This window comes from Tupaia chinensis, unplaced genomic scaffold, assembly GCF_000334495.1.
Source record: "Tupaia chinensis unplaced genomic scaffold, TupChi_1.0 Scaffold000313_1, whole genome shotgun sequence".
NCBI lineage: Eukaryota > Metazoa > Chordata > Mammalia > Scandentia > Tupaiidae > Tupaia > Tupaia belangeri.
In genome coordinates, this window is record NW_006159806.1 from 2,815,701 (window position 1) to 2,887,789 (window position 72,089).

The 72,089-nt window shown below is 34.6% G+C and overlaps 1 long non-coding RNA gene across 1 annotated transcript; it reads right to left on the reverse strand.

Moving 5' to 3' along the window:
* Positions 1–3,888: 3,888 nt before the first annotated feature.
* LOC114008237 (uncharacterized) lies at positions 3,889–37,824 on the reverse strand. Its single transcript, XR_003549787.1, has 5 exons — positions 37,732–37,824; positions 25,193–25,369; positions 23,197–23,243; positions 4,091–4,180; positions 3,889–3,997 (listed from the first exon to the last, which is right to left on the reverse strand). It is a non-coding gene; the product is annotated as an uncharacterized LOC114008237 (long non-coding RNA).
* Between the last annotated feature and the right edge of the window lie 34,265 nt (positions 37,825–72,089).

Here is a 72,089-nt window from a genome sequence, read left to right on the forward strand (position 1 = left end):
ATAGTTAAAACAAGGTTAATACTTTGCTGTCTTTAGAATAAACACTGGAGGAAACACTTTACATGTTTCTATTCCCATTCTACCTTTTCCTCAGCATAAAGAAAAACATTTGCATTACAGTTAAGATCAATTTTCAGATGATAGATTTGCATCTAATTGATGATTTGGTTATGTTTTATTATGGAATACAGTAATAAAAGTTTCTATTAAGAATTACAGTGGTTCAAAACATTTTCCCTCTCAAATAGAAGCTACCTTCATAGTTAATATTGGGTTGGCAAAAAAGTCATGATGCATTTTTGCTTAGAAAAACACAGAAAAATATATTATGACTTTTCCAACAATCCAATAAAGATAACTTTTACCCGACATACAACTTTGAAAAAAAAAGTATTTATTTCTAATTAAAATAGATTAGGAATTAATGTAAAACCAAAATATTTGTAAAACCAAAACCAATCGGGCTACTCAGTAGCTTACTATAAACACATGAGTCTTTATAAGAGTAAAGGACATTATGATATTTACCATGCGTTAACAATTCCTTTATTATATTTTAATCTGACAGAGAAAAATCTTCGTAATTATGCAATATATTGTAAACATCTTATAAATGAATAAGATTATTTTGATGTGTATTGAAGAAGCTTTTCCTTTCTAAATCTCTTCATCACTTCATTATCTTTTTTTTTTTTTTTTTTTAAGATTTTTGTCACAGGACATGTGCATTTGCCAGGGAGAGAGAGAGTAAGGAAAAGTGAGAAATCATCCATCAGGAAGATGGTCACACCACAATCCCTTCTCCTCCATTCTTCTCCCAGGATCTTGGACATCTGCACACACACACACACACACACGCCTGATGTGATTTTTCAAGCCACTGGTTCCAGGACTCAAACCAGAGTCAGCCATGTGGTAGTCCAGTGATGGAATCACTATGCTATCTGCTGGCCCCAATGCCTGGTGTGATTTTTAAGCCACTGAGTTCAGGACTCAAACCATGTTTAACCATGTAGGAGTTCAGGACCTTAACCACTACCTATCACTTAGGTATATTTAAATATCATAAAAAGAGTAGAATGAAATATCAATAGTTCTAACTCTATTTTGTTAATGTTTACCAGTTCATCTCTTTTTTGTGATGGAAATAATATCCCATACATTTACATAGACTTTAGAAGGAGCAGAAGTTTCAATGTATGGAGTAATTATTGTCTATGTGCATTATCTCACATATAGCAAAACTATACCCCAGTTAGAAAGAATCTTACCGTTTTCAAAGGAAGAGACCAGTTTCAAATTCATACCATTCTTAGGAGAAATCAAATGCCCCTAGTTATAAATAGTTTACAAATGATTGGCAAGCTCTCAAAATATTAAGGAACATATTCTATGTTGAAGGCCCACTGATCACCAGAGTTGATAATGTAGTTTGTCTTAGAAAGCTGTTGACTTATATCCTTTCTGGAAGATGACACAAGGTATCACGAGGAAATGCTTCCCATATCTAAAACGTTTTTGTTCTAACAAGATGGACCCAAGAAGGTAAGAAATAATAGATGGCAGTTATTTACTGTAGGGAGAAGCCTTCTTTAATTAGCCTTACTACAAAGTGGTCCCCGGTGAGTTATTGAATGGATATAAGAATGAAGAAGCCATGCATCCCACTTTTAGAAAGAGTTAAAAGTAACACCTCTCCCTGATTAGCCAATAATTAGCATGTAAAGGTAGTGTTGACAATGCTTTAAAACTTCCAGAAATCCTTTGGAAAGATTAAGACCAGAGTTAGACAACATTAAGTAGCAAATTGATAGCAAATATGTTGTTAAGTGTATGTCTATGTTGCATGTGGAAATATTTTTTAAATGTTTTCACATTAAAATAATATATTCTAGTAGAAAATTTAAAATAATCACATAAAAATAAGAATATAAGAACTTTCTACGACTTTGCCAACCACACACTATTATCACAGTAACCCTTACTATAATCCTGTACATACAATAGTGCATATCCTTGCTGGAATTATTAGAGCTCCAATCATTCCATTCAGTTCTCACTCTTGAACTTACGTACATACAACTCATGCACTCCTTCATAGAGGATGACACTTCCATCAGTTACATTTTGGTCTGGTTTCATTCTTTTCAGGTATCTTTAGTTATTAGACTGCTATAACTGGTAAATCATTATACAAGCCCAACATTGATCCAAAGATTTGTCTTTCAACATTGGCAGATCAATGGCACCAGTTTCTCAGAGTACAAGAGAAAGGTCACAGTTTCGTACTGAAATGTTTCTTAATTTTCCGCTCCTATTTATTCCTCAGACTTTGTCATAGCTGAGTGATGAAGGTGTCAGGTCACAGCTGTTGTCAGTTCATTTTTGCCTATGTGAATTTAGAATGTGTGTACTTAGCAATGCTGGATCTTAGCTTTGTGCCTTAGGCACAATTTTGGGTACTGGGACAAATTTGGCATAGCTATACACACACACACACACACACACACCTACATTTTTATGAAAATGGGACTTACTATGCGTAATTAGGATTGTAGTATATCAATCATTAATAAAAGCTTTAATTTTTTCAAGATTTCAATGAGAATGTATATCTTTTTAACCAATGCTACAGTTTATTACCAAGTGTAAATGGGACATGAAAACATGTACATTTTTTGAAAAGCAACCATAATTTTTGAAAACAATGTTAAGGTATTATTATCATATAATAACACTGTAGGCATTATATAGATATTGAAAGTGACTATGGAAAAATTTTATTAAAATGACATTTATGAAAAAAAACTTCCTTTTTTGTTTGTAAGTCTGTAAATTAATTTTTTTTAAATTATGGTTGGAACCAGCAAATGTTGTAATGGTTATGTCACTTGGCTCCCACCTAATAGACAGATTTGAGTCCCAGACCTGAAGGCTTAAAATACTTTGGGCATATTTACATGAGCATCCAAAATCCTGAGAGGAGAATGGAGAAGGGATTGTAGTGTGGCCATCACCTGGGGTGGGGGGAGGATGTGAGTTCTCGCTTTCTGTTTCTCTGTCTCTCTGGTAAGTGCACATGCCCTGTAGTAAACATCTCTCTCTATATAAAAAAAATTAAAAAATAAAAAAAGTTAATTTAAAAATATATTTTTATATTCCAAACGTTTTTTCCTGATTAAATAAAATGTTAGTGTTGGCTGTTATGGAAAAAAATGGAGATAACAAAAGACTCCCAAATATTTGATAAATTATGTGCTGTCATCAAAACTGAGAGAGGCCCAACTGTGGTGTTCCAGAGGCTGGGACCACATGTGAAACCTGGTTTGAACTCTTCAAAAAGAAATATACAAGGAACATAAAATAATGCAGGGTCGTTTCCATTTCCCCACTGCATGCTTCTTTAACTCATATTAGCTCTGTAACTTTATGTCTTTGAGTGGAGGCAAGAGAGAATGAGTAAAAATGTATTACATGATGAGTGATGGCAATGAGCTGCTCTTACAGGCTAGGGAGTATATTTCCTAATCTGTGATGAGAAAATTGTGCTTTTTTTTTTTTTTAATTGCTAGAGGGCATATGTGCTCACCAGAGAGAAAGAAAGAATCTCTAATAGGCCATAGTCAACACTGTGATTTTTATTTTTCCTCCATTCCTCCTTCCTGACAGAATTTTGGGTATACTCTGAGTGATGGCAATGAGCTGCTCTTACAGGCTAGGGAGTATATTTCCTAATCTGTGATGAGAAAATTGTGTTTTTTTTTTTTTTTTAATTGCTAGAGGGCATATGTGCTCACCAGAGAGAAAGAAAGAATCTCTAATAGGCCATAGTCAACACTGTGATTTTTATTTTTCCTCCATTCCTCCTTCCTGACAGAATTTTGGGTATACTCACCACACAAGCCCAGTGTATTTTTCAAACTATCGGAGCCAGGAATTGAAACACAGTTGGACATATGGGATCCAGTCTTCTTAACAACTGAGCTATGGAATTGGCCTGTTAAAATTGTTTTAGAAACTAAATACAATATTAAATGCTCATTTCCTCCATTAGTGAACATACACAACTTCCCCATTTCAAGATTCTTACCATGATCATGTATGCGAAGTCTCTTTACCACATCAGGAAATTTGGGTGTAGAAATCTTTGGAAGTACCATTATTCTGACTGCCATTAATCCTAATAACAAAGAACAAGTAAAATGAAAAAATAAAATCGCACTTAACTCTGAGAATGCTTTTAAATGTAACTCATCAGCCCTCCAAGCATTTCTACCATTCATCTTCATTAAGATATTGGAAGACAAAGTATGTAAATTTATTTGGTGATGAAATAGAAAAAGAAGAGAAAGCATATACTATAAACTTATGGTAACATTCTGTTTATTAGTTAGATTCAACTCTCTTAACATTGAAGTAGGGACTTAAGCAAAACAGATGAGCGAATATGGCAAAATCATAAACTTTAGGAACAGAATTTATTAAGAGTTGCAGGATCTCAATATTGCTTTTTTCAGTTTTCTATTGTAGTCATTCTGCGACATCCTAATAAACTTAGACACTTCAGTGAGTCATTTCTTGGAGATAACTCTGTTTTCTTGGAATGAATAAATTAAGTCAAGTAAGAGTACCCTGCAAAAGTGACAATGTAGACACATAACATATAGTGGTCAAACAAGTAATGAAGTAAAATGGAACCCTTCTAAACATGTAAGAGTTTAAATTGGTGCCAGCAGATTGTGTAATGGTCATGTCAGTGGACTCCCATGTAGTTGACTATGGTTTGAGTCCCGGATACAGTGGCTTAAAACACGTGGGGTGCGTGTATGTGTACCCAAAATCCCAAGAGGAGAACTTAGGAGAAAGGGACTGCAGCATGGCTCTCCCCCCTCCCGCCGGAGGGTAATTTCTTAATTTCTGTCTCTCTGTCTTGTTCTTTCTCCAATGAGCACACGTGCCCTATAGCAAAAATCTCTCTTAAAAAATACAGAGACATTTTAAATCAATAGCCAATTTTTGGGGAGAAACATTTTTGCTATTGGGTGTGTGCACTCGCTGGAGAGACAGAGACAGAGAGAAAAAGTGAGAAATCATCCTCTAGGGGGAATGGTCATACCTCATGCACACGTGCCCAGTGTGAGTTTCAAGCCACTGGGTCCAGGATTTGAACCATAGTTTGCCATGTGGGAGTCCAACAACTTAACCACTGTGCCAATTTCTAACAAACCTCCAAAGACATTTTCAAAATGTGAAAATCAAAATTTTTGCATACATTGTACATAAAAATAATGCAGTATTCTTCAGGTTATTATAGAGGCTGACCCATTCATGAGTGAAGGCTGCTTTAATCTGTTGTGGACTAAAAATAGAAATATTTTGGTACTCCAAATGAGGGGTGAGGTCTGTGAGTCCTATCTTTACTTAGGCTAGAATTTGACTACTTTAAATAATATATCATGGTGAAAATGACTCTAGAACAGTGTGGGTCCTAGATTTTAAGAGAACAAGCAGCTTCCTTCCTTTTGGTCCATTGACAAACCATATGTAGATCTGACTGACCAGAGTCTCCCTTGCTGTGAGGAAGTTCAAGTTAGTGTAGAGACAATGAGAAACAAAAGAGAAAGACAGACTTTCATGACTAGGTCCCAGCTCTACCTGTTAATTTCAGCCATTCAAGTCATCCCAGCAGGAGACAGAGTTTTCATGGAACGGAAATAATCCATGCATAATATAGGGAGCCCTGGTCATATTCCTGACCTAGTACATGGCAAAAATAAGAAAATGGTTGCTGTATTATACCATTAAATTTTTGTTAACCAATATATATTCAAAGTATTTTCTCTCATCCTTAAGCAAAATGGGGGAAATTCCTTTATTATTTCTTCCTACTCTTCAAAATTTTTTTGCTCAACTTTGGAATTTTTCCAAGTTTTCTCATTGAGATTTTCACTGCTTGACTGATTTCTTTCAATTTATATTTTGTTTGGAACACCTGCTTATTCTTGATTCTGGGTTTAACCCAACCTCACAAACTTGTGTTTTCTTTTACAAGCTTCTCTGTATCCCTAAGGTTTTTGTTCTACCTATGTAGTGACCTCTAGATCCCAGAAGTCGAACAAGAGTTAAGTAAGAACAATCACTGATACATTTGGGATATAAATTTTAATTTTTGTTTTGATAATCTGGCCTAAGAAATGATTTTTTTTAATTAAAAAGTTTAACATGTCCTGACTCTTGCTTTAAAGATTATACTACACAGCATAATTAAACTTTCAAAGAAATTTCCAAATTTCTATTATTTTCAAAGTAGTACAATATGATATTGAGAGAGATAAAAAACATTTTTACATTATGTTCATGACAATATATTTTTATAATCATTCGATTTTACCATGAATTATTGTTATTTATATCTCATTGTGATAAATTAGATACCTCAGTGAGTCATTCCTCTGAGAGAACTTGATCTATATTCTTAGAATGACTAAATTAAACAGAGTAAGAATTGCATATAAAAGTGAGTGTAGAGGGGAACCAGCAGTTAGCGTAATGGCTATGTCGTCGATTTTATCATGAATTATTGTTATTTATATCTCATTGTGATGAATTAGATACCTCAGTGAGTCATTCCTTGGAGAGAACTTGATCTATATTCATAGAATGACTAAATTAAACAGAGTAAGAATTGCATACAAAAGTGAGTGTAGATACATGTTAAGTAGTGATTGAACAGGTAGTGACGTAAAATGGAACTCTTCTAAATGCCATTACTTTTTAAAGAGTAGCACGTATAGTGAAGTGAGTGTAGATACATGTTAAGTAGTGATTGAACAGGTAGTGACGTAAAATGGAACTCTTCTAAATGCCTAAGACTTTTTAAAGAGTAGCATGTATAGTGAAAGAGTAGCATGTATAGGGTTCAGTTCTATTCATGGTTTCAGGCATCCACTGGGGATCTTGAGCCGTATCTCCAAAAGATAAAGAGAGACTATTATGCCTGATATGTCAGGCTATGCTGTCTTTTATGGTAGATACTAGGAACATGTGGCTGTTTAAATTAAATATAATTTTTAAAAAAATTAGCTCCTCAGGCATACTGTCCATTCTCCAAGTGCTCAGTAGCCTAAGTGGAAGTGTCTGCTACATTGCATACTACACACTACAGAACTTTTCAATCGTCACAGAAATTTCTACTGGTTAGAGTGGAACATTAAAGCAAGGTGAGGATCTGTGCTCACAATTATCCAAAAACTGAGAATGCAAAAATTTCTCAGTGTCATTTTTAGAGCATCATATAAATCTCTTCATTAAATACTTCACAAAAACCAGAATGCCTCAGAGATGATGAATTTATCTTAACTAGTTGAAAAATGAGGTGAAGGCCAGCGTGGTGGCACAGTGATAATACGCTGTACATGTGACACGGGATCTATGTGGAAGATTTCGTGTTTGGTCCCCAAGTAGGTTGTCCAGGTTGGGAGCACATGCTCATAATCCTGTCTGCTGGGAAGGCTGAGGGCAGATTATAGTATAAAACCCTAGTGGGGGTGCTTCTCCTCTCTGTCTCTCTCTGACTCCCAATCTCATGAAATAAATAAGTAAACCCTGGTAAAAAATTCTGAAAGAAGACCAGCAGTTGGCGTAATGGCTATGTCGCTGGACTCCCATGTTGTCGATAATGGTTCGAGTCCCAGACCCGGTGGCTTAAGCTCATGCTGGGCATGTGTGTGTGCATGCCCAAGATCCTGAGAAGAAAATGGAGGAGAAGGGATTGTGGCATGGCCATCCCCCCTGAGGGAGTGATTTCTCACTTTCTGTCTCTCTGTCTTTCTCTGTCTTTCTGGTGAGCACACATGTTCCATAGCAAAAACTTCTCAAAAAAACAAATTCTGAAAGAAAGAAGTCAATTTAGTTTTCAGCAATCATTAGAGGAACAGTTTATAATTATGGTTTTTGTTGTTGTTGTTGCCCTTAACAATTCCTTTACAGTACAGAAGCAGTATATTAATAATAATAATTCTTTAATTCTCCTACTTCTGCTGTGGTATGAATTAAATATTGTGTTTATAGATGTTAAGAAAAATATGTTTTTGCATTTTTCTGACTGACTACAAAAAAAGTGAGAGAATATGTATAGTAACTAATAAAATAATATCAAAAACTAAACCTTTGCCACATTTTGATACTAATCTTAACTTCAAAGGGAAAACATAATTCATAAAATAGTTATTCCAATAAGAATTTTAATTTAGTCAAATATGGTTGTATAAAATACAATTAGGTCTCTGGCTCATTGGATTTTGGTTATATTGTAGTTATTTTCATCTGTCTTTAATTTATCAAAAAATATATATACCTGTACTCAATGACATCATAGCATACTTACGAGTAAAGGTGAAAAAAATGCACATTTTATAAAACGAAGTAGTAAGATATATTGAGCAATATTAAGGAAGATATACAAAAGAGAAAACTACTTATGAAAGACTCCTTTCATAAAGATTTATAGGCCTCCTAAACTAATCTACAGATTCAAGAAAATCCAATTAAAATACCAGCAAGTTATATAATCAAACAAATTGTAAAATACAGAAGAATCAAAATAGTTAAAACATACAGAAGAAGAGTAAGATTTGCTTGGGGGGGCACTTTTTATATGAAAGAGATACTATAAAATCATAATAAATAAAAGAGTCTGCTTTGGCTCAGATGTAAACAAATGTAACAGTAGAAAAAGATGGAGAAAGGAGAATCAGACCCATCCATTCAGAAATCTTTCAAATAATGGATATAACAGTGTTTTTGTTAGCTGAAATCTCTCAAGCATTTCAATAAATAATGCTGTGAATATTGGTTATCCACATGGAAAAAAAATGGAGAATGTTTTATACATGCCTAAAATCAAACCCAGAGGAACACTAGAACAAAAGAAAAGAAAATATTTTTTTGTGATGATATAATTTTTTGAACAAGACAGAAAAAGCAAAGAAACTTAATAAGTGTGTCAACTACAATAGAAGTAAGACATATTCATCACGAGTACTATAGAGTAAAAAAGTCAGATGCTAGATGTTTGCAACACATAGCACAGAAAGAGGATTATTATCCAAATTACATAAGTAATTCCTGCAAACGAACAAGAAGAAGACCCAACCATGTAATAATGAATACATACATAAACTGGAAGAAGAAACATTTATCTCATTTAGTCACAGTAAATTCAAATTAAGCCATAAGAAGATGTCATATTAAAGATCTAGACTGGCAAAAATTAAAATAAATTGATAATGCAAAATGTTTTTATGGAAATAAAATTGAAAGAACTCCAATGAATGGTTGGGGGATTTAAGTTATTATAAATGTTCTATAAAACCATTTGCAGCCATATATAATAAAATTGAACACAATTTTATTCTCAGGTGTATACCTTAGATAAAACATTTCATATACAGTACAGAATAATATGTGTGTATACGTGTGTGTATGTATATATGTATATATTCATAGAGTATTTATTTTGTAGTAGTTAAAAAATCAAGATGGTCAAATATCTATATCTATATATACACAAAATGTTGATATAGTCATATGAAGAACTACTATAAATGATTATTACTGAATTATGTTTACACATAATGACAAAACAATGGATAAAAAACTAGATCTAGAATAGTATGCATAGTATGATTATATCCATGTAATTAAGAAAATTGAATAATATGTTATTTAGGAATAAGGAGGTTGTAGGTGTGCTTTTTATTAAAAACAACTAGTGTTGAGGTAAATTTCATATTTACTTGTTCAATAACTGCTATACATTTTCTTGATAATTATAAAGCTATATAAATATGTAAATATATATGTTTTAAAATAATTGCCTCAAAAATGTCTAATAGTTACCAAGATAATGAAGTTCCTTTGGTATTAAATATAAGACAGAAGGAGCTAGCAACTGATGTGGTGCTTAAAGTGCTAGAATTTCAGATGGTCACCTTAGGTCAAGACCTGGACCAGAGGCTTGAATGTTTGAATATCACACCAGGCATATGTGCATGTGTGTGTATTTGTGTGTATGTGCCAAAAAAACCGATAGGAGAATGGAAGAATGGAGAAGGGACTCTGTTTAACATGCATGCCCTAAAGCAAAAACCATATATATATATATATATAGAAAGAGAGAGAGAGAGAAAGCAAACTCCTTTAATATATATATAAAACTTTGAGATATATTTAAATTTATATATATGTATGTGTATGTGTATATATAATGTAACAAAAAACTTTTATATATATAAACCTTTTACATATACATATTTACATATATGTAAATATTTATCTCCCTACATATATGTATTTGGTCATTTTAGACTGATGCATGCTTTCAAGAGCTTCTTGGGGCTGGAGATTCTGAAAACTCTGGTAATAACCATCTGCTTTGGGTTAAAAATTTTAAATGACTTGGGGCCAGCAGGTGGTAGGGTATCTAAGGCACTGGGTCCCTCATGGCTGACTGCACTGTTCAGGTCCTGGACCTAGTGGTTGGAAGAACATGCCGGGTCCATGTGCATGCATGGCCAAAATCCCTAAAGTAGAATGGAGAAGTGACTGTGATGTGATTTCTTACTTTTCCTCTCCCTCAGTCTCTGTTTCTCTCTGGCAAACATGCACCCTATAGCAGAAAACTTTTCTAAAAAGAAAAAAAAAATCCTAAAGGACTGCCCTTGAGTAATGTAAAGAAGAATAAAATGTCCTCGCAAGCACCTCAGTTTGACTTTGCATTGTCTGGGTACCCCAGTACCTCTACCATTCAATTGTCCCAAACCATCAGGAACTATGCAAATGAAACCAAAATTCTCTCTGATAGAAGAAAACATTATTCTATATCTGTCATTATTGTAATAAATAACTTAATAAGTAAACTGCTCAGTACATAAAGCTAATAAATGAAAACCAGTTTTAAAGTGAAACAACGGAAAAAATATAGGGATACCTAAAAACAAATATGTTTACTATTGTTGAGCATATCTAAGCCACACATAAATTTGTTATAATGAAGAGTGATACAACACATTTAGAAAATTAAGACAGTCTAGAATTGAGAAATGAAATACAGTCATGTACTTAATGAACATATTTAACATCAGATGAAATGAAATTGAATAAGCAATTGGTTCCATGAAATATAGGACAGAGAAAATTATTCCAAGTGAAGCATTAAAAGGAAGAAAGATAAGAATACAAAAGTACAAAGTATCTTTAAGCTACATTGAGGAAAAACTGACATAACAATTTAACCAAATCACAGAAAGAGCTGAGAGTGAGAAGACATCAAAGACAATATTTTAAGAAACAGTAGCTGAGAATGTTCTAAAATTAATAAAACATCAGATTAAAGAAAGCCACCAAATCCAAAAGGGGCAAAAAGTATACAGTGTAACATTACATAGTAAAAATACTGAGAAAATCTTAGAGTATCTGTAGTGAAGGGAAAACATACCTTGAAAAGGATTAGACTAACAGTTAACTTCTCAACCACAACAATAGAAGTCAGATAGGAAGGTAGTATTTTTTGTGTAAACATTGTACTCATCTTCTTTGAGTAAATACCAAGAAGCATGATTATAGTCTTTCCTTTTTAGTTTAAAAAAAAAAAAAAAAAAACAGCCAAACTATCAACAAAGAAAACTGATTTGCTACAATAAAGAGAAAAATAAGAAAACTATAGTGCTATGAAACAAAACAAATCAATAAGGCTATAGAATGCTAAAAACAACAGCATAGTACTAATTGCCCCAATTAGTAACTTATTAAAATAGAAAACTGAACAAAGATGTTATTTAACTGTGCAGCCTTGTACTATAACCACTAGCCACTATAATAAATAAATAAAAATAAACACACAAAATAAAGAAGAATTCAAATGAGAGGTGACTGTCCACTGTAACTAGACCTGTAAAGTTGGGTGGGTTACAAACAACAGAAACTTGTTTCTTACAATTGTGGAGAATGAGAAGTACAAGATCAAGGTACGGGCAGACTCTCGTGAGGGCCCATATTTTCATATGGGGAATTCTTGCAGTGTCGTCCCCACATGGTGGAAGGGATGTGGTCTCTCTGTTTTTTTTCTTCACGAGTGAGAGTTATTAAAAATTTCATTTATGTATACAATCATGTCATCTGGAAATAGAGAGTCACCTCTTCTTTTCCTATTTGAATATCTTTTATTTTTTCCTCTTTTCTGTTTGCATTGGCGAGAACTTCCAGTACTATATTGAAAAGGAGTGGAGAAAGTGAGCATCCTTGTCTTGTACCTGTTTTTAGTGGAAAAGCTTTTAGCTTTTCTCCACTCAGGATGATGTTCGCTATGGGTTTTTCATCGATAGCTTTTATTATGTTGAGAAATGATTCTATGCTGATATTGCTGAGAGTCTTGAACATGAAGTGATATTGTATCTTATCAAATGCTTTTTCTGCATCAATCTATATGACCATATGGTTTTTAGCTTTCTTCCTGTTAATATGGTGCATTACATTTATGGTTTTGCATATGTTGAACCAACTTTGCATTCCTGGAATAAAGACTACCTGATCATGATATATAATCTTTTTGTAAGTTATTGGATACGAATTGCTAGTATATTGCTGAGAATCTTTGTGTCTATATTCATCAGAGATATTGGTCTACAGTTTTCCTTCCTTGTCCTGTCCTTATCTATTTTAAGGATAAGAGTGATAGAGGCTTCATAGAATGAATTAGGGAGAGATTCACCCTTTTGGATCTTTAGAAATAACTTGAGCAGTATGGGGGTTAACTCTTTGAAGGTTCTGTAGAATTCAGAGGTGAAGCCATCAGGGCCAGGGCTTTTCTTTGTTGGGAGGTTATTTATTACTGATTCAATCTCCTGGCTTCTTATGGGCTTATTCAGACTTTCTATATCCTCCTGGTTTAATCTTGGCAGATTGTATGTGTCCAGGAATTTGTTCATCTCACCAAGATTGTATTGTTTGTTGGTATAGAGTTGTTCATAGTATCCTCTAATGATGTTTTGTATTTCTACTATGTCTGTTGTTATATTGCCTGTTTCATTGCAGATTTGATTTACCTGGTTCCTTTCTCTCGTCTTCCTATTAAGTCTCGCTAAGTGGTATATTGATTATGTTTATCTTTTCAAAGAGCCAGCTTTTACTTTCATTTATTTTCCGTATAATTCATTTATTTCCTATTTCATTTATTTCTGCCAATATCTTTATTATTTTCTTTCTCCTGGAGTTTTTTGGATTTTTTTTGCCGTTGTTTTTCCAATTCTCTGATCCAAAACAAACAAACAAACAAAACAAACAAACAAACAAACAAAAACACGAAGACCCTGGCTTTTGACAGGAAATGGAAGAACATGAAAGATTTACTGCTGAGTAAAGCAAGCCAGGCTAAGAAGGAGAAACATTGTATCTCTCCACTTAACATATACTGAGTGTACACACTCTATGATTGAAATTGATCGCTGAGTGTCCACACTCTATGATTGAAACTGATCTAGTAATGGATATGGAAACACTGTAAATAGATGTGAATACCAGATATAGTGTCACTGTAAATAAATGTGACTACCAGATACAGTGTATGTGAAAGAGTAGAGTCTGAGGAAGGACATTTAGAAGAAAAATAGAGGCAAAGCATTAATGGGACAAAGAAATGTGTATTATCTGTTGAAGATAATTTTATAGTTTTATCAACTGGACAAAAGAGAAATGTTCACATTTTGGAATATTCACTTTGTAAGCTAAATAACATGATTGAATGTATAAAAGAAAATGCAATTTAAAAAAGTCATTGAAAATGAAAATTAAAATTCCATTTATGACAACTCTGTCTTCATGATCTAATTACCTCCCAATACTATCACCTGGAGAGGTTAGAGTGTCAACATATGAATTTTGGGGTAACAGAAACATTCATAAAGTTTTAACAATAGGGAACATAGACTCCATTCAAGGTTGGATTAAGTGTGGGTCTATTACAGTTCAGCAATTGTTTGATTGATGTAGGCAGCTTTTCAGGAACTTTAAGGAATGCAGTTTTGGGAAATAGCCTCCAGAAAGCAGAGTTAATTATCAGGCAATGCTTGGGGGCAGCCATCTTGTAATTACTGAGTATGAAGCTAAGAAAAAAAAAACTCAAGTATAGGTATTAGTTTTTATGGATCTCAATAAAGAATGATATTTATGTAATTTTATAGGGATCTAAAACTTAATTCAAGGAATTTTAATATATTTATCTATTCTAAAGGGGTGAACCTATTGTTCACTTGTTGAGGGCGGGGGTGTCCTGGACCAGTTTCAGCCTAATTCTATTTCATGTAAAGAAAAGGTTATTTTTAAGCTTATGTTAAATGTGTCTTGAAGGGACTTCCAAAGGTCAAGAAGATTTCTTCCTAGATGGAACTTTAGCACACCCTCCATTGTGACCACAGGGATGAAGCATTGTGATTAACAGTAGATGGTCAGGGCAAAGGGGAGCAGTCGGGGGACTTTTGGGAAATTTTATTACATACTCAAAATGTATGAGAGAGCTATGTAATTCTTTTATAGTAGTTTATCAGGGAGTCAGAAGGGGGTCACTTCCCAGAAAAGCTACTACAGTCTCCAGAGCATACAGCAAGCAGCCTTGCCAACATGCTGAGTCGACCCAAGCTTTGCTCATATGTTGGGGAGCATACAGCAGCGGCCTTGCCAATGTGCTGAGCTGACCAAAGCTGTGCTCAAAGGTCAAAGGCTCAAAACAGATCCTGGGACCCCACTGGGTTGGACTCCTCCAATACATATAATAAATTATAAATTTATTACATATAAAAAATTATAAATTTTGTGTATAAGAAGAGAGTAAACACAAACATGTACACCTTTATTCAAAACTGAACAATTAGCTAATAAAACCTGAAAGATGGGGCCAGCACAGGGTATAGCATTTAAGGCACTGAACTCCCACATGGTTAACCATAGTTTGAGTCTTGGACCTGGTGGTGTGAAAATCATGCTAAGTGTGTGTGGGTGCACAAAATCCCAGAAGAAGAATGGAGGAGATGGGACCAGCAGTTAGCGTAATGGCTATGTCACTGGACTCCCACGTAGTCGACCGCGGTTCGCGTCTCAGACCCGGAGGCTTAAATCTCACGCCGGGCGCGTGTGCGTGCGTGCCCTGAACAATTAGCTAATAAAACCTGAAAGATGGGGCCAGCACAGGGTATAGCATTTAAGGCACTGAACTCCCACATGGTTAACCATAGTTTGAGTCTTGGACCTGGTGGTTTGAAAATCATGCTAAGTGTGTGTGGGTGCCCAAAATCCCAGAAGAAGAATGGAGGAGAAGGGATTGTGGCATGGCTATCCCCCTCCAGAGGGTGATTTCTTTCTTTACCTTCACTGTTTCTCTCCAGTGACAAAAAGATTAAAAAAGAAAAAAGCTGGAAAGAAATGCAAGAAAGTAATTACAACAAAAGGTTCATAGTAAACTCTCTGATGCTATGTTTGACGTTTGATCACTAAAACATTGGATCTCTTAGCCCCCTGTCTTTCCATACTGCCTTGTACCTGGGGAAGCCAGAAGTAAAGCCCACATGCTTCCTTCTTTGGTGCCTGGGAACCCAACACAAGCCCCAAACCTTGTGTGGAAATCCCATCTGGTACTACCACTTAAGTACCTGTCACTTGTCCTTTCTGCCTCTAGCTTTACGCACCTGCTTGAAAACTTGCTCTGTGATCCCAGTAAAGATTAATTATCTGAGTAATAAATCTGTGTGGTTTCATCAGTCTTAATATTTGTACTGAACTTTGGCTGGAAGATAGCTGCTACACTACACACTCATGAAGCACCCTTTAAATAGTCCTTACAACGGTTATCCCTGGGAACTAGGAGAGGAGACCATCTTCAAGAAAGAGCACTAGTTGGGGTTACCTGAATGTGTCTCATTCACCATTGTTTACATGTTAATTTATGCTTCACATGCTTTTATATATGCTTTATTTTCCACAAGTTATAAAAGAAAGATAATGCAAAGAAATGAAAAATATGAAATTTGGGATAGTAGTATTTGCTCATCACAGAAAAGCAACACCTGCCACTGGAGAAAGAGACATGGAGTTTTAAAAGTTACATTGCTCAAGGTCGATGGTAGCTCCACTGGCATTCATTAGGAACATACGTGGGGCCCGCTGTGGTGCAGTGGTAAAGCAATGCCCTATGATGCTATACCCACATGAGAAGATCCTGTGTTCATGTACCAGGGTCTCCTTGTACACACTGGATGTGCACAAGCATATGAGTATGATCTGGGCTGGCTCGGGCCAGGGTGGATCATGGAGTGAAGACCCTGTTATGGGTGCCTATTTCCCTTGTTCTCCCACCCCTGCCATGGAAGAAATATGTAAATAAGTAAACTTAAATATGGTATTCACATCTTCTAATAAAATGCTATGTTTGAGAATGAAGCAAGTTATTTTGTTACAAAACACAAAGAGCTTATAAAAAAAGTAACTAAGGATATAAGTTTATGGGAGTGAAACTGAAGTTACAATTTAGACCTCAATCATAAATTTTGATAGGTACATTCTTTACATACTAGAGTAGAAACAATATGTGGAGTGAAAACTTTACACTATCCTGGATATTATTTCTAATGGAGTAAGTATGTTTAGTATGCCCATTTATTACAGCCACACACACACACACAAATGAGCAACTAATCCTTGCTAGTTCTTTGAATGGGAGATAAGCAGACTCATTCTCAAAGGTAACTTTGTAAGCCAATACTGACAGAGTGTATCTTCCATTAGAAAGCTTTAAAATATAAGTGAAAATACTAGAGTCAGACTATGAAAATACTTGTTCAAAAACTGGATTTCTTCTGTGTATGTAAACCAGGAAAGGACACAATGCTTTTTCTTCCTTTATTATAGCATGTGTGTGGGTATTCTCTGCACTACATTCTGATATCAATGAGCAAAGGCCTTGTTCCAACTATCATTTCTATTTTAGTACAGGGAGAGGTAATGTAACAAAATATAGGTTTGGGATTTCAGATACAGTTTTATTTTAGATACAGTTTTATTTCCACAAATTTAAATTCTCTTGGGTGTGTTTCTTCATTACTTTGCATATTTTTGCTATAGGGCACATGTGCTTGCCAGAGAGACAGAGAAAAAGTGATAAATCATCCCCCCACCCCGGTGGAGGGCCATCCACAATTCCTTTTCCTCTATTCTTCTCTTGGGATTTTGGGCACACACTTACACTCCTGGCAAGATTTTAAGTTGCTGGATGTGGGACTTGAACCACCATAGACTATGTGGGAGTTCAGAAACATAATCATTGTACTATCTGCTGGTCTCATTACTTTGCATATTTAAAATGTGAAAGTTTTCTAATCTATATCTTAGTTTATGAACACCTTTTAGGAACAAAAAATGGATATTTTCTTAATTACTTTTAAAGAGAATGAAATATAAATGTATACATTGTTGAAAACTAAACTCACAAAGACTAATAAAATGGTACAAGGAATATATTTCATGTAATTAATGAAAGCACATGTTTGTGCTTTGTTAATATTTTTAATACCCATTAACTTAGTTGAAAGCAGAAGTTGCCAGAGTACACTCTTCCTTTAGACAATTTTGTTCTTATTTATTTATTTATTTATTTTTAATTTGTCAGAGGGTACATGCACTTGCTGTAGACAGAGAGAGACACTGAGAAAGGGAGAATGAGAAAGCATATCCCAATGGGGCATGGTCACACCACAATCCCTTCTCCTCCATTTCTTCATACTGTGGAGATCTGGGGCACACACATGCACCCGGTGTGATTTTCAAGTCACTAGGACCAGTATTCAAACCACATGATTGACAAAGTGGGAACTGACTTTAAACATCCGGCCATCCAGTCAGCCCTATTTTTGTATGCTAGAGATTTACAGTTGAGTTTGCCAAGAGAAAGAGATACAGGTAGGTTAGTGACTTGAGGGTTGAGGGTTTTGAAGTTGAGGTAACAATAGAAGTCTCCAGGGAACCAGCAGTTAGTGTAATGGCTATGTCGCTGGACTCCCACATAGTCGACCGCGGTTCGCATCCCGGACCCGGTGGCTTAAAACTCACGCCGGGCGCGTGTGCGTGTGTGCCCAGGATTCTGAGAGGAGAATGGAGAAGAAGGGATTGCGGCGTGACCATCCTCCCTAGGGAGTGATTTCTCGATTTCTCGCTTTCTTGTCTCGAAACACCTCTGCCTCATAAGAAAAAAAAAAAAAAAAAAAAAAAACTTTCCAAAAAAACAATAGAAGAGTCTCCACAAGAACATCAAGAAGTTTGGTTTGACATTAAAGAGTGATCATGATTCACACCCCATTTCCTGCTTGAATCCTGTAATCTGAGGCAAGATTTCAAAAGAAAATGATTAGACAGACTTTTGGGAACCCAGTCTCAAAAACGAAGCTTTAAATACATGCCTTAACTGTTCTTGCTCGCATGGGATTAACTGGGTTAGGATGATATATGTTTCTTCAGTTCTCCACTTGGACCAATGATCAAGCTGCATTGAATGCCCTCAGCTGAGCTGAAGTTCTCCCTCTGTATTCAACACAGAACTTTGTTCAACTCTTGGATAGTGTGGACAGAATCTTGGTAATATTAAAATTGAATTTTCTCTCAAAGTAATGAGGGAATAAGTCTTAAATTTAAGCTAAATAATATTTTGAAATAGAATGTATCATTTCCTGCACATATGAATTAGTGTGTGTGTACCTAGAATTCTGTGTTTGTACTTACAATTATGTTTATTTTATTTTAGTTTTTAGTTTTTATTAAGGGTGCACGGAGTCAACAGAGAGAGAAATAGAGAGAATGAAAGACAGAGAAAGTGAGAAATCACCCCCTAGAAGGGAAGACTATGCTGCAGTCACCTCTCTTCCACTCTCCACTTGGTATTTTGGGCAAAAATGCATACATGCCAGGCAAAATTTTCAAGCCACTATATTTGGAGGTTGGGCATGTGTGATCCATGGCACTAACCTCTATGCCTCCTGCTGGTCCCCAATTATATTTATTTTACAATACCATGTGTTTTTTTTTGCACCCCATAAATATTTTTTCAAGTAAGTTATATACTCATTGATCTTCTAATATTATATAAATAAGGGAAAATCCACTTGATATTCACATAACACTAAAAAAAATTTTTAAATAGTAATCTGGCATCATAGTTAGCATTATTGGACTAACTTCAATCTTTTTTTTTTCCTGTCTTCTACTAAATTCAGTGAATCTAGTTTGTTTCAGACAAAGCCTGGAGGTTTTTGAGAAGAAAGACACATGTTTTCATACATTTTATATAATTTGCATTCAAGAAAGATTAAAAAAGTAATTGAGTACAGGTTCGTGAAAAAGTATATATAAAAAAAGAGTAGCCATGGAAAGTGGCTCCCCGCTAGTAAGTTAGAGAAAATCATGTGAATTATGCTTTTAGAATGAATTTTAATGAAACTGTGTGAAGATATGGTTTATCTAAAGTATGCTGCATAATTTTAAGCCCATGAATACATAAACATAATTATGATTCCAAGTTAAAATGTTCTAGTGTCAAACTTGGTGCTACTGCCAAAATATTAATGGAAAACAGAATATTTGGCACGTAGAACCCATCAGTATTTTTGAATAATGCTAAAAATTATGGGAAATAGACAATATTTTTCATCATGCAGTAATGTTGCTATTCAGTTGTTGAAATAACAGAGGACTATAAAATGAAAATGAGTTACCATAAACTTTCACTGCTGAATTTTCAGTAAAAATAGCACTGAAAGAATTCGCCATATCAAAAATAATCCAAAAGCCTCAGCTCTTTAACACATTGGTGAACTCAGAACTAACATGGCTGGCACAAAATCTTGACTTTTAGAACAATTCTTGGCTTATTTTAAGAATTTCTACTAGCTTACATTTAAAACATTAACCATACACATTTTACTTAATTTTTTTTCAGGACTGAGTTTATAATTACAGTAGAAGAAGCACTTAAAGAGGACGGTTAGCTCTCTTTGCTACAAACATGCATCCTAACAGCAGACAGTAATGAGGATTGGCAACTGAAAAGCAGATTTTAGGATAAAACAAAAAAAAAATAGCACTAATACTGAATTCTAAATGCACACTAACATTTGTAATTTAAAGAAAAAGAAAATAAATTTATATTCTTCAGTAGCATACATCTATATCTTACCTTGTGGTTAAACAAAATAAATTACCTTTTGGAACATTAATTTGTCATGTAGAAAATTTTAGGGAAAACTTATATTCTCGAGGAAAATAACATGAACTTCCAACTTGGAAATAAAGAACATATATTATATACTCTTATAATTGTTAAGAATCATGGGATTCCAGAGTCAAATGTGGTATATCTAATTATGCTGGGAAAGGTCTTTTCAACTTATGTTTAGTTCTTATATATTTTATAAAAGGAAATTATGTTAGGTTCCTCTATAATTCCTTTTTAATGGTTTTTTTGTTTGTTAGTTTCTGTTTTTACAGTTAAATATAAAGAAACAAAAGTGCTACAGGGGGCTGATGCTGGAGTATGAACTAGTTTCAAGTACTAGATCATTAATTCACTCATTTAAATAAGTATTTCCATGAAACATATTTATATACTAATATATAAACTATATACTATTTTATTATACTAGATATATTGTATACCATGTTATAGTATATATTTTAATATATTAAGTATGTATTCATGTATAAATATATATTTTAAGGGATGTTATTTAAAATATCAAGAATACATGGAGACGTCTCTGTGTGTGAAGAATAGTAAATGAGGGAACCAGCAGTTAGCGTAATGGCTATGTCGCTGGACTCCCACGTAGTCAACTGCGGTTCACGTCCAGGACCCGGTGGCTTAAAAAACTCACGCCAGGAGCATGTGCGTGCGTGCCCAAGATCCCGAGAGGAGAATGGAGGAGAAGGGATTGCGGTGTAACCATCCCCCCTGGGGAGTGATTTCTCACTTTCTGTCTCTATGTCTCTTTCTGTCTGTCTGGCGAGCGCATGCGTCCTATAGGAAAAAAACCTCTCCAGAAAAAAAAAAAAAAAGAATAGTAAATGAAAGTCATGTGGTAGACAAAATGCCCTCCCAAAACTGCCTAGACCATAATTTCTGGCATCTGTAACTACATTGGTTTAGACGGCAGATGTAACTAAGTTATGGATCTTAAAATAGGAAAGGAAGAGAACTTTCTCTAGCTGGAGTGAGAAGGAAAATTAAAAAGTTCAAAGCATGTAAAGATTCATCATTATTATTGACTTGAATATGCAAGGAGCAGCATGACAGAGAACACAAGGTGGCCTTATGTTGCTGAGAGAGGTTCCTGGGTGACCACAGACAAGAACAGAAGATTTCAGTCTTAACAACCAGGAGAACTGAATTCTGTCAGGGAGCTGAATGATCTTTGAAGCAATCTCCCAGACACTGTAGAGAAGGGCCCAGACTAACAGACACATTGAGTGTGGCCTTCTGAGACCCAAAGAACAGACACTTGCTGAACTCACCTGAACTTCCAGCTTACGGACTGTGAGGAAATAAATCTGGATCATTTTAAGAGACTAAATGTATGGTAAACTGTTACAACAACAAATATAAATCCTTATTCATCTATAGATTTATTTTCCATTTTTAGATAGTTACATTTCAATTATTGAGAAACTCAAACTATGTGGAATGCTCAATTAGTTGATAAGGTCAAGGAAATCATCTGGTTCCCCAGCGTGGTGCCCAAGGCTCTATAGTGATTCTGTATTGATTCAGTTTCTACAAATGTCAAGAAGTAAAATATGTACCATAATAAATCTCTCAAGGATATATAAGATAGAAACAATGAAATCCATAAGTTTATTTTATTCAGTGAGCTCTCATCTAGTTAAATATCTGTATAATATAAATCCACAGCATTATCAGAAACAGTAGTTGCAAATATTGTTATCACATGGTAAAAGAAAAAAAATTAATAAAAAAAATATGTTCTATGGTGCATGTGCTCAACAGGGAAGAGAGAGAAAGAGAGAAAGTAAGAAAGCACCTCCCAGGGGGGATAGTCAAGCCCCAATCCCTTCTTCACCATTCTCTTTTGGGATTTTGAGCATGTAAACATAGGTTCCTGAAGTGTTTTTCAAGCCATTGAGTCAAGACACAAACCATATAGTCAGCTATGTGGGATCCCCGCCCCCTTACCCCCCCATCCCCGGGGGGGGCCAAAAAAAAAAAAAAAAAAAAAAAAAAATCATTTAAACCATATTTGAAAATGAGGGGACTTTGAATTTTTAGAAAAATTCATTGAAAGAAATATGCTGGCTAAACCATTATATTTTAGAATACATATGAGTAAAACTTAAATATCTCCTGAATATCTAACATTGTATTTATTTATGTGTCTTTCTTCTTTCTCTCTCTCAAATACACAAGCAAATACATAACCTACTCTCGTAGCATTTAATTTTTATTCTGAACTGTGTACTATAGAAACTTTCACATACTTAGAAAAAATATGCAAAAACTGAAATTGAAAAGATCTTTCTTTTTTTTTAGAGTAAAATAGGGCGTTTCAAAATTCATGGATAAAGACAATTTTCTTTCTCATTCTTTTACTCATTCTATTCTGGATAGATAGGATTAAAGGAAATATGGGATAAATATCATCTATTCTAATTTTTAGATACTTCAATCATACCCAAGTGTATAAAAACATGGGATTGAACTGTGCGTTCTGTGATTGCTTCCACAGAGTTTCTCATGGTGATTGGTCACTACATGTCAAATACTAGTCTTTTTTAAAATCTGGTTATATTTAATGACCAAAACATTATAATATAATGGGGTTTATAACCCTCTTACTGCAGATGAAGGAAAAAGTTTTAAATAATTAAGGAACTTGTCAAGGGCCCATAGTTAGTAAGTGATACAATTTATATTTGAATCCAGGTAATCTTTATTTTTGAAATTATGCCTTTTCATCTATGACTAGGTATAGTTCTCATGAGAGCTTAGCCAAGTTAAATCATGCTTTATTCTAAGTAAAGTATTCATAGCAAAGCAAGCTGTTCTATGTGTAAATTTTCATCAACTGAATAGGAAACTGGAAAAAATATTACCTGGTGTCATTCACGGTAAACATGTTTATGATGTCTTTTCTAAATCCCTGAAAAGCAAAATAATCTCATTAGTGTTTAAGCCACTTTAAATCCCAGTGATATAAATCCATTTTGTGGATTTCAATGAAGACATTAAAAACTCACTATAAATAAATATTTAATGAGTATACATCACATAAACATTCACATCAATTCAATTTGGTTTTTATATGTATTAAGATAAAAGAGAAAACATTTATTCTTCAGCAATTTAATGATTGTTAAAAAAAGCTATGTAAATTTTCTTTGTGTGTATATAAAACATGATGTATCAGTTGTTGATATGATACTACTAAAACATATTTAGGAATGAATTTTATTAACATTTAAAATATTTCCACATCTAAAGTTAGCTATCAAACTTCAAATTTGTATTTCACAAAGAGGAGTGAGAAATAGCTTAGAGTAAATAAAGAGAGTATGGTGTCTTGAAATCCAAGGCAAAAAGTGTGTGAAAATAACAGGGTGCTGTCAGGATTTCAAATGGCAGGTACATAAATGGGAAGGAATAGCTCAATTTCATTGAGCTATATAGAGAGAGCTCAGTGTTGACTGAAAAAGTTTGGGTTAAAGGTAGATTTTCAAAACCATAATCCAGAAGAGTTAGAGAGAATGCTTTAGATATGTACAACAATGATTGTGAAAAATGAATCATAAAATGTCAAAGAAAAATAAAGATTTCCATTGTAAAGAGAGAGTGAGACTATTTAAAGGAGATAAACAGAATATAATAAATGGAAGTAATACTTCGGAAGACTTACTGCCAGAAAGAAGTTATTGTTCAAAATGAAGAGGAATGCAAGATCAAGAAAGTCTATTTTTCTTTGTTTTTGTTTTTTAGGTTTTTGCCATAGTGCATGTGTGCTTGCTGAGAGAGAGAGACAGACAGAAACAAACAAACAAAAAAAAAAAAAAAAAAAAAAAAAACAGAGAGAAGGAAAGGAAGAAATCCTCCCCTCCAGGGGGTATGGCCATGCCACAATCCCTTGTCCTCCATTCTCCTCTTGGGGTTATGGATATGTAGGCACATGTGCTCAGTGTGATTTTCGAGCTACCTGGTCCAAAACTTGAACCATGGTTAGCCATGTGGGAGTCCAGCACTTAACCACTACACCAACCGCAGGCTCAAAAAAACTCTGTTTTCTTTTTTAATTAAATAAAGTACTTAAAATGTGTTAGAAAAATACTATGTTAACAAATTATGGTGAGTAGTTTTTAATTTTTATAGTATTTGTTATTTACATTTTTCATGAAATGTTTTCTTTTTTTGTACTTTAAATACAAAAGTGCATCTAATGTTTTCATTATTTATAATATCATCAGGACACAAAATGGAACATTTTTGATGGATCAATATGATTATTGATCTTATTCACATCCCCATTAGGGTGCTTCCCACTTTTCCCTCTCTCTCCCTGTCATCTCTTTGTCTCTCTCTCTCTCTCTTTAGGGGGCACACACAACCTCTGGTAGATTATTTGTAAAATGTGTTCTTGTTTTCCTATTTATCCAAACAGTGTAGTCTCTCAAAAAATATCTAAATATATGAAATAATATTTTAATTTAATTATCTTTGATATTTTGTGAATTTTTAATTGTATGAAATAATTTAGTCATTATTAAGATATATTTGTCAGGAAGATAGACCAAGGTTATTTAATCTATCAGGTTGCTAATTTGGTTAAAAAAACTTTAAATATTGGGGCTGGCAGGTAGTGTGGTGGATAAGAGAGCTGGACTCCCACCTGGCCGACTATGGTTCGAGGACCGGACCTGATGGGTTCCTTTCTCACTTTCCCTCTCTCTCTCAGGCACACTCTGTCTCTCTCTGGTCAAAAATAAATAAATAAATAAATAAATAAATAAATAAAGTTAAATAAAATACTTCTTAAAAAAAAATTTAAATATTTATGTGTATAGTATGTAGATCTCCATTTTACCCTTGTACTGTACTCACCTAATATTGAAGATGGCCTTGCCAGCTGAGTAAACAGTCTTCGAGTTCAGAGCACAAGAAAAAGTGAACTAGAAATCTAGGAGTTCCTGAAGAATGCTGGAATGTTACACTTGGATTCAGCTTCGGATCTCAAATATTATAGGAATGAATGTTAAGGTAGGGTGAAGAAAAAGCCCTCTGGAAAACAGAAGTTCCAGAAAATGAATAGTAGAGTTATTTGGGGTATCATTTAATAATATATTGGAATTACCAATGATCTAAGATAGGAATGCTGTATAAAAAGGTGACAGTAAACAGGAGCAAAACAAAAAGACAATAAGAAAGGTATCTGAGAAATGAACGGAATTAACCTGGAAGTCAGTGAATCATACCAATGCTGTATGATGTAGTGTGACATGTTACAATTGATTTAAACATAAGTGGTATTACTGCAACTTCAAGAATTTCCCACACTTCTAAACCTAACTCCAGCATAGTCTAACATGTATTTTAGATCATTTAGATACATTTCAATGTTTCAATTCAATTATGTAACAATAGCTTTGCTGATTATATTGTCTAAATCATGAGAAGAAACACTTTACAACTTACATAAATTATCTTATACAAGTTCATGTGTGTTAATTCTGATTCTATATATTTTAAATCTGCTTGCTTAGATCAAGTGAAGGCATTATGGCAGCAAATAGTATAGAAAAATAGTATCAATAGTCATAACACCAATCAGCTTCCTAATTGGGAGATTAGTTTAGTACAGAGTGATTGCAATGTTGAGAATATGAAGAGTACTATGGAATTATTTGAGCCTAAATTGACAAAATAAGATAGATGCTATCTGTTATCTGAATGTGGAGAAAATTATGTGTAAGATTTCAGTGTGTTGAGCTGAAAAAAAGGCAAAGTAAAGAATATGTTAAGAAAAAGTTTAGACATAGGAAAACACAATGTGTTTGCGGAGTATTTAGAGTTTAGAGAGGAATAACCAGTAAAACTAGAATTGCAGGTTAGTATCATACTGAGGAGGGGTGATTGAATATCAAGGTGATTCATTGCAGAATGTTTCTTTAAGCACCAGAGGATAAAGTAAATATATTTGAAATGATTTCATCAAAATTTACACTTACTGGGACCAGCAGTTAGCATAATGGCTTTATCACTGGACTCCCATGTAGTCGACCGCGGTTCACGTCCCGGACCTGGTGGCTTAAAACTCACGCTGGGCGCGTGTGCGTGCATGCCCAAGATCCCAAGAGGAGAATGGAGGAGAAGGGATTGAGGCATGGCCATCCGACCTGGGGGGTGATTTCTTGCTTTCTGTCTCTCTGTCTCTCTTTGTTTGTCTGGCGAGCGCACGTGCCCTATAGCAAAAACCTCTCGAAAAAAAAATAATAAAAAATGAATAAATAAATAAAAATTTACACTTACTTAAATATCCAATGAAAATAAATGCTGCTTTTTAAATATTTTTGTATTTATATCAGTTTAGTTTATTGCACAGTATATCCTAATATGTTATATGACAGTTTTTTTCTTATTTTTACCTTCAGAATTATGTATTTTTTATTGGTAAAATGTTTTATCTCTTGATCAGCTGGGATGACCTTTTGATCACGAGCTTTTAGTTCTCTTTTCCTGTTTCATGGGTTTTATTCATTAAGCTTTTACCCCCAAAGAAAGGAGAAATGTAGTAAAGAGAGTAAAATCAATTATAACTCAATACAGCTTTGAAAACTTTCTAGAATACTTATAGAACATAAAAATCATCCCTAGAGATTTCTTCTCCTTAGAGTATATTTATTAACTTCAGCTGTTCATTTGCTGCTCTCTTATAATACTTGTAGTCACGACAGTCCTTATTAAGACTAAGATCTGAAATACTGTAGACTTTATTTTCCTTCAAACCAAAGAACAGTTTTTATTTCTTTAAAAGTACAGAACATTCCACTGAATTCTTTATCATTTCTTTTCTTGTGATGTGTTACTCCAAAGGAATGCAGAAAAAAATTTCCTGTTTTCCCTTAAAAAAAAAAAAAACCCTCAGAATTGTCTTCTATATTATTACATATATTAATACTTTTTAAAAAACTGATTTAAAGATAATGGATCATTTGAAAATTTGGGGTAATAATTTTAATAATCACAGGAAGTTAGTAAAATTTTATTCTTAAAAATACGACATGTACGACCGCTGTTTGCGCCCAGACCCGGTGGCTTAAAACTCACGCTGGGCACGTGTGCATGCGTGCCCAAGATCCCGAGAGGAGAATGGAGGAGAAGGGATTGCAGCGTGACCATCCCCCCTGGGGGGTGATTTCTCACTTTCTGTCTCTATGTCTCTCTTTGTCTGTCTGGCGAGCGTACGCGCCCTATAGCAAAAAACCTCTCCAAAAAAAAAAATAATAATAATAAAGAAAAAATAAAAGAAGAAAAAAAAATACGACATGTAAAAAAACTGCTTTGAAGAATAGAATTCTTAATTTTAACAAATATTACTGAGAGATCAATGACATACAATAAACTATATAAGTTTAAAGCATGTAATTTAGTAAACTTTTTTTATACCCATGAAAGAGTCAACATAATCAAGATCATTAACTAATTCACTGCTCCAAAAGTTTTCTCTGCCATTTTATTTCTGTCCTTAGAGTTCCTGACCTCTTCCTACAACCATTGATCTGCTTTCTGGCAGTATGGACTAGGATTTTAAATAAATAGAATCATGCAACAGTTATTCTGTTTTGGGACCTAAGTTCTTCAACTCTTGACAATTTTGTGTTTATCCATATCATAGCCTATGTCAGTAGTTATTTAATTTTTAATTTTATCACTGGGTAGTATTCCAATTTTATTTTGCTTTGCTTTATTTTAAACTCATCCACCATTTGATGGGCATTTTGAATTGTTTCCAGTTTAGGGATTCTAAAAAGCCATCTGTGAATATTCATGTACAAGTTTTTGCATATGAGGATTTTTCTTAGTGAAATCTGAGAAGAGAAATCACCAGGTATTATGTTAGATGTCTATAAAAGATTTTAAGAAACAGCCAAACTATTTTCAAAGCAGTTTTATTATACACTCTCATCAGCAATGTATTAAAAGTTCCAGTTCCTCCACTTGGTAATATTGATATCATCACACTTTTAGGTTTTAGCTTGAGTGAAATTTATGTGTTTATTCTTGTAAGATTGTTGTTTAGTGTCACATAAAACAAATTTTTGCTCTATCCAAACTCACAATTATTTCCTACAGTTTTTAGTACTTTTTGCATGGTTTTATATTTTATCTATAAGAATGAAATTCATTTTGAGTTAATTTTTGTACATTGTTCAATGCAAGGATGCATGAGTCTATTTTTTCTGGACTCTGTATTTCCTTCTTTTTAAATTATTATGACTAATATCATTTTAATTGATATAAAATAGTTGTATGTGTTTGTAGTTTACAGTGTGATTTTTATCTACATGTGTACATTGAATATTGTTCAAATCAGACCATTAAATATAACCATCATTACTTCATGTGGGGTCTATTAAAATTCACTCTTTCAAGGCTCACCCTGTAGTGCAGCAGTTAAGCACTGTGCTGAGGGGAGCAGATCCTGCATGGCATCTTGAGAGACATGCCAGCATGTGCAAACATTCCCAGGATCTGGTAAGATGGAGAGATAAAAGAGAAGAATTGTTGCATGCCCAGGCCCTGTTGAAAGGTGCTTCTCTCTTTCTTTCTTTCTCATGCACATGTACATGACTTATAGCAAAACAAACAAACAAATATAAACAGCAGCAACAAAAACATTAAAACTTCCCCAGTGAATAAATAAGTATCCTTTAAAAAATCCACTCTACCAATTATTTTGAAGAATACATTGAATTATTTGATCAATTTATTTTTATGGAGAAGACTTTCTTGATTGGAATGGCTATGTACCAAGTCTTTAAGGTAGGCAGTTTCAGCATCTCAACTTCATTCTTTTTGTCAATATCTTTATTATTTCACATGATGTTCAGAATGGGTTTATCCATCTTTACCAAAAACAAACAAACCCTTAAATAAAGCAAAACTTGCAAGACTTTAATTGGGATCCCACTGAATCAACCAACTAATGTCTTAACAACATTAAGTAGTCTAACCAGTAGACATGCTGTGCTTCTCTTTTTTTTTTAATTTTTTTGGAGAATTTTTTGCTATAGGGCACATGCACTCGCCAGACAGAGAGAGAGAGACAGAAAGCAAGGAATCACCCCCTAGGGGGTATGGCCAAACCGCAATCCCTTCTCCTCCATTCTCCTCTCGGAATCTTGGGCACTCACACTCACATGCCTGGCATGAGTTTTAAGCCAACGGGTCCGAGAGGCAAACCGCGACCAACTACATGGGAGTCCAGGGACATAGCCATTACGCTAACTGCTGGTCCTAACATGCTGTGCTTCTCAATTTACTCTTAAATTTTACTGAGGAATGTATAATAGTTTTAAGTACACAAGTTTCACATGTTAACAATGATCCCTTAATATTTTATATTTTTGTGTTATTGTAATTAATATTTTAGAATTTTATTTTCTAGCAGTTCATTTACTATACACAAATACAAAATTTTGCATCAATTTTATACTTTGCATACTTGTAAATCTAATTTACTTGCTCTAGTGCATTTTTTGGTGGGTTCCTGTGGATTTTCCATATGGATAATCATACTATCTTCAAATAAAGGCCTTCCTTTCACATGAAGTTGCTTTTTGCTCTATTTTAATTTTGTTTGATTGCTAAAAGGCAATCAGAGAAAGATAGCAAATCAGAGAAAGAGAGAAGGAGAGAAAGAAAAAACACCCCCAAATGGGATGCGGTCACGTTACAATCCCTTCGCCAATTGTCCATCATGTTGGGAATTTGGATATGCACACACATACTCAAAAGTTTTTAAGCAGCCAGTGACAGTATTAGAACCATAGTCATCCTTGTGGGATCAGGCTACCTTAACAAGAGGCTACCAGGCCAAACAAAACTTGTTAGTTTTCTTGCCTAATTAAAATGATAAGAATCTTCAGTAAAAGGCTAAAAAGTGCTGAGAGCAAAAATCTTGCCTTCTTTCTGATCTTAGGATGAAAGTTTTTCATCTTAAATAAATTTATTTGTTTTAGGAGTTTTGTAGATTCCAGTGAACAGGACGAGAAGTTTTTAGTAATCTATTCTTATTTGCTGACAGTTTTTAATGAAGAGTCGAAGTTATAGTTTCACTTCTTCTGAATCAATTGATAAAATGAATTTATATTTCCTTTTTAGTGTAACAGGTTGAAGCACAGTTACTGATATTTGAAAGTTAAATCTTGAATACCTAGGATTCATCACACTTGGCCATGCTCTACTATTTGTTTTATATTGATACATTTGATAAATCTTCAGTGTTAAGAAAAAGACAGTGAAGCAGAATGTCGATGTGTAGTATCCCACACACAACCTCCTCAGAAAAAATGACCACTTAACTGCTTAATAATATTTAAATATACAACCACTTAAAATCTCTAAAAAGCTTACAGGATTAAGAGAGATTTTTCTGCACAGAAGTAAATGCTAAGTTACCTAATAGCATGTGTATGAATGTCCTTAGAAATTTTATTGATTGAAACCAAGACTGAAATTTCTCAATATCTATAAAAATTACAATTAAAAATTTACTGTAGTATATCCATACAATGGATTAATTCGCAGTGGTAAAAAATAAGTTACTACTGAACATAATAATGTAGCTGGATCTCACTGGAATGGCATTGACTGAAAGAAATTAGACCTAAAACAATATATACTCTATCCATGCATATGCAGGGAACATCTGAAATGTAGGAAATGTCCTCTATTCTGATCTGTGATGTGGCCATGTGAGCGTTGAAAAAATTGTTGACATTCTCACTTGAAATGTGTGATCTTCACTGGTGTGTATCTTGTGTCTGTGTGTATGCATGCATGTGTAGCACAGAGATGATTGGATTTATAATTTAAATGTAATAGAAAAGTATGGGTTGAAAAATACATACTTTGAAGTGAAAAGATTAAAAAAAAAATGCCCAGAGTCAAATTCAGAGGTCTCAAATAAGTAGGATGGGTGTCAGTAAAGATTATTAATAGAGACTAGCATTATGGGTAGGAGGAAAACCAGGGGTATTTGGTATCACAGAAGTCAAAGACTGAGGGTAGAATATTGGAGGATTTTTTTTTTTTTCAGAGAGAGATTTTTGCTATAGGGCATATAGGTTCACCGGAGAGACAGAGAAAGGTAAAGAGACAGAAAGCGAGAAATCATCCCCCACGGAGGATGGCCACACTGCAATCGCTCTCCTTTCTCCCGGTGGGATTCTGGATATGTACATGCTCCCAGTGTGAGTTTTCAGCTGCCAGATCCAGGACTCAAACCACAGTCAACTACTTGGGAGGTCAGCAGCATAACCATTATGCCACATGCTGACCTTGGGGATTTTTTTTTTTTAAGTGAATTTAGTCACAGAGAGGATACAAAATTGCTCATGAAGAGCTGGTTTAGTGGTGCTGCAGGACAAGACAGATTTGAAGTTGGGAACTTAATGAACTTTGTGAAACAGTGACAGCAAATGTTTAGTAACTTTTTAGAAATTCGTAATGCATAGGAGATAGAGAATTTTTTTGCTTTTAAAAATCTTTTATGTATTATAAGAGTTTATAATGAATATAGATAAAATACCTAATAATGATGGCATAGTTTATTGAAAAGAGTAATATAATTGATAGTGTGTTAGTGTTCTAGAAGGTGGGAGGGCACAACAGCCAGAGTACAGTTAAAAGATCTGAGTGTTTATAAGCACTGTCTGTACATCTTCCTCCTTCAGAATAGGAAGAAAGAAAGCATGGTCAGGTGTGCCAGTAAGTTTATGGAATGTCATAGAATTTTTATCACAGAATATACATCTATGTCCTTTGTGAACCAAGATTTAAGTTTACACCCTGCATTGATTTATCATATTCAGTGGAGGTGTGTGACCTCTTTTGCTGACATTCCTAGGAAATATAATATACAAAAAAAAATAATAATAATAATTAAAAAGGGGTCCAAGGCCAAATTCAAAAGCACCTCAAAATGGATGATAATAGATTGCTAGTACCAAATGCTTCTGAACCAGCTGGTGAGGCAAAGGCAGGCTCCTCTTCATCATATCATCTATTGTTAAAAGCTCTTTGTAGGGGGTGAGACAAAATGATACTAGAGTAACATAAATGCTTTTTTAAATGTGTATACCTAAAAGTATATTATAGTCGAACATATGTTTATAAAATATTAGATAAAATTAGAAAATTAAATATCCTCTGACTTTAAAAAGCGTATTTTTAAAAGAACATTGGTCATTGAAAATATTTAGTGAACGTGTATGGAAGATTATGCACCTTACTTCACACAACTACCTACATGATGCTGTTTTTGTATCTATATTTTACAGATGAACAGTTTAGTTTAAACATAGAGTCCAAAATAATTAATCAATAAATGAGTGATAAATGACTTAAGTTCAGGTCAGTCTCACTTCAAGAAATAACATTTTGGGACTAGCAGTTAGTATAATGGCTATGTCACTGGACTCCCATGTATTTGACCATGGTTCAGGTTCCAGACCCAGTGGCTTAAGCTCACACTGGGCACATGTGCATGCATGCCCAAGATCCCAAGAGGAGAATGGGAGAATGGAGGGGAAGGGATTGTGGCGGGTGATTTCTCGCTTTCCATATCTCTGTCTCTCTGTCTTTCTGGTGAGCACACATGCTCTACAGCAAAAAAGCTCTCAAAAAAAAAAAAAAGAAAAAGAAATAACTTTTAATATTTGCCTTCATAGAGCCAGTTTTTTTTTTTGTATTTTTTTAAAGCAAATATATGGGACAGAGAGCCAGTTTTTTTTTTTGTATTTTTTTAAATCAAATATATGGGACCAGCAGATGGCATAATGATTTTGTCACTAGACTCTCATATAGCCAACTATAGTTTGAGTGCCAGACCTGGAGGCTAGAAACTGATTCCAGGTGCCTATCCATGTGTACCCCACATCCTAAGAGTTGAATGGAAGAAAAGGGATTGAGGTATGGCCATTCCCATGGAAGGTGTTTCTTGCTTTCTATCTCTCTGTCTGTCTCTGGCTCGCTGGAGAGTGCATGTTCCCTATAGCAAAAATCTCTCCCCCCACCAAAAAATAAATCAAATATACCTTATAATGTGAAAATTTACTCAGGATCATGGTGCTAGTTGGAACAGGAAAACATATGGAGCATGGTTATTCTTTACTTCTGAGAGAGTTATTTGTCATAACTCCTAGGCTTCCAGTTATTAAATGTAGCTTGCAAAATATGTCAATATTAATATTTAAATTTAAAAAATATACAAAATATATATATTATGAAGTGTCATTGTTTTTCTTCACAAATAATGACATATTCAGGATGAGTAAAATAAAAATGGTAAAGAGAAATGTACATTGTCACCAGATGGAAGTAGATGAATAAAGGCAAGATGTTGTATTACAAGGAACCGCACATATTTTGTATACTGGCTTATAAAACATTTCAGTGATTTTAAACTTTGTATTTTAATGTGATCATAGTAGATGTCTTGCATATATATTTCTCCTAGCAATACATTAAATTTTAGATAAGTTTCTATTTAGGAGGGTAAAATATTGTGTAATTATTGGAAGAGTAAAAATACATGAATATATACACTAAGTCTTGTTTTGCTTCACGGTTTAATCAATTCTTACTTTTTTGGTCACAGTTTAATCAATTCTTACTTTTTTGGTTATATTCTGTTTGTAGATATGTTTTTCCTATTGAGAAAGCATACAAATAAAGTTAAAGCCCCTTATCTGGTATAATATTTTTGCTTTTCCGAATAGTTTTGGACACATCAGTATAAAATACCTCAAGTCTTCTAGAAAAGCTAAAAAGAGAATGTCATAGACCCCTAAAAATTAGACACAATTAAGGAGGTTCATATGGGTAAAAGAATTCAAAAGAAAGATACAAGACAGAATTATTTTCCTGGGAATAAGTCTTGGTTGAGTGAAGTACCCTCTGCAAATGTTTCAAATCAGGTTCAGATGTTCTACCTCAGAAGAAAGGAGTAGAATCCATGAAAGTCTAAGTGGGAACATGGCTAACATTGAAGTCTGATGGCAGGGATTAGAAAGAAAATAGATGAAACCAAAGCTGGTTCTTTGGAAATATAGACAAGATTGACAAACCATTAGCTAGGCTAATTAATAAGAAGAAAGAAAGGAACCAGACAAATCAAACTCATATTGAAACAGGCAACATTACAACAGACACGATAGAAATACAAAACATCATGAGAGAATACTATGAGCAACTATACTCCAACAAGCAAGAAAACCTGGATAAGATGGCCAAATTCCTGGATGCATATAATCTATCTAGATTGAACCAGGAGGACATAGAAAGTCTGACTAGACCCATAAGAAGCAATAAGATTGAATCAGTAATAACCTTCCCAAGAAAGAAAAGCCCAAGTCCTGATGGGTTCACTTCTGAAATCTACAAAACTTCTAAAGAAGAGTTTACTCCCATTCTACTCAAATTATCTCTAAAGATCCAAGAGGATGGAACCCTCAGGAATTATTGTTTTTCTTTTTTGGGGGAAGGCTTTTGCTATAGGGTGCCTGTGCTTGCCAGAGAGACAGACAGAAAGCGAGAAATCACACCCCGGGGGGATGACCACGTCGCAATCCCTTCTCCTCCATTCTTCTCTTGGGATCTTGGGCACACATGCACACGTGCCTAGTGTGAGTTTAAACCTCAGGGTCCAGGACTTGAACCACAGTTGACTACATGGGAGTTCAGCCACATAGCCATTATGTTAACTGCTGGTCTTCCTCACAAATTAATTTTATGAAACCTCTATTTCCTCATACCCAAAACAGATAAGGGGTCTACTAGAAAGGAAAACTATAGACCAATATTTCTGATGAATATAGATAAAACATTCTCAAAATGATACTAGCCAATAGTTACCAAAAACATATAAAATAGAGTATTCACCATGATCAGATAGGCTTTATTCTAGGAATGCAAGGGTGGTTCAATATATGCAAAACCATAAATGTAACACATCTTATTAACAGAAATAAAGATAAAAACCATATGATCATTTCAACCAATGCAGAAAAAAATTGACAAAATACAATATTCCTTCATGATTAAGACTTTCAGCAAAATCATCATAGAAGAGTCATTTATCAACACCATAAAAACCATCTATCAAAAACTTATAGATAACATTATACTAAATGGGGAAAAGCTCAAAGCTTTTCCACTCAAAATCAGTACAAAACAAGGCTGCCTGTTCTTTCTACTCCTTTTCAAGGTAGTGCTTAAAGTCCTAGCCAATGCAATCAGAAAAGAGAATAAAATAAGGGGCATTCGAATAGAGAAATAAAGATACAAAATTATTTCTATATGCAGATGATGTGATTGTTTACTTAGAAGACCCAAAGGTATCTACAAAAAAACTTCTAAAAGTAATATATTAAAATAGTAAAAATGGTTGGGTACAAAATCAACATTCAGTTGGCGTAATGGCTATGTCGCTGGACTCCCATGTAGTTGACCACAGTTTGAGTCCTGGACCTGGTGGCTTAAACTCACACAAAAAAACAAGTGCTTCTGAGGCTGTGGTGAAAGGGGAGCTCTCCTACACTGGTGAGAATGTAAATTGATCCAGTCACTGTGGAGAGCAATATGGAGGTTCCTCAAAGATCTACAAATAGAACTACCGTATGATCCAAAAATTCTACTCCTGGGAATCTACCCAAAGGATATGAGAATCCTCAGTCAGAAAAGCACTTGCACATCTGTGTTTATTACAGCATTATTCACAATTGCTAAGACATGGAACCAACCCAAATATCCATTAAAAAGTGAATGGATTGGGAGCCAGCAGTTAGTGTAATGGCTATGTCGCTGGACTCCCACGTAGTTGACCGCGGTTCGTGTCCCGGACCCAGTGGCTTAAAACTCACGCCGGGCGTGTGTGCGTGCGTGCCCAAGATCCCGAGAGGAGAATGGAGGAGAAGGGATTGTGGCGTGACCATCCCCCCTGGGGGGTTATTTCTCGCTTTCTGTCTCTATGTCTCTCTCTGTCTGTCTGGCGAGCGCACGCGCCCTACAGTGAAAATCTCTCCAAAAAAAAAAAAAAAGTGAATGGATTGAAAAAGTGTGGCATATATATTCTATGGACTACTACTCAGTCTTAAACAAACAAACAAACAAGATCCTGGCATTTGATAGAAAGTGGATGAATATGGAGGATTTTCTGCTGAGTACTGGCATGAAGTTTATTCATATTGGGTAAATTCACTCTTCAAGCTAAGTGATGCACAAAACTATAAATAAATAAATAAATAAATAAATAAAAAGGAAAAGAGTGGCTAAAAGACATGATAGGTTGTTTAGAGGATAGGGGTCAAGTCAGAAACTCACAGTGAATAAAAGGATACAGAAAATGAGATGAGGAAACTATATAAGTACCACAGGATATATGACTGCCATTTCAGAGAATTCCAGATATATGATATAAATGTATTCCAAGCATTTTTGGGACACAACAACTACCCAAGAAGTAGTGCCTCAAAATTTGAGTTGGGCAAATTTAGACACACTGATGAGTAAAGTGACTCTGACTTGCATTTTCTCTTGTTCAAAAGAAAAATAATCATTAAGGGTTAAGAAAAAACTGAATTTCTTAGAAAAATTCAATTGGGACAACTGTGAAGCATAAATACTGCAGAAATAGGGTCTAATCTGTCCGTAGTATGCATAGTCCTAACCAGATTAAAAACATCTCTGCTGTCCCTATGCTCACTCACTGATTCAGGCTCTAATAATACGATAGACTGATCTTTACCATCCTAGACTCTCAGAAGTTCTGTATTAGAAGGGATTGTCATGTCAGATCTCTGGGTCACATTGCTCACACACACAAATACAAATATCCATGAGAGAGGTCTGCATTTTTTTTTTTAAAGATGTTTGCTATAGGGCGCAGGATCTCGCCAGAAAGATAGAGAGACAGAAAGTGAGAAATCACCCTGCCAGGGGAATGACCATGCTGTAAACCCTTCTTCTCCATTCTCCTCTCAAGACTTTGTGTAGGCATATGCACATGCCTGGTATGTTTCAAGACATTGGGCCTGAGACTCCAATGGCGGTCAGCCATGTGGGAGTCCAGTGCCTTAAACACTGTGTCATCACACTGTCCCCAAAAGGTCTAGCCTTAACCACTGTGTCATCCACTGGCCCCAAAATGTCTGTATTTTATAAGATAACCAAATAATGGAAAGAAATAGTATCAAGTCCAGGAAATTTCCATTTTACATAATAAAGTCATCTGAAAGACTTGCAAGACTTCTTGACTTCTTTTTTCCCTTTAAGGAACACTCAAACACGAGAAAAATGGGTAAAGAAGCCAATATCTATTGCATACTTTTTATGAATGTTAGGCTTCAATGCACACTTACCTGTTTCTCACAAAAGCCACCGTACATATTACCATGATTTGACATACAAATATTCTTTTTTTTTCCTTTGGAGAAGTTTTTACTACAGGGCGTGTGTGCTTGCCTGAAAGAGAGAAACAGAGACAAAGCGAGAAATCACGCCCCCAGGAAGGATGGCTACACCGCAATCCCTTCTCGTCCATTTTCCTCATGGGATCTTGGATACACACGCACATGCCCCATGCCTGAGTTTATGCCACTGGGTCCGAGACTCAAATCGTGGTCCACTACATGGAAGTCCAGCAACATAACCATTACGCCAACTGCTGGTCCCAGACATACAGATATTCTGAAGAAGATGTTTAATATTTTATCACATAAGTGTCAAGGGACAGAGTTCAATTTTAAATCACATTTTTATCTTTTCAAAGTTCAAAGTTCATCTTCTTTACAATATATCACACTCCTTACCTAATTATGTATTGTCTCTGGATCATCTGGCCAGTTATACCATTCAAATCATAGGTCATATAATAATGACTGAATATGTCTCTGAATAGTCAAATGCAGAACATAGTCCTAGATTTAGTTAACATGTTTATGTATCTTTAATTTAGTGCTAATAATTTACTTACTACTCAATTTTTTGCTTGGTTTCTTATTAGTGGTTTTAAATACACTCCAATTTTCTTTGATTAAATATTAAGCTCTTTCATAGTAAGACTGTAGACAATTTATTAATAGTTTACAGAGCACAGGAAGTACATTTTCAATTACATTCTATTGAATGCATCCCAGTTTTCTTTTATTCAGCATTCTTTCACCTCTTTTCTCATTTGTGTTATGGGATGGCTTTTTACATAGACTGTATAACCGACATTTTTTTCATGGATTGACATTGACTGCTTTATGAATAAATGTTATTAACATGAGTTACATATTACTGTATCTTCTATATTGAATTTATTTAAAAAATAGTTATGGACACAAATTGACCATCACACATTCTTATTGATAACAGAAATAACCAAACTCATAGATACAGTCAGGTCATCTTATTTTACCTTACAGATATTTTTAAAGGTTTTTGTCATAGGATGCATATGCTCACCAGAGAGAGACAATGAGAAGGAAAGATCAGAAATCATCCCTCAGGGGATATGGTCATACCACAATCCCCTCTCTATTCTTCTCTTGGGATTTTGGGCACACACACACACCTAGCATTATTTTCAAGTCACTGAGTCTGGGACTTGAATCACAGTGAGCCATCTGGGAGTCCAACACCTTAACCAATATGCTGCTTGCTGGACTTCTAGATTTTGTTTTTAAAAATGCTTCTTGTACAGCTTGCACCAGAAAACCTAAAAGACTTGCTTAAAGTGCACATTGCTAGCTCTTATTTTAGACTTAGTGAATTAGAATATACGACAGGAGGACACAAGTATTTTTAATAGGATATAGATGTATTCTGGGGACCAGCAGTTGGCATAATGGCTATGTTGCTGGACTTTCATGCAGTCGACCTCTGTTCAAGTCCTGGACCTGGTGGCTTGAAACTCATACCGGGTGTGTGTGTGTGTGTGTGTGTGCCCCCAAGATCCTGAAAGGAGAATTGGAGGAGAAGGGATTGTAGCATTGCCATCCCAACTAGGGGGTGATTTCTCACTTTCTGTCTCTCCATCTTTCTGAGGAGTGCACACACCCTATAGCAAAAACCTCTCAAAAAAAAAAAAAAGAAAGAAAGAAAGATGTCGTCTGTACACAAAAGTTTAAAGCACATGAAACAGCAAAAGCCCTACAAAAGGTACTGACTTTCTTTTTTTTTTTTGAGAGGCTTTTGCTATAGGGCATGTGCGCTCACCAGAGTGACACAGAGATAGAAAGCGAGAAATCACCCCCCCTGGGGGGATGGCCACGCCGTAATCCTTTCTCCTCCATTCTCCTCTCTGGATCTTAGGCACACGCGCACACGCACCTGGCGTGAGTTTTAAGCAACCGGGTCTGGGATGCAAGCCATGGTCGACTACATGGGAGTCCAGTGACATAGCCATTATGCTAACTGCTAGTACCAAGAGTCTTTTTTTTTAATTAATTTATTTATTTTTATATATACATTCAATCTCATTGTTTAGCTTACAATGTGAGCATTTCAATATGTGAACTTTCTCCCCAGTCCCATTGATCAAAATATCTTCAACCAATAGCACCATACCTCTCCATCCTGTCAATGCACTAACTCTGTATCCCTTCTCTAAATGTCCTTCGTTAGGCCCCACTCCTCCACACACGCCTCATCTTACATTCACACCCATCTCTTGTGTTTGTACAACCATTAGTCAATCAGTTTCAGTCATAGAGTGCAGACATTCAGTATATGTTAAGTGGGGACATACAATGTCTCTCCTTCATAGCCTGGCTTGCCTCACTCAGCAGTAAATCTTCCATATTCTTCCACTTTCTGTCAAAAGTCAGGGTCTTATTGGTTTTTATGGCTGAGTAGTATTCCATAGAGTATATGTGCCACAGTTTTTCAATCCATTCCTCCATGCAGGGACATTTGGGTTGGTTCCATGACTTAGCAATCGTGAATAGTGCCACAATAAACATCAATGCGCAAGCACTTTTCCACTGAAGAATTCTACTGTCCTTTGGGTAGATACCAAGGAGTGGGATTGCTGGATCATATGGTAGATCTTTCTGATAGCAGAAATGCTTAGATGTTGGCTTCAAAGAAGTTAGCTCTCATGAGCTGAGTCGTCATATTGGAAAAACCCACATACCAAGGAACTCTAGGTCAGTTGTGGAACTTGCGAGTAGCTTCTACGTAAAACCCAGAAAACTTTGGTTCTGCAGCCACAAGTCAACAGACAGCTGGAGTTTGGAAGTGTACCTGTCCTGAGTCATTGCTTGATGAGGTCATCACCTGATGAGGTCACAGCTCAAGCAGTCATTTGACTGCAGTGTGGTGACATTCTAAAGTAGAGAACCCAAATAAGCCATGCCCAATTTCTGGCCTACAAAAATTACAAGTTGATAAATATGTATCATTTTGAGTGACTACATTTGCCATAATTTGTAACACCAGAATAGAAATGTTTAGAAACAGGCACAGGTAGTCATTTATGTTGTTACATGTAATAGAACACTACTAAACTACTTTCCTGTTGAGGGAACAATTTAAAGGTAAGTATTAGTCTATGGTCACAAAACAAATAAACAGTAGATGTAATATTTGATTCAAACATTCCTGTGTCCAAGACCTATTCTCTTATGAGACACTTAGGAAACCAAAAGATCATTATCATATGAGACACTGATGGATAAAGATTTCCCAAAATCATTGCTTTCCTATGCTCTCTAACAATTCTAATAATTTTCATCAACAAACCACAAAGTTATTTAAGTAGGGACTAGTATAGATGATAATAGTGATAAATTAATGTCCTCAACCTTCTGGGTAGTCAAGAAACCACAGGTGGGTCATGTAATATGAGATGAGGTCAGGGCTGCCTAGGAGTAAACTGAGGCTCATGTAAAATGCCGAACATGCACAACAGATAAGATGTCAGTGGCTACTGGGCTATAGTTGTTTTCTTTTTTAAAAAGTTTATTATTATCATAATCTTGTTCATATTTCATTGAATCACATACAACTTTGCAGTGTATTACATTTCTTTTTCAATAAGGAATACCATGCATACCAGTCAAGACTGTAAAAACAAGACCCTGGCATTTGATAGAAAGTGGTCAGATATGGAGGATATATTACTCAGTGAAGCAAGGCAGGATATGATAGGAAGATATTGTATGTATCCACTTAATACTTACCGACAATCTGCTCTTTATGTTGGAGATTAAAATATTGGATCTCTATAAGCAGTGAAAATAGCTAGCGATGCTGAAGACGGTGTGGAATGGGGAGGGAGAAGAGGGAGAATTAAAGAGTGTGGAGAAGGATAGCAAGAGAATAAATAGAGGGGCATGACATTAGTGGATCACAGAAATGGTTTATTACCTGTGGATGATAACATGTACAGTATTCTTAACTGGACTGGTCTGAGAAGTATTTATGTTGGGTAAAGTCTTTTTACAAGCAAAATGATAGTGATTGAATGTTTAAAACAATACTGAGAATAATAATAATAATCTGAAAAAAATGATGAAAGCTATGTGATGATGATGATGGGGATAGTAATGTCTTTGTCTAGAGTTGTTTTCTAAGCCTGTGCCTTAGTGCCTTAAACATGAATCTGTCTGAGTTCAGTAGGAACTCAGCAGATAGACTGAGTTGTACTGGTTCACTACTATCCCACTAAGCAATGTACATTGGCAAGTGCTAGCCTGAAAGTCATATACGCTAAAGACTCCTCTTGGAAATCGCCACATGAGATTATAGACTTTAATGTCATAGACTTGTATGGTCCCTTGGACTTAAGAACAAACCCGTACCCCAATCCTCACTACCCCTGCGAAGGCACACTTGATACTATGGAGTAAATATTAACAAACTGATCCTGGCCCAAATCTCGCCTACTACTTGCATTTATATGACTCATGGGCTAAGAATGAGGGTTTTCAAAAGTATTTTTAAAATTATTTATAAGAATTAAAGAAAGAATATTATTTTGTGACCCATTAAAAATATATTAAATTCTAATTTCAGTATCCACAAATAAAGGTTTCTTGGAACACAACAGCTCTGATTCATTTACTCATTGTCTATGGCTGCTTTCCTACAGTAATTGTGGTGTTAAGTAGTAATGAGAGACCCGATGACTCACAAAACTGAAAATATTGACTATGTGACCTTTTCCAGAAAAGGTCTGTTGATGCCTCTTCTAAGTCAGACATGGGGGGTGATACCACAATTCTAGGCTTAGCTTTTATTGAATTAGGAACTGGAAGGACTTGAGTCTTGCTGCTAAACCCCTTTTTACTTCTAGTTCTGAGAGATTAACGTAGAGAGGAAAATACTATTTATGATGAACATTTAACATCATGCCAACTTTTTTGAGAGATTTTTGCTATGAGGTGCAAGCACTTGCTTGAGAGACAGAGAGACAGAGACAGAAAGAGAGAAATCACCCCCTTAGTGGGGATGATCACACAACTTTTCCATTCTTCTTTCAGGATTTTGGACACACATGCACATGCACCCAGTGTGTTTAAACTGTCGGATCCAGGACTCAAACTGCAGTCGACTACATGGAAGTCCAGTGATGTAGCCATTATATCGTCTGCTGGTCCCAACATAATGCAAATTTTTAAGTTTTAAAGAGACTTTCTCTCTGACACATCTCTCCGACACACATATATGTGCATGTGCATGCACACACATACACACACACACACACACATACAAAAAGTGAAAGCTAAAATATAAGCAAATTGTGTAATTTAAGTAAGAATAAAATAAGGCATGAATAGATACTTCGTTGAGTTTATGTGACTAGTAAATTGACATTATTGTACTTTCTATATGTTTTATGGAGAATTCCTGACACCTGAGGAAATTATTCCTAATACCTATTACACTTGCTCTTGAAGAAAAAAATATAAATATGCTGTAAGAATTCTTTTTCTTCCTCCAAAGGTTTTGAGCATACACATTACTCAAATTTTGGAGGAGAAATAAAATCAAACTAGTGTTCAAATATCTATATATTTTCATTACTAGCAATATTTAGAAACAGTAATTTGTGTGTAATTATTTCCAGTGATACTTTTTGCTAATTAGTTAAAAGATTGGTCATAAAAATTATACATATTATAAGTGTTTATTTCTGTCTATTTAAAATTAAACCAAAATGCAACCAAAAATTAGAATGTTCAATGTACACAAAAAATTGTCTATATGTAAATAGCACTTCTTACATATATTAGTTTATCAAGGGTTTATAAGTTTCCAAAGCGATATTTTTATAGATGTTTAAAGTTATCCTTAATCCTACTCCATTTTTTGAAACAAATTCTATTGCCTGTCATGTTTCTGAGTCATATAATTCTGTTTTAAAAGTATGTTCTTGGTGCCTGCAGGTAGCATGGTGTTTAAGGTGCTGGACTCTTACATGGTTGACTGCAGTTTGAGTTCCAGACCTGGACACTTTGGGTTCTCACTTTCCCTTTCTCTTTCTCTCTCTCTCTGTACCGAGTGCATATGTACCCTTTAGCAAATTAAAAAAAATAATAAAACTAAATAAATAATATCTTGTCAATTTCTTTAAATAATAGAGACTCTTAAAAATATTTAAATATAGCTGTAATTATAAAATAATCGATACTGAAGGATCAATTGAAGTATATACTTTAAAAAGGATTATTCTGGGTCAGTTTGTGGTCTGGTGAAGAATGCAGCTGGATCCCACATGGCTAGTGGCAAAGTGGGAGCCCCAACCTGGCCTCTTGAGAAGCGTGTATGCATGTCCAAAATCCCAAAAAGGAGAAGGAATTACAGCATGACCAACTCCATGGGGGAAGTGCTTTCTCACTTGCCTTCTCTCTCTGTCTCTCTCTAGCTAGTACAACTGCCTTCTGTCAAATATTTAAAATGATTAACTTGGGGACCAGCAGATGTCATAATGGTTACATCCCTGGACTCCCACATGGTCAAGCACAGTTCAAGTCTTGGACCCAGTGGCTTAAAACTCACACTGGGCATATGTGCTCATGTGCCCAAAATCCTGAGAGGAGAATGGAAGAGAAGAGATTGCAGTGTGACCATCCCCCTGGGGGGTGACTTCTCACTTTCTGTCTCTCTGTCTCTCTGTATCTCTCCGGTGAGTGCACACACTTATAGAAAAAAATTCCCTTAAAAATGATTAATCTTATTGAAGAAAAATATTAAAATGATGATCTAATAAAATATAGATGAGAGAATTTTTGAAAGTGTTTCAATATTTGACTATTGTTGGTGACAAATTGAAACAGACTGTTTCTATATTGATACCCCAGGTAACACATGTTTCACGTGATTCCCACTAAAATAACTTGCTTTGTCTCTCATACAAATCTGCCTTTGATATGATGGTTTCTGTAAGACAGAGAGTTCAGTTACTTTGGAAGAAAGAGCTAGTGTTGAAAAGTTAGCAGTATAGGTGCATTTGTGAGAGTTTCTATATGTATTATGTACATTTCTAAGTGATTGCAGTCATTTTTTTTTTCCTTTTTTTGGTTTTGCTTGACTGACAAAAATATAGACCCAACCATGATTCTCATCAAATGGCACTGCACTTCCAAAAATGACTTGGTACATAATAAAGCATCTAAATCATTTAATAAAGTGTAGGAAGTAAAATAAAAAAATAGAAAATTAATATGTAGGTGAGATTGTGGGAGATTGCAGAGATAATTCTAAGGTGCGTAGTAATGAGTTTAGATGTGGTACTCACTGAGGACGGTGAGAATACAGAGGAAGTTAAAGACTTTTCCAGCATCATCAAACTCCGCGGATGCTGTGGATGCATGATTTGTACTGCCAACTGTCTCTTCTGTTTAAGAGCAAAACCAAATTGTGCAAATTATAGCCCATGGTGCATTCATTTCTGCTCTCTGGGGAAATGGTTGAAATCCCACTCTCATTTTTTGGATGACTTCCCGTTATCATAGAGATGTTCTCCTAAAAAAAAGGTATGTCGTACTAGAAGACAGTGATTCACGTTAAATCCTCACAAACCAACATAAGAGGATTAGATTCAGCTAGGAGCTATTTATAGATATTTTGCTGGAAAAATCATCCAGCCTCCTTGAGTTTACTTTACACTTAGAAAAATGATAACAATAACAAGCAAATTGGGTGGTTGGGTTCTAAAAAAAAAACTTCTTTGCTATACAGATATTATAATTTAGAGTCAATATTCCTATGCCTTAAATCCACAAAGAATAACACTTCTCAAATATAAAAAATATATTTTATTTCCTAGAATTTGATTAAAGCTATTTGTCTTCTACCATTGTGCATATATTAACACTGGTAAAGTAAGGTAAAGCATTGCTCTTATAATTTTTTCAATATTACAGATACTGTTTCAAACTTCAGTTCATTTAATTAGATAACATTTTTTATTTGCTCAGGTGGATATTACAATCTCAATTCCGGTCTTCATTTTTCAAATACACGATAGCACTGTGTGTCAAATGCTTTTGAATCATTTTATAGATAGATTGATCATTTTATTCGGGCGACCTAACCAGTTCTAACTAGTTTGTAACACAGCAGCGTCCAAGCTTTGGATTCAATACTGTTTTCCAAAGAAAGTAAGAAAATCTGTTTTGCATTTAAGACTATGATGTAATGTCTCACATTTGCGGATTATTTAAAATGAAAAACAGGTTTTTACCACTTGGAAGCCTGTTTTCCACTGGTGTTCATGACAGGCAAAGTGTACAGGGGCAAAAGAATAGCATTTTCCATTGGTGGGCCTGATCAGAGCAGGTGACATTAAATAATTAACAGGTTCTCTTTGAAACCACACCCCATGCTTTAATTGATATCATTTTTTAAAATAAGAAGTTGTTTACCAATGCTGCCTCTGCTAGCTGATTGCTGCTCACAAAAAAGAAAAAAAGAAAAGAAAAGAAAAGAAAAAAATAAAAAAATAAAAAAAACCTCTGAGACAAGACTATGCCCAAGGGATTGCTTTCACTTCATTATTTATAATAACTACAAACAAAGAGCTGCAAAAGCTCATCTCACCATGAGGCATCCTGACAATCTGCCAGTTTAGTCACCAATAATAATCAGACTGGCACCAGCAATAAGCTCAGTGCTAATCTAATGAGGGCCTGTTTCGTTCTCCCATTGATATTACAGCAGCTGCTAAGCACCCGATGTTTAGGACATACAAACAAGAGGTGTGTCTCCAACCAGTTGAGAGATAATTACCCCCACAATATGGCCTTGATAGTGCACACAAGCAGTTGCATCTTTTTTTTTTTCCTGTTAGATTTCCTAGAGAGAATATTTTGTCAAGATTGCAAAATTAATGAGGTCATTTGCCTATGCTAAGCTTGAAAAAAGGCTAAGGTTGAAAAAAGGCTAACCTCGAAAAAAAAAAAATCTCAGTTAGTTGTTACTCTTGTTAGTAGGGTTTGTTGTTTCGCCTTTTTTTTTCCTCTCTGATCATCCATGCAGATAAGAACATACATGTGATTTACGAACTTGTGTATATAAGGACTATGTGATGTCACTTCCTTCACTTAGTTCCTGGGGTGAATGCAATTATGAACAGATGGGCAAATGACATGATTCCACTGCTAATGAACTTCCCCACTGAGGAAGAGGACAGTGCATTACCCTTTTATACTTCAGACTCTTAATTATCACTTTTTTTTTTCCAGTGTGAATATTATACATGCAAACATCTTTGAATTTAAGTCATGTTGATGGAGCATTATGGACATCATTAACTGCCTCTGTTCTGGTTGTGAAGCAACAAATGCTTATGAATACTGCAGAATAAGACATCTAGAGCAGGCAGAATTGTCATACTGCATTGTAAATGAATCATCTTTAAGGGAGGAAGAGAGATCTTAGTAAACATGTCATTTGTTTGTTAAGGAACAAATGCCAGAAAGATCCCTTCATTTCCTATTTTTACAAGTAATAGTAGGGGAAAAGACATTAATTTTTAAATTTCTTTAACATGGGGAAATTCTGTGCATGCATGAGTGTGCATGTTAGAAGCTAACTGATTCTTTGATTTTACTTACTTATAATCCTGTATTGTTAACATTAAAAATTATTCACAATGCACAGATAAGTCCCTTCACTAAGTATAAAGTTATTTATTGTCAAGTGTCATAATTATACTATGAGTAGGTCGAAGAATCTCTCCATAGCAACCTTATAAAACCTGGGTCACATCCTCACCCTAAAAATTCAGCGTATATGGGCTTTATAGGTCTATTCATGAGCATTCCTCATCTACCTAAGAAATCAGACTTCCCAATGCTTTTTGGCCAATCTGAGGATGAAATCAATTGGCTTGGGGTGCCTATATTAAAGCCAAGTCAACTTCAGATCTAAACATTTGAGTATGTGAAGTTCTGAAATGAAATGCTGTGGCCTTGCATTCTCAGAGACATGCTAAACTTTATGATTCCTGATTTGAGTTGATAGATATTAAATATAATTTCAGAGCATTCATTTTTTTTAAGATTTTTGTCATAAAAGAATTTAAGATTTTTGTCATGCGCACTTGCCAGAAACTGAGAGGGAAAGTGAGAACTCATCAACCGAGGAGGATGGCCATGCTACAATTCCATCTCTTCCATTGTCCTCTTCAGGTTTAGGGCATGCGCACACACGCCCCTGGCATAATTTTCAAGTCACTAAGTTTGGGGCTTGAATCACAGTAGACCATGTGGGAGTCCAGCTCCTTAATCACCATACCACGTGTTAGTCCCTACCCGATTACATTTTGATTTCACATAAACATAATTTTGAATAAAAGTATGTCTTATACAAAGTTTAGGACATAAATTAAACCAAAAAATAATTCGTTGTGTCTGAAATACAAATTGAGTTGGATAGTCTCGATATTATTTGGTAACGTTTTCCACAATAGAAAGACTATCCCTACTTTTTTTTTTTTTTACATTTAAAAAGTTGTTAAAACAAATTTTATTACTGTTGTTGTTTGTTTGTACATGTTCATAAACTATCAATATATATAAATATGTATCATTGCATTTTTTAATTTATTTCTTTTTTTGTATATACATTCAATCGCATTGTTTAGCTTACAATGTGAGCATTTCAATCTGTGAACATTTCTCCCCAGTCCCGTTGTTCAAAATATCTTCAACCGATAACACCACACTTCCCCATCCCGTCAATGTTCTACTTCCACATCCCTTCTCCAAATGTCCTTCGTCAGGCCCCACTCCTCCACACACACCTCATCTGACAGTCACACCTTTATTTTCTTTTTAACATTTTTGCCATAGGGCTTATGGGTTTGCCCCTGAGAGTCAGAAGGGGAGAGTGGAAAACTGGTCCCACCACCGCCTCCTCCAGGGGATAGCCACTCCACAATCACTTTTCCGTTCTTCTCTTGGGATTTTGGCATGATTCACATATACCTGGCATGATTCTCAAGCTTCCAGGTTCTGGCCTGAACTGCCATCAGCCTTGTGAGAGTCCAATACTTTAACCACCATACTACCTGCTGGCCCCAATTGTCACTACTTTCTAAGGTCATCTATACAAATTTTTATTGTTAGTATTACCTAGGGTTAAATGAAAATAGCATGCCAAAATTTTCAATACCAGTTATTTCTTTTGCAATTTCACATTTTATGTGTTTCTAGATCGTTCTTTTACATTTACTGTGTTTTCTTAGTTTGAGCTGCTTATTAGCATCTCCTTTAATGGAGAAAATAAAAAGACAAGAAAATATATGGGTGAAAAAATGTTAAAAATGCAGTCTGGTTTGCTGCAGATATAGAAGAATAAACATTAGATGCGAAATCAGAAGTTCTGAAGCCACTGTCATTTGTTTATTGTGGACATGGTCTGCTATCAACAGAGAGAAACTGCCAACTCAGCACTCTCCATCTTTCCATTCCTCTAGAAGCCAAACTGGGGACTGGGCTCTGGCCAGGACAACAGTGGCAGAAGAGCAAGTAGTGCAGTCTCTTCCTTTCACATCTGACTGGATTTCCTCTTGTTTGATGTGTAGATATATTTTGGGGGCTTCAAACTGATGAGGTCATAGGTATGAGGTAGACTTTTGTAACGCATATGCATGTGTGGAGGAAGGGTGGGAATGGAAGAATTGAAATGGCAAACAGATGTTGATGACATCCATTTAGAGAGAAATAGGTGGTGCTTTTTAATATTTAATTCACTTTTCTAGTAGTCTCAGCTTTGTTACTCAGGCTTAAGCATGGCAAATAAAATTTTATTATTTCTCTCCTTTGGCATCTTTCAGCCTTCTCCCCAGAAAACTGGAAGGCAATCAGGGTTGATTTGTGATGTAGCACAAGTTTAGCCATCCCTTCGATATTAAGTGCAAATATTACCTAAAAGTACGAAAATATTGCCCACAATTTTAAATCATGCTTATGAACTATTAAGAGTATTACTTCTAATTCTAAAGTTTAAGTTTATATGAAAGAACAAAAGTCTAGTAATCACCAATCCAATCTTAAGAAATGATGCAATTTGTGTGATTAGATATCATTATTGATTATATACTTATGTTAATTGAGGCAACAGGATTTCTCTCAAGTAGACAAATTGTCAAAGAAAAGAATTGTCAGTCCAGTTATAAATCTATATGTATGTGGAAAATTGTTTATAACAGACAAGGTATTGCAGATTAGTGAGAAAATGTGGTATATTTAATTATGATACTGACACAATCACTTGGAAAAAATGCTAAATATAAAATGTACATAAAGGGCTATGTCGCTGGACTCCCATGTAGTCACTGGGGTTTTGCTATTGTACACAATGGCTCAAACTCATGCCAGGTGCATGTGCTTGTGTGCCCAAGATCCCGAGAAGAGAATGGAGGAGAAGGGATTGCAGCATGGCCATCCCCCTGGGGGGTGATTTCTTGTTTTCTGTCTATTTTTCTGGCAAGCGCATGCACCCTATAACAAAAACCACTCCAATAAATAAATAAATAAATAAATAAATAAAATGTACATAAAATTTTTTCTGTGTTGAATATTTTTTTAAAAAAAAGAGTATTACTTCCATTGCTTATTGCAAATGTCTTGTATTTTTAGAGGAATCCTAGGCCTCACTTCATCGTAGCAAATTCTTCCGGCATACCCAAAATCCTGAGAGAAGAGTGAAGGAGAAGGGACTGCAGCATGGTCATGCCCACTGGGAGTAATTTCTCAGTGTCTCTGTGTCTCTGTTTCTTTCCCAGGCAAGTGCATGAACCTTAAGGTGAAAACCTTAAGAAGAAATAGGATTATGGATGGGCCATTCTGTGGATGAGGTGGCTGGATCCCACATGGCTGGCTGTGCTGTTTGAGTCTTGTCAGTTTAACAACCACCAGCACCTGTGCATGAGTGCCCAGAATCTTAAGAGGATGGCAAAGGGATTGCAGTGTTCCCACCCTCTCCCCTATGAGGGGTGTTTTCTCCCTCTTCCTCTCTCTCTTTCTCTGTGTCTCTCCAGCAAGTGCATATCCACTCTGGCAAAAATTAACAAAGAAAGACAGAGAAGGAAGGAAGAAAGGAAGAATATTACCAGAGCTAATGCCTATTTAGCAGCCAGAGCCTTCCTGATGATTAAACAAGCAAACAATAGCATGAAGAATTATCTTCACAAAGTATATGAATCTGCTAGAGTCCTAATTAAACCTCTGATATCTCTTCATTTTATATATATGCGCGTGTGTGTGTGTGTGTGTGAGTGTATGGTCAAATGGAGAACATTAGCTCTAAGAAGCTAAAGAAGAGCACATAGACAGACCACCCTTATAAATCCTGATTCTTAATCTCTTCCCTATGTTAATAGTTTAATCAACAGAATCATTACCAAATTGGCTCCCTTTATGCCTTTGTCAGTGTAATAAAATACAGCTTTCTTTTTTATTGTGTTATTTGAAGTAGAGTAGTTTCATGGCTAATGAAAATGTGGTCAGAGTGACTTTTTAAATAAAATAACTTATTATTTAAAAGAATTTAGAACAGTGCTTGGCACGTAATAACACTAAAAATATTAGGAATTATTATAATTACTACCATTTGTATTTTATAAGGTTTTGCATTTTGAATTCTTCATTCCTTACCGATATTGGGCATTAGCATTTGAAATCTTAAGATATGTCTGTCTGTACTGAGCTCCAACAACTTATAAGTGAATATTATACCTAAATAAACAATAGTAGCAGAGAAATATATCCAGAAAAAAGATTAATGCCAATTGCAATATTTGTAAAAATAATATAAAATTAAACAAAAAAGGAAGCAAACTAATATAAACCAATAATTAATTAGTTTAAGTTGACATTTTAAATTTAACCTTCTAGTCTTTGAATCAAATTTTGGACACATTTTACATAATTATTTTACTGTTCTTGGTATGGTATGATGAACATGAAATAAACACTTAAAATCAGAAGCTATGCATATCATATACATATATATATATATATACGCATATATATACATACACACACACATATATATATACACACACACAGGTATATGTTTATATATATATAATTTCCCTGTTTTTTTCTAAATTTCTAGAAGAAATGTTTTATTGTAAATACAGAACTCTATGAATCTATTATTTTCAAATATTAGAAGTCAAAATAAAACTTTTTAAAGCAGACATGATATTTTTGCAAGTTTTATATTATTTTCATCTCTTACAGTGAATGCTTATATAAAACAAGCTTCATAAAGGCTTGTTGGAATAAAAACAAAATGAACGACATAAAATAAAATGACTCTTCATTATTCATTGCTAAGTCTTTATTATGCACAGTTTATGTTTGTGTGTTCAACATCTTGCTAAGAATCATGAGGGACTCAGATTAATTACAATTTTTTTCATTCAAACAAGATAAGTAGATAGTAAAGGTCTTATTGAAAAAACAAACATACAAGACTATTAGAAGGAAGAGCTAAGAGGAATATTATCTCTACCATGTGTTAAAACTTTGAAACCTTGACAATTATACTTGTGTGATAATGGCATGTAAAGACAGATAGCCCAGTTGAAATCAAATAGATGTATAATATATAGATTCAAGCATATACAAAATTTTAATACATGGAAGGACATCTCCAATCATTTGGGTAAATACACTTAATAAATGCTGCTAGAGAAATTGAGAAACCATTTAAAAAGATAAACTTCTGGGGTGGCTGGTGGCATGGTGGTTAAGGGTACTGAACTCTCACATGGGCAATCGCGGTTCGAGTCTCTGACCTGACGGCTTGCTTTCTCACTTTCTCTCTCTATCCCTTTCCTCTTTCTCTCTCTCTCTTGCTCTGTCCATCTTTAGTCAAATTAAAATAAATAAAATAATAAAGTTAAATAAGGTAGTGATTAAAAAATATAGACTTATACCTCAAACCATAAACAAGAATAAACTATAAATGTATTCAAGATCTAAACTTTTAAAAAGCCATATAATAGTAGAGCAATGATATATAGGATAATTCTTTTTTAGATTTTTCTCCCACAATGCACTTGTGCTCACCAGACACAGAGACAGAGAAAGAAAAAGTGAGAAATCAATCCCTTCTAGTGAGATGGCCACACCACAGTCCCTTCTCCTCTATTCTCTTGGGATTTGAGGCACACATGCACACATGACTGGAGTGATCTTCAAGTGGGCCTAGGGCTTGTAGCATGTTAAGCCATGTGGGAGTCTAGTGCCTTAGCCACCATGCCAAATACTGGCCCCATAGGATAGATATTTTTAAAAATTTGACTCAAAATCTAGATGCAATGAAAGAAAAGATTGACATATATTTAAAATAAGCAAACTTTACATAATAAAAACAATTACCACACTAAGAAATTTTAATAAATAAGTGAAAACATGTGGAAACATTACAGATGAAGTATAAAATTTGGAAATTTTAGGGTGAAATGTGAGAACACACAATAAAAAAATAAGCAGTACATAAGAAAAATAATATAAAAAGACCATAAAATGCAAGAAGATATTGCTCATCCAAGAGAAGAGAGTATGATGAAATGCTGCTCATTGAGGAGAAATAAAAACAAATGACTCTAGATGTCGTCTAATTGACAAAAATTAAAAAAAATATTGACAAGACATTGTGTTGGGAAGGCTGTGGAAAAACAGGCATTCTTTTATTTGCAAATAGGGACGCAAATGTGTTCACTTCTTATGGAACAAGAAAAGGCAGTATTCAGCAAAATCACTTATGTTTATTTTTGAGTTAGCAGTCCTACTACTGGACACTTTATCCGAAGATTAAACTCTAAAAATATGAAAATACCTCTACACAAGCTTATTCATTGCAATGTTTTGTAATTGCAAATGTTGAAAATAATGTAAATAAATATACTAGCATACTGGTTAAATATCATACATATATGAAGAATATTATATAGCTGTTAAAATATCTTTGTGATAGGTGTGGTAATGATTCTAGGATATACTTTTCAGTAAAAAGAAAATGCTAACTGTATTGAATATTGATAACATGCTATTTTTATGTAGGAAAAACTATAAAGAATCAGCCAATTTTTGTAGATAAAAGTGTAGGAAGGATAAGAAATAAACTCATGAGATTGGAATATAAATTAGTTAGAAGGAATTAGAAAGCAATAATAATTCTCCAAGTCTATCTTTTCGGACAGTTTTATTTTTGGAACCATATTAAAATTTTCTATAGTCATCATTTAAGAAATTAACAAATTTGCACTAAATATAATGTAAACAAATGAACCAAACTATTTCAAATAAGTAAATATAAATATTTTAAGCAAATAGATATCTTCTTTTGTCAGAAAGTAAAGAAATGTTCGGGGAATAATCGGCCATGACCAAAAGACACAAGAGAAAGTCTAAAGGTACTTTCCTTGCCATAGCTCAGACAATTTAAGTATTAAAACAATATTAATGGATACTATGAAGTGAACGTTTGTATTTCCCCCAAATTTATACACTGAAATCCTAGTCCCAGGGGGATAGTATTATGAAATGGGCCTTAGGGGAATGATTAGATCATGAGTGTGTAAGCCTTATGAATAGTATTAGTGCCCTCAAAAGGAAGGGGTCCAAGAAAGGTCATCCACTCCTTTCACCATGTGAAGATGCAGAGAGAAGATGCTGGGTATAATCCAGAAAGAGGGCCTTACAGACATTGAACACACAGCCATCTTAATATTGACCATTCTATCCTCTAGAATGGTGAGAAATATATTTCTGTAGGTAATAAGCATCCTAGTATATAGCAGCCTGAAATGATGCATACAATGGATTATAACCAATTAATTAAAATGGAACCTATGGTTGCTTAGTAGCAGTAAGTACTAAGTACATAAGTGCATAGGGCAGAAGAAAAGTTCTTACATCTTGCCAACTAGGAAATGCAAAAGAAATGACAAAATTTAAAAATTACCATTCAACATACATAGTAAAACTTCATTCCTTCAAGGATAATTAAAAGGTTAGGTATATTAAATGGTGCTAACTTGTAGATGAGAATACAATAATAAGCAAGATATTCATAGACTCTCAAAAATCTCCCCCAAAATATTTACTAATTACAAAGAGATAATATTAATTTTACATTGGAAAAGTCTCACAGACATCACTTTATTAAGTTATCAGTTATTTTCAGTAATGGATCATAGCAAGATCACTTGCTACTAAGGTTTCAATGTGTCCTTTAAAAATTCGTGTGTTGGGTCTTACTGTATTAGGTGGTTTAAGAATAGACATCACTGATTATAGTTTTAGAGTCTTTGGGAGGCGATTAGGGATTAGGTAGTGTTCCACGACTGGGTCTTGGTGAGAATGAAATGGATGGGAGCACACTCTGCTCTGCTCTGCTCTGCACAAGCTATTGTCTATTGACATCTGAGGTCTCTGCACATTACTCCTACAGCAAGAAGAACCTCACTAAATAAAGCCACTCAACCTTTGAACTTCCAAATGGTAAACTAAATAAATCTCTATTTTTTTTCTTTTTTGATGAATTGTTTATTTAATTTTATTTTTCATTATTACTATCTTTAAATTTGCTACAAGGCACATGTGCTTACCAGAGAGAGATAGAAAGTGGAGGTTGGGGGTGAGGAGTGAGAAAATAAACTGCCAGGTCCTGGGCTGAGCCATGGTCCTGCACCTCAACCACCAAACACCTGCTGGCTCCAATAAACCTTGATTCTTATAAATTACCCAAACTTGGGTATTCTGTGTTCTTAGCAACAGGATTTACTAGAACAATGATGTAATTTCAACTTTATCACAATAAAATAAAAAGTCAATTGAGAAAATTCTACAAAATAACTGGCCTGAAGTCTAAATTTATCAAGGACACGACTGATTCAGAATGACTAAGGAATAAATAGTTACAGAAAAGACTGGATGTCAAAACTAAATGACACTTGTGATATTGATAATATATAGATATTGATAATCTATTTTATTTTCTATTGTAAAAGACATTATCAGACAATTGACATTCAGGTCAGTAAATCAAATGGTGAAATTGCATCAATTATACAATTATAATATTGTACAATTATTAAGATACTATGTAAATATAATGTTCGTGTAATTGTTTTTGCCATTAGAGAACATATATGAATGTCACTTCTTCGGTTTACTCTCAAATGGTTTAGAAAAATATAAAATGTTCTTTTACACAGACAATATTATAGAACAAAACATGGTAAATATTAATAGTTGGGAAATCTAAACTAAAGGCATACAATAATTTTATGTATTATTTCGCAACTGTTCTGTAAATCTGAAATTACTTTAAAACACAGGAAGGAAAATATAAGATATAAATATTTAACTCTTAACAACCAATATTAGGAATAGGCAGTATAACTTAAAACTTATAAACAAGTATTCTGGAGGCACATTACTCTAGAGATACAAAATCATTTCTGTCACTTAGTTGTATTTTCAGTAAATTCTTTCACTTGTTTTGTCTCAGAGTTCTTGTCTTTAAAATAGAAGTGTTGCAGGACCAGCAGATGGAGAAATGGCTAAACTGCACTCCCAGGTAGTCATCCGCTGTTCAAGTCCGGAACCTGGCAGCTTAAAACTCATGCCAGGCGTGTGCGTAGATGTGTGTGTGTATGTGTGTGTACCCCAAATCCTGATAAAAGAATGGAGGAGAAGGGATTGCAGCATGGCCATCTCCCTAGGGGGTAATTTCTTACTTTCTGTCTCTCCAGCAAAGTACATGTGCCCTGTAACAAAAATCTCTCTAAAATAAAATAAAATAAATTAAAAGTGTTGAAAATGGATCTATTATAAAGATTAACTGAATAGGGGTGTGTGTGTGTGTGTGTGTGTGTGTGTGTTTAGCCCTCAGAGACTAGAAAAAATGAGAGCTACATAAATGCTCATTAAATAAAATAATAAAATTTCTTTATATATTTTGACATCTATATAGAATCAATACACAAAGTATTAATATATATCATTCATATGACTAGTATAAGAACCATGTTACATCATGTTGAGAAGTAAATTCCAAAAAAAAGAAAAAGAAATTCCTGTTGTAGATAATGCCTACTACATTAATTTTAAAAGCATGAACAACACTAGTAAGAACTAAGACAAATTAAGTAATAGCAACCCTGAGCCAGAAGACCATCTGGATGAATCAAAGCCAACTATGAGTGAAATTCAAATTAAAAATAAGCATTTCTTAGTTGTATGATTGAAAAAAATCTAGTACCAATCTAACTTGGGCCATAGTTTAATACTAAAAAGTAAGGAATGAGCTCTGAGAAAGATTAAAGCAGATAGATACAATTTTTTCAGGATAACACATAAACATAAAACAATCATACATATCAAAAATGTCTCACAGAACCAAAAAAAAGTTCTGGAAGGTAAGTATAAAATCTGTGTATTATGTGGTTTACTACATATGTTTTGGAGATATAATGCATAGTTTAGTCTGGATGTAATTTGTTTATGGATGTTTAGGAACTCTGTATAATTGTATATATTTAGAAGTTTATGTGTGTATGTATATGTATGTGTGTCTAAGAGAGAGAGGACTTCAAAAAGTTTGTATAAAAACAGAATTAAAATCCATGTTTATTTTGGTGCAATACATTTTTAAAATCCGTGCATAATTTTTCATAATACATATTTTGCATGAACTTTTTGAAGACCCTTCAGGTGTATGCATGTTCATGTGTTTGTGTAGGGAGGGAGAAAGAGAAAGGAATTCATTTAAAGAATTGGTGTAAATGAATAAATATTGTCTGACTGTGTCTTGAGAAGCTGGACACTTTAAGCAGAGTAGAGGCATAATCATGTTCGTATTTCTGAAAGATTATTATAAGTAATGTGTGTACATATATGTGCACAAACTATTCCTGTTTTGATTTTATATGGAATCAACAAAATAGACAAATAATGTCCAGACAGTAAAAGCAATTATTAGCTATAGTAGAGGAACATTTAAGCGAGGATGAAAGGCATACTTTTGTAACTCCATCACTTGAAAGGGAATAAAGAAATAGGAAAGGTATAAAGTGGTTAGAGGGATTCTAGAGAGAGCACTCACGGAGGGTCTGCAGGAATCCGATCTCTGCAAGCCAGTCTTGGAGAACTAGCAGACTTGGACAAGAAGCAAATGTGTTGACGGCAGTACATCTGCATTTAATCAAGTCTTTTCCGTGGAATGCTCTGTTTCTTTTCTGCTTCTCCGAAATCACCCTTCCAAGAGCCCTGAGGCCCTTGGAACATGTGTGCTTCCTCCTTACAAAGCTCTCCTCTTGGCATTAGGAAACTTGTCTATGTTAATTTAACACAAATTTTGAATATACACAAAAAAAACCCTCGAAGTATACATAGAAAATGTTTACCTCAACTTAGTTCAAGGTCATAATAATATTGGATCTGAAAATCTTATCCTAATTTGCTGAATTTGAATCCACCGATCTGTCTAGTTTTTACCTGTGAAAAAGGTGAAAACTGAATGCAATAAAATCTATTGATTTTATTCATACTTTATGAGAACTCTCTTATACCCTTGTCACTAATTTTTTTCTTCCCACATGTTTTTATTTATAATATTTGACTTTTGAACATTAGACTATGGATAGCTTTTTTCTCTTCTATATTTCTTCATTCTTGTGTTGCAAGTGGGAACATAGACAATGCTGAAGCAGTAAACTCTTTTAAATTGAAGGTTTTCCTTGATGTTATAAAACAGATTGTGATAACCCATAATTCATCCAACATTGCTACTTTCATTGAAGTCATGGGGTCTAAAAATAGTTACAGTTCTTTATTCTAAACATTACTAATTTCTATAATCCTATAGATAATACTTTTATTATAAGACCAGTAAATGGCATAATGATTACATCGCTGGACTCCCACATTGTCAACTGAGGTTCTAAACCTCAGTTGACCCTGCGGTTTAAAACTCATGCCAGGCACGTGTTCCTGTGTACCCAAAATCCTGAGAGGAGAACAGAGAAGAAGGGATTGTGGCATGGTCATCCCCCCTGCCGGGTGATTTCTTATTCTCTGTCTCTCCAGTGAGTGTACATGTCTTACAGCAAAAATACCTCTTAAAAAAACTGTTTTCCATCTTTTCTGTTTTATTTGTAATTTAGTCTAAACTATGTGTTGGGAAGTCACTGAGAGATTTTTAGAAAAGCAGAGGCTGAGGTCAGCAGATGTACACCATACATCTGGTCATTACATCTCTGAACTCCTGTGGTTTGAAAATCATGCCAGGCATGTGTGAGTGTGTGCCCAAGATCCTGGGAGGTGGATGGACAAGGAATTGTGGTGTGTCCATCACCCCAAAGGGTGATTTTTCACTTTCTCTCTCACTGTGTCTACGTATCTGTCTGTCTCTCTTTCTGGCGTGCACATGTGCCTGAAGGCACAACCCCTTAAAAAAAAAAGAAAAGAAAAAGAAAGAAGAGCAAAATCATGTCATATTTCAAAAAGTTGGTTATAATTTCAATAAAGAAAATGAATTGAAGAGAAAATTGAAGAAGAGAAGATCAATTTGGAGATCATTGAATTATTAAATCAAACTTGATAAACGAACTAAAGTTTAGCTTCAAGAAGAAAGAAGGAGACAAATTTGAAAATTACTAGAAGGACAGACAATAAAATTGTGTGACCACCTGAACGTGGATGATAAAACATCACGTATGGCTTCTATGTTCTTATATATAGCATCTCAGTGGACACTTTGGTAAAGGAAAAGAAAACATAAGAACAAATAGATTCGGAGGGGTAACAGTTCAAATGAGAGTTCGCAACACTTGAGGCTGAGGGGCTGCGAATAAGGCGTAAACTATTGGAAGACATCTTAATTAGAGGTAGAGGTAAAGTTTGGTATTCATAGCACTTTTGTGATAGCTGAAGCTCTGGTCATGAATACCATTGCCCAGACTGAGAATGGCATCAGAAGAAGCCTGTGTAAAGCCAAGACAGTGATCTCTGCATTAGGAAGAGAATCATGAGAGTGGGATACAAGAGTATTTTGTCACATACACTAGGAAAACCAAACCAAATAAACAAATAAGGTCAAGAAATATAAAAAACGAATGTATTTTATATTGAACTTTGCAAGTTACAAGAGACTGGAAGTGCATTTGAGAGGACTTCAAGCAAAAATATGAGAGTAAAGAGCACTGACTTAAGTGAAACAAACTAGCACATGTACATGTTTTTAGGAAGTTCCAGAACAATGTCTAAACCCAATAAAACAACTAATAGTAGAACATTCAAACATCATAAATGACAAAATAATGATAGTCTCCTGGCAAGCAAGGAACATTTACAGTGTCAATTATTATTTATTCCACCAATTGCAGAATTTGAAATCTTGTTCTGGAAATTTGTCCTTCCTCCCCATGCCTGCATGGCTTCATTCATCTAACTTCCATTGAATAAAATTGACCATGTCTCATACATGGTTATCAATTTACTGTTCGAGGCATTATATTAAGTTGAAAAGTAATAATTGTACCTATTTATAGGGCACAGTAAGCTATTTTGATAAGTGTATTTGATTATAATATGTAATGATCAAGTATGAGTAAATATCATTTCTAACATCTTGAAAGTTTGTCTATTTTTGTCTTTCGGAAACATTGAAAACCATTTTTTCTGAATTTCTTAAGAAACATATACTAAACATACAACTCTACAGTGTTGTACCCTTGAATTTATCCCCACCCTGGAATGACTCTGGGAAGCTGAACCAATAGGATCATAAGATTGAGGCTGTCCTGGGCAGCATAGCAAGGCCCTGTCTGAAAAAGAGCCAGATGTGGTGATACTAGCCTATATTCTCAGCAAGAGACTGAAGTGGTAGGATTGCAACATAGAGAGACTCTGTCTTAAAGAAAAATATAATAAAATAAGCTTGTTTTTTAATTAAAAATGTGATATTTATGTGTTTGATGATAACATTTTGTAGCCTTCATGGTGGTATATAGTTAAACAAGACACTTGTGAGGACTCTTACATGGGTGGATTCCTAGCTTAAGTTCAAAGACTCCTTGAGTATATGGACACACACTTGTCTGTGCTCTGAAGCTGGCTGGTGACTGGGACTGAGTCACGGGATTAAGACCCTGTTGTGGGTGTGATCTTTCTTTCTCTCTCTTTCTCATGGAAGAAATAAATAAATAAATAAATAAATAAATAAATAAATAAACTTTACAATATATATATTTATATATAACTCATTCTCTGATCTTTATCAACTCTTGGCTCAAAATGTCCTTTTTATTATCATTTCCCCTCACCCACTAGTATATAATCAAACTTTCTATCAACATGTTGATTTTTACATACAGATAAATTATAGATTTATTTATTTATTTATTTTCTATGTCCTGAATTAAAATATTAATTACATGAAGGCCTATATTTTTAGATGTATCTTTGAGTGATTAAAATAAAATTTGATGAAATAGAACTCAAAAAACACAAATGCATTTTAAAAGATCATTAAGTCCTATTTACTTCTTCCTTTACAGCTCTGCAAACTTTTCTCTGTTTAAAAAAGTATTTATTAGGACCAGCAGTGGTGTAATAGTTACATTGCTGGATTCCCATGTGGCCAACCTTGGTTGGAGTCCTGGACCCAGAGGGTTAAAACTCACCCTGGGCACATGTGCATGCATGCCAAAAATCCTGAGAGGAGAATAGAGGGGAAGGGACTGCGGCATGACCATCCTCCCTGGGGGCTGATTTCTCGCTTTCTGTCTCTGTGTCTCTCTGTGTCTTTCTGGCGAGTGTAGGCACTCTATAGCAAAAACCTCTCCTTGGAAAAAAAAAAAAGTATTTATTAGGACCAGCAGTGGTGTAATAGTTACATTGCTGGATTCCCATGTGGCCAACCTTGGTTGGAGTCCTGGACCCAGAGGGTTAAAACTCACCCTGGGCACATGTGCATGCATGCCAAAAATCCTGAGAGGAGAATGGAGGAGACGGGATTGTGGTGTGGTCATTCCTCCTGGGGGAAAGTTTCTTACTTTTTGCCTCTCTCTGTCTCTCTGGCAAATGCATATACCCTATAGCAAAAATCCCCCCGGAAATTAATATTTATTTATTTCTTCCATGAGAGAGGGAGATAGAGAGAGAAAAAATGCAAGAGACAGGCACCCATAACACATCTTCATGCCTTATTCTACTCTTAGCCTCAGCCAGCTCAGATCACAGACAAGTCACATGTACTGGGTGTGCACAAGGAAACGTGTGGAAGTGAACCCAGAACCTTCTTGTGTGAGTCCAACATCACAGAACATTGTGTTTCTGCTATACCACTGCGGATGGCCCCCATTTTTTCCCCTAAGGCAGAGTTTTGCTGTGAAAATTCTCCTGCTTTGACCTCCTGAGTAGCTGGGACCACAGGTGTATGCCATCATGTCCGACTCTTTCAGGTAGGGTCTCAATACATTGTACATGCTAGCCCTGCCTGCCATCATCCTCCTACTGACTCAGTCTCCCTGAGTAATGGGAATGCAGACACAGGCCATTGCCCCTGATCTTTAGACTAGACTGTGACTTGAACCTGGGTTTCCCATGTGGTCCTACTCTGGGGACAACAGCATCTTAGGAGAACACACCACTATGGATGAGCCATCTCTTTTTCTTACTACTAGCTTTCATATTCTATAGTTTTGCAAACGCTTAAATCACCAGTTCAATTTAATATATGTATATAAATTAGTATTGTTCATTAGTATTCTACTAATGTCCTAAAGATATTTGAGAAGCTCTATTAATTCGAACAAATTACATAAGAGAAGTTTAAAATAGAAGTAAACTGGGAACAAATTTTTGGAAACTCTTTTCTTAATGAGCCTTGAAGTAAGTTAGGAAGCAGGCTTAAATCTTTTTAGTCACTGTGGTTCTATTTAGTGTATTACAAGTTCAATGGTTAAATAGTACCTTAGTGAAAGGAAGCTGAAACTAGTCTATTAGTCTAATGACAAGGGCTAATTTGATTTTTTTTTTTTATAGCCGAGAACAAATTAGGTCATAGTGATGGATTGGATCCAAACATAGTACCTCGGCTTGATGGAAAGGGAAAGTCCAGAATTAGACAGAATCTTGCCTTGCAATGCTAAACTTTGTGAGTATGTACAATGACAGTGATGAAACTTGTGGGACGTATAAAAGAAAAGAAATGAGTCCCTTAGAAAAGCTAATTAGGAAACATTATTTTCTAGAGTTTATAATTTAATGATTCTTAGATGCCCCAAAGTTATACCTTCTACAGAGTCACTAAGTTGCCACTGAGCATGAGCTAAAGTCCTGTGTTGAGCTCAAAAAGATAATGCACAATGAGACCCTGGCATTTGATAGAAAGTGGATGCATATGGAAGACTTAATGCTAAGCTAAGCAAGCCAGACAATGAAAGAGAAGCATTGCATGTCCCCATTTAATATATACCACATGTCTGCACTCTATGGTAGAAACTGAAAGATTGGAAGGTATAAAAACATAGAGAGCAACTGTAGATACTAGAGGCAATATGGGAGGAGCGTAGGAAAAGGGGGAGGGTGAAAAGGAGGACATTGAGGAAAAATAAAACAAAACAATTAAGGGACACAAAACGAGAAAATTATCCACTGACGATAATGTATATGGTAATAAATTTCGACTAATATACAGTGTATTCATGCTGAAAAAATTCATTTTATATGCTATAATAATATATAGTGACTAAATGTAGAAATAGTAATAATGATAAATTATATTTTTAAAAAAGTTGTCATAATGGAGTAATGACATAGGCTTGCATTAAGCTCTATGGAACTTAATTGATTGCTCTAGCACACAGACAGGGTAACATTCTGAATTGATGACTGAAACAGATGCTGGCACTGTGTGACTCTATTGTTTGGCTGGTTCCAGACAGATTTTGATAGGTTTTTGAGGAAAAGGCACGGCAAGTTTCAGACTTGGTTCTGCTAAGCAACAGGACAACTTAGCACTAATACGGAGTTGACCTTGAGCCTCTATTGGAGCAGTAAACTCTCAGGAGTACGTTGGGATGGTTTGTATTGGTTATTTCAGTTGGTGAGCAGGCAGGCACCTAGCCAGCACTTGAGAAAGAGTCAGCATCATCAAAAAGGGCAAAGAAAGAACAAAAAATTTCCTGAGACTGACAAATTTTTTTTTTTTTAAATGCCTGGTAGGAATTGATTCCATGGAGCCATTATCCATAGTTGTGTTTCTCTTCAAGGGCTTCCATGACTGACAGAAAGTGTGCTGTAGGATTTTCCACTTCTTATACTGTTACTGAAGAGCGAAGCTTCTACATTCTCTGCCATTAAATAAAATTTAAAGATAATTATTTCACTTTGCCAGCTGGTATCTTTCTATCAGTCAAGTCCTACCCTGCTGTTAAACGCCCATGCACCCAGGAACACAGAGCAAGTAAAGGTGAAATCAAGTATGTAAATACTACTTAGTTTTATTAAATGGTAAAGTTTAAAAAAGCATTTTTTGTTTTCTTTAATTCAGTTTTTTGTGTATTTGTTGCTTTTCTTTTTATTGCCCGAGGATGCACATGCTTGCCAGAGAGAAATCACCCACCAATGGCCTATGGCCACACCACAATCTCTTTCCTCCATGTCTCCTTACCATCAGGATTTGGGACCCAAATACATGCATATAAACACACACACACACACACACACACACAGACACACACACACACACACACACACACACACACACACAGAGCACATTTTTTCAAGACTCCAGGTCCAGCACATGAATCCTAGACTTGTGGAATTCAGCTCTCTTAACCATTGCACCAAAGTGGTCCCAAAGTATTTTTTTATCCTTCACACTATACTCCTTCTTATCTCTGCCTTCTTCTTCACATTCAAAAATAAAAACAAACAAACAAAACAACCAAACACTAAACTAAAATTTAAATAATCAGTATCTACAGAAAGGAGTTACTCTCTTAAAAAATAAATTTACCAAATATATCTATTTTGAGATAGAGAGAAAAGGAATAGTTAAAATTTCCTTTTGCCTACTTCTTGGTTAGCAGGCTGCTTTCAGATAAGGTGTAATTTTAATTTGTGCTTCTCAATAAATTCTTTGGTACTCGTTATTATATTTTAAAAAATTAGTCTTTAACAGTATAGAAATTCTACCCATGCTGTCCATGAACACAGATGCTTACATGTGTGCATGTTTACTTTTTCATTGTTAACTGTTCACTTATTTTTGTCAGTTCTGGCAACTAAAAGAGGAAATAATTTTCAATAAAGATATTTGTATTAGGAAAAAGCAATAAAACAAACAAAAAGGAGCCAACAGTTTAATATTTACTTAAATGACCTTTTTAAGTTATGAGAATCAATTAAGTTAAAATCAATTAACGGCCATAACGACTTCTTTACTCCTGGTGGGCTAGAACCTTCCTCAACTGGGCCTGCTTATTCTGCTTATTCATGACAAAGACTAAGGCTGTGGTATACACAGCATTTTTTAATTCCTACTGCAATTCCCTCTGATATATGTCACAGCTTCTAGCAGTGAGGATTTTTTTTTGACAACTATAAATAAATTTCATTGAGAAATGAAATTTGGAAATTTAAGAACTAATTTTTATAACACATAAATTAAGATTTCAGTCAGATAGGATAAAATTTGTCCTATAAAAATGTCCTTTAAATTTTAAGTAGCCTCTATATCTAAAACAAATCATAAGAATAGTTAAAGTATATTTGACATGGAATGGTAATGAAAACACAACATATAAAAGCTGGGGTCATACATCTAAAACCTGTACAAAGGAAAATTGATAATTTTAAAGTCTTATCATTGAAATAAAGATATATTTCCTAGCAACCATCAAATTTTCACCTTTGGAATCTAGGAAAAAATCAACAAATTAAACTCACATAAGCATAATAGCTCCCAAAAAATATGTAAGAGAAGAAATCAATAAAACAGCAATCAATATAGTGTAAAGTAACAAATCTGAAAGTTATTTCACTATGAAGATTAATTAAATACATAAATGGCTTGAAACACTGATTGTAAAGAAAGAAAGAGAAAGAATACAAATTATCAATGTCACAAATACTTATTACTAAATATATTATAGATATTAATAAACAGAAGTATTATTTTTTAACAAACTCACATCAGCAAATCCACAGTCATGATGTTATTGGATGAATTCCTCCCAAATTACAACCTACCAGAACTGATGTACGAAGAAACTTTTTCAAAAAAAAATGTAATACTATTATTTGCTTTAAAAAAAATGAATTTTTGAGCCAGCAGGTGGGGAGGTGGTTAAGATGGTGACCTCCCCTCAGTCATGGTCAGAGTCCTGAACCTGTCAGCTTGAAACTGACACCAGGCGCATGTGCATGCAAGTCCAAAATCTCAGGAGAAAGGAGAAGGGATTGTGGTATGGCCATTCCCCTGAGAGATGATATCTTACTGTCCTTCTCACTGTCTCTCTTTGTCTCTGGCGAGCACACATCCCCTATGGCAAAGACATTAAAAAAAAAAAAAAATTTTGTTAGTCAATATAAGATGTCCCAGGGGAAAAAAAAATTCTAGGCCCATATGGTATTTATAAGTGAATTTTATCAACCATTAGGGAAGAACCAATACCAATCATATGTAAACACTTCAAGAGAGTAGAGAATAAGAAAAACTGTTATTGACTTTAGGAGACCAGCATTATTATGATATAAAACAAGAGAGAGGTATTATAAGAAAAGTACACAGCAATATTACTCATGACTGCAAATGCAAAAAATATATAAATATTAATATTACAAATATAATTAATGATATATATAATAAAACAACAGAGTCAAGTGCACTTATTTCAAGAATGCAGAGTTATGTTACTTTTAAAAACAAATCAATATAACTCACTTCATGAATAGAAAGGAAGGAGGAAAAAAATGCAATTTTTTTTGCAGAAAATCACCTGACAGAGTTCAACTATTTATAATGAAAACTGTTAGAAAACTAGGAATAGAAATGTATTCCCCAAATTTGGTAAGGGGCATCTATTATAAAAGATGAAACCTAAAAATAACAACAATGAAAAACCTTAATGCTGACATCATAAGCCAATGGTAAATTATTAAATATTTTTCTACAAACAATAGGAGAAAATCAGGGATATTTACACTAATTTTACTCAATATGGTACTAGAAATATTAGGTTGTACCATGAGGTAACAAAAGGAAATTAAAAATATACATATTGAAATGACAAAAGAAACCATTTTTTTCATAGTTATAGGATATCACATGAATAAAATTGTAAGAAATTTTCACAAAAATTGCTAAGACTAATAAATGAATTTATCAAAGTTAGAGGTACCAACTAATTACACTAAAATCAATTTTATTTCTATACACAAAATCAAATAATTGCAAAATAAAGTGGCAAGAAGAAACATAATACTCAAGGTTCAATTTAATAAATAAAAGTTTGAGGCCTCTACACTGACAACTACAGTACATCTTGGAAGAAATTAAACACTTAATTAAATGGTAAGTTATAACATGTTTATTGTCGAGAAAATTTAATATTGTTAAAATGTCAATTCACATCAAATTAATCTATGGCTTAAATGAAATCTCAATCAGAATTCTAACAGGCCTGTTTGCTGCAATAAAAAAGCTTATTTTAAAACAATATGGAATCTGAAATACCTAGAAGCACAAATGCCTTAAAGAAAATTGACAGACTTACTCCTTTATTGAAGCTCACTATAGAGCTATAATATATTAATGCAGACAGTGCAACTTTTATAAGGAAAGAGAAATGGAACAGAATATGGATTGATGCCTACACTGTCAATAGATTTTTGACAAAAATGCCAGCCATTTCAAAAGAAAAATGGAATATTTTTAGCAAATGATATGGGAAAAACAGATGTAAACGTTAAAAAAAAAATTGACTTCCTACTTTCTACTTTACATAATGAACAATATTCAACTTGAGGCAGATGATAGATTTGAATACATAAGATAAAATTTAAAATTTTCTAAAATAGGGCCAGCAGGTGGCATAGTGGTTAAGATGTTGTACTCCCAAATGGCAAACCATGGTTTGAGTCCCGGACCTGGCAGCTTGAAACTCAGGCTCGGCCTGTGTATACATGCCCAAAATTCCAAGAGGAAACTGAAGAAGGGATTGCAGTATGGTCATCCTCCCACGGGTGAATTCTAACGTTTTCACTCTCTCTTGCTTTCTTTCTGTCTCTCCAGTGAGCACACATGTTGTATAACAAAAATCTCTCTTTAGAAAAGGAAAAAAATCTTCTAGAACAAAATACACAATATATTTGTGACAGAGAGTTCTCTAACTATGAAAAATAGATAAACTAGATTTCAAGTTTATAAAAGCTTTATATATAAAAGCTCCAAATGGGCAACAACTCAATGTCCCGTTAATGTAATATTGACAAATGGATACAAATTAATCAGTTGAGATAGATATCAGAACAGTGGTTTTCTATAGATAGAAGAGACTACCTGGAAATGTCAAAATGGAGCATTTGAGAAGATAGAAATATTGGCTGGGGTGTACTTTCCCATATGTACACATTTGTCAAAATTCACCAAGTAATAAAATGAGAAAAACATTAAAATATATAAAATATGCATTATGAAATGTCCCAATTCTCTTCCTTTTAGAATGAAATCTAAATCCCTTGCCATGACAAGATAGTGATATACTTATGTTCCTCTCCTTTAGCTTGCTGAACTCATTGGTCTCTTTGTGGGTTTGGGACACATTGCTGTCCTCCACCTGTCCTTGGGTCTTGAACATGATGTTGCCTGCATTTGGTGTGATCTTTGCCAAAACATTACATAAGCTTATATTTCAGCTCTCACAGACAACATTTCAGAACATCTCTACTGTACCTCTCTCTGTTTCAGTTTCTTCTTAGCTCCTATAGCTATTTAAATTTGTAACATGTAATGTATATACACATATATATGTATATATATATATATATACCTTAGTTTATTCAGGTTTTTTCTACTCTATCACCAGAAAGTAATCTGAGCACAATGGATTTGGTTTTTGATGTATTCTAGAACTAGAATTATGCCAAAGACATAGTGAGTGTTCAATGAACATTCTCTGCATGACTGAAAGAATTAATGAACTGAATAATATTATGAAACAGTAATTGTACAGAGTAGATAATGAAAGCTTAAAGAAGTATCTTGTCTTTGTCAGTGGATTTGATCAATCTGGCTATAATGTGTCTTGGAGAAGATCTTCTTGGGTTGAGTCTATTTGGGGTCTTTTGAATTTCTTGGGCCTGAACATGAGACTGAGCTGATGAAATAGAATTTCAAGACTTTTGACTAAAACAATACTGATCTTTTTCTATGCTTTGTATTCCAGAGATAAGGATTTATGTCTTCTCTTGAATTGTTGACAGATCCATGTACCAACTATTTAATTAGAATCCTAACCTGTTTCCTGGCTTTAGATCTTAAGCAAAGTTCTCTTAACATTTTTTGACTTGATTTATTAAAGCTAAAACTACCTTTCTTGAAATTAAAAAAAACAAACAAGCTAATGTGGGAAATGGCAGAAGATGAGAAATGGGAGGGGGAGGAGGTATATATAAATATAAATATATATATATATATATATACAAGAAATGGAAAATTATATTTTGATTATAACATTTATGACTAAGCCACAATACAGTGTATTCTGTGTGGGAAACTGCATTTTGTATGTTGTGATGATGTTCAGTCAATAAATGTAAAATAAATAAATTTATTAAAAAATAATACATTAAAAGAAAGAAAAGTTGAAGAAGACACAGGAAAGAGCTTAGAGACAAAAGTATCATAGACAAATAACCAAATTAGTAGAATAAAATGTATATATGAATTATGCTCAGTAAAAAAGTAATATTTTTCACTCAAAACAATCAGGAAAAATAGTTCTAAGTTTTCCATAGTATCCTGAATTTTTCACTAGTAAAATAAAATAAGACATTTAACCTAGATGGTTTTATTTTGAAGTTTAATTTTGTAGTTGAAAAATGCTAATCTCTTTTTTTTCTAAACTTCTTAGCAAACCTTATTCTTACTCTGATTTCCTTTATATTACCCTTTAGATAAACTATTTTGGAGACTGGAAACATTTACTTCAAATAGGGTTGAGTTGAACCACTTCCAGAGATAGACATGTGACCCAGCCCTGGAGACTCTGTCTTTTACTGCCCTGTGCTCTGTAACTGTATCAAGGATGGTATAGAACTGAAATGAAGGCAATGCCTGTTATTGTTGACTTTTACCATGAATATTAAGAAAGAGTCATTTGATTTTTACCCATGATCATGGCTATAAGAATGTTGTAAACCTATAATTCTTGGTAGCCATTTTGGTCATCACATAAGAAAGCCTTCCAGAGAATTAAGCCAAAACTAGAAAAGCTAAAAGAGAGAGCAGACACACCTGGCTGACAGCATTGTGTATATCTCAGGTTCAGCCATGAATGTGATCTATCCCATTGCTTGAACTGGCAAGTAACATAAGCCCAAAGTGTTGGATTTTGGTTTATTGAACAAAGTGATAAAAGGGGGTTTATTAAAAAAATCTAGAAATATCTTCTTATGATGTTAAGTGTAAAATTAGTTATTTGTTTTGGAAACTATTTTATTGTTTCCTGTGAGGAACCTAATTTATGAAATGACTAATGAACTAATTCAAATAATAATATCTCAGACCTGAGAGTGAGTTTTCTATTGATTAGATAAAAATCTGTGTGAAGAAGAACATTTCCTTAAGAGAGTTGTTCTCTTTTTAGTGTGATCTTCGTAAAAATTTTGAAGTGGTTCTGGTACCAGGCACAGAAGATGAGAGAGCAAATGATAGAAAGAACAAAGAATGTGAGCCTTCCCTTTAAACTGGATATTGGACATGGCAGAATAAGTGATTTTTATTAGATAACTTGAGCAAGAATGAGGAAAAAGAAAAATACAAAAATGAGTTGGTGAACATCAGTAATGGAAGATTTTCATTCTGGACAACAGTAGAGTCTAAGACTCAAACTACCATCTCTATGAGTAAGGAGTATGCTGGACTTTTAAATGCATGTTTAAAATATGACAACATGAGGGTCTAGAGTAGGAATCCCAGAGCTTTCCAGAGCACTTTCTGTCCTGCCATCTTTGATGAATGGTGCAGTGTTCTTGGTGCCAGGCAGTCTTGAAGAGGGTCCAAAGCAAGATGGTTTAGTTAGATCTGTTCTTGGTGAAGAAATCAAGTTGAAAAGTTTTAGGACATCTGGATCTCTTCAATCTTTATATGCTACTTGTGATTGTGTCTTGCAAAAGTTGAATAACTAAGGCTATTGTAATGTAGTTACTGCAGGACCATAATCACAGTGTGGAGATAGTATGGATTAGTCAGGAAGGAAAGAGACCAAGAGCTCATTTCATAGTGAAAGTAAATTTCCTAGATACTGCCATACATGTTATCATCAATGGATGATTTTCCTTTTCTGTGTCCATTAAATGTTTTGCTTTTAGTCATGCCCAGAAAGTTCATTCTGTATGCTGTAAAGAGGTACAGTAGTTAAATATAAAGAAATAAGAAGTTTTTAAAAAGTGAATACCTAGCACTCTAGGGCATGCTTTTTTCCTTCCCTTTTTTTAACCTAATAAATATTAAGTATAAGATTAAACAAAGAAAACTTTTTTTTTTTTCTTCTCAGGGGCCAGTATCACATTCTTTGAATTCTATTTGATTATGTCAAACTATGAATGAGTGCAGGAGAAAGTTCACAAAAATGACGTTTTTGTTTCAGTGCTATTTCTATTTTATGAAGACCTTGAAGCAAAATAAATAAATAATAATAAAATTAAATTAAATCAAAGGTTCATAGCTCAACCTGAAGATAATGGACTGTAGCTTCCTGATTTAAAACCACTCTTTTTTCTACTATAGACCATTGCTTAAATTATTAGATTGTTTGATTATCTTTTATATAAAACTGTTGTCAAAACAATAGACTAGCTTGTCTTTTCTTATTTGTTCACATTGCTTTTGCATTATGCAGGAAATTTTTTCTTTTTTTCTTTTCTAATTTGCTAGAGGGCATATATGTATGTGAGAGAGAAAGAAAGAAAGTGAGAAAATATTCCCTATGGGGGATGGTCACATTATAATCCATTCTCCT